General features: G+C 39.4%; 1 protein-coding gene and 1 pseudogene across 1 annotated transcript; one reads left to right on the forward strand and one right to left on the reverse strand.

The window, feature by feature from the left end:
• The first annotated feature begins 32,987 nt into the window (after nucleotides 1-32,987).
• On the forward strand, nucleotides 32,988-37,360 carry LOC110554843 (pyruvate kinase PKM-like; annotated as a pseudogene).
• Nucleotides 37,361-50,948: 13,588 nt separating this feature from the next.
• LOC110554838 (acyl carrier protein, mitochondrial-like) lies at nucleotides 50,949-51,563 on the reverse strand. The gene has a single exon (XM_060393258.1). It carries the CDS (start codon nucleotides 51,561-51,563, stop codon nucleotides 51,093-51,095), a length of 471 nt encoding a protein of 156 aa, XP_060249241.1. The 3' UTR covers nucleotides 50,949-51,092.
• Between the last annotated feature and the right edge of the window lie 20,526 nt (nucleotides 51,564-72,089).

Consider the following 72,089-nt stretch of genomic DNA (forward strand, 5'->3'; position numbering starts at 1 on the left):
TCATGGACAATCAAGGTAAAGAAAATATATTACCATGAAAGATAAGTAGTTGCTTAGAGGAAATTTTATGCTGTGCAGGTTCTATTAAAGCTCGGAAGATACGCGAAGACTGCTTATCTTAGGCTGGATAGTCTGTACACCACAGAAACACATTTCTCAAGGGAGCACTGCTTGCTTCAGGAGTAGATCTCTTACTTTGTATTCAGGAACACGAAGAGCTCAGGGGCCTCTTGGGACAATATTAACAGACCTCTTGCCCTGATAAAGACCTATGTCCATTACCTTCAAAAGGTGACTCCTGTCAATGTGCAGTTGGGGACAGAAACATTAGGAGCACAGCAAAGATACATGTTAACAAGACAACTTGCAGAGTCCTTTCTTCACTGTCACCATCTCATTCTCTACTTCCTCAGACACTATCATGTGCAGTGATAAAATCTGTGTAATGATGCCTTATGTAAGTTTTTTTCTAAAATTTGTGCCACAGCTTTTTGTTTTGTTTTGTTTCCTTTTAGTTGTTGAATTTTCTATATCCTGTTTTCCCTTTCTGCTATTTCATGAAATCACTTTTAATTTAAAAAAAAAAATGCACTTTCCACACAATTCTTATAAAAAAAATCTCTCAGTTAAATGTTTTTTCTTTGTTTTTGGTCTTTAAAATTTCTTCTTTACTATTTTACATCTTAGCAATATTTGGGGAAATATATTCAAATGTCATCTATTAAAATTAAATCACTTGGGGTAGACCTGTAAGCCGACTATATACAACATCACATTCAACTTACAGTATCAAACTCTATCAGTGAATCTTCATACAAATCATTGCTCATGGATGGTTCCATGAAAATCATATACATAATAATCATGAATTTGCAGGGTTAGGCCATCATCCTACCTTAACGTGTCTATTTTTATTGACTTGCACATTTTCCTCAGCTTCTTCCCTCACATAACAAATGACTGACAGCCTAACCTATGGCTCTGAAATTGTCAATGGTAATTTATTTTCTCAGTGATCTATACTTGTGACCTTACTGTGTCTCTTATCATCCACCTTTAGTTTAATATCTGAAGTACACGAAGCTTCTGTTCTCTCCTCCCACTCTCCCCCTCCCTCCCAGTCCCCTCTTTTATGTGTATTTGACACAGTTGTCTTCCTGTGTTGTCCATGCCCTCATTAACTTGCTCTGAAGCCTAATCAAGCCTTGAATTTGTGATCCTTTGGCTTCAGGCTCCTAATTTTCTGATATTACTAGCCTGCACCATAAGGCCTAGCTCTGTTTAAGTTATCTGTTCTATAGTTACTCATATTACTTTTGTGACAGTGTGACTTATAACAACTAAATCTAACAATTGTTGGTTGTGTTTGTGCTGTGAGATTCAGCAGCTTAAGAGCAAAGCATTGCTTTGATACTCTGCCAGGTAGAGTGTTTCAGAGGCCCTCTGTGGTAGACTCCTGTCCTGTTCTCTGTTTTCACCCTCTTCTGATATCTGTCCCATTTGCCTTTCTGCATGAGGATTGATCATCTTGCCCAGGGTCCTCCTCCTTGATTAGCTTCTTTAGGTGTACAGATTTTAGTATGTTTATCCTATATTACATAGCTAATATCCATTTGTATGTGAGTATATACTGTGTGTTTCTTTCTGCTTCTGGGATACCTCACTCAGGATGATCTTTTCTAGTTCCCAACATTTGCCTGTAAATTTCATGATTTCCTTGTTTTTAGTTGCTGAGTGGTATTCCATTGTGTAAATGTACCACCATTTCTGCATCCATTCTTCAGTTGAGAGACATCTGAGTTGTTTCTAGGTTCTGGATATTATGAATAAAGCTGCTATGAACATGGTTGAACAAATGTCCTGGTTGTGTACTTGAGCATATTTTGGATACATGCCTAGGAGTGGTATAGCTGAATCTTGAGGAAGCGCTATTCCTCATTGTCTGAGAAAGTGCCATATTGATTTCCAAAGTAGTTGTACGAGTTTACAATCCCACCAGGAGAGACACATGGCCAAAGTTGAGCAGAGTGCAGGGAAAGTTATGAAAGCAGGTGGAGATAGAAAGACCTCCAAGGACAGGAGCTCCACAAGGAGAGCAACAGAACCAAAATATCTGGGCACAGGTGTCTTTTCTGAGACTGATACTCCAAACAGGGTCCATGCATGGAGATAACTTAGAAACCGTGCACGTAAGTAGTACATGGCAGATCAGTGTCCAAGCGTGTTCCCTGGTAAAGGGGAACAGGAGCTATCTGTGACATGAACTCATGGGCTGGCTCTTACTCACCTCTTTCTGAAGGTGGAGCAGCCTTACCAGTCCCGAGAAGAAGACAGTGCAGCCAGTCCTAATGAAAATTGGTAGGCTAGGATCACATGGAAGGGGAGGAAGACCTCCCCTATCACTGGAGTGGGAGAAGGGCATATAAGAAAAGGGACAGAGGGTGGGATTGGTAGGGGTTGGGGAAAAGTGCTACAGCTGGGATCCAATGTGAATAAGCTGTAATTAATAAAATAAAAGACAAATGGGTATGGACACTGGAAGTAGGAGAAAACAAGTAACAGAACAGGAGCCTACCACAGAGGGTCTCTGGAAGACTCTACCTAGCAGTCTATCAAAGCAGATGCTGAGACTCATAACCAAACCTTCGTCAGAGAGCAGGGAATCATATGAAGGGAGGGGGAGTTAGTATGACCTGGAGAGGACAGGAGCTCCACAAGGATCAAATATTTCAGGGCACAGGGGTCTTTTATGAGGCTGTTTCTCCAACCAAGGACCATGTATGGATATAACCTAGAAACCCTGCTTGGGTGTATCCCATGGTAGCTCAACACCCTGGTAAGGGGAACAGGGACTATTTCTGACAGGAACTCAATAGCGGGCTCTCTGACCTCTCCCCCCCCCCCCCATCAGAGAGAGGAACCACCTTACTAGGCCACACAGGAGGACATTGCAGCCAGTCCTGCAGATTCCTGATAAGCTAGCATCAAATAGAAGGGGAGGAGGACCTCCCCTATCAGTGGACTTGGAAAGGGGCAGGGAAAAGATGAGGGAGAGAGGCTGAGATTGGGAGAGAATGAGGGAGGGAGCTATGGCTGGGATACACAGTAAATAACCTGTGATTAATATAAAAAATAAAAATTATAAAAATATTTAAAGAAAGAAAGATTGAGATTGTTTAAAGTAAGCAGCAAATTGTTTTTTTATTTACCCTGAAAATATTGGGCTTGATGAGCCATTTCGTGGTTTTGTTTCGATTTGGTTGCCTTTAGTGTTGCAAAATTAGATCCTCACCACTTCTGAGTGGCAACCTTAGACATGGAAACAAAATGTTCCTATTTAAGTCCCGTCCACTTGAAATACTTGTCTGCTCTATTAGTCCTTTCTCTGGTTGCTGCCAAAACACCCAACCAAATCAACTTTCAAAAGGGGGCTTGTTTTGGCTTACAGTTTAAGAAGAGATATAACATCATAACAGTAAAGGCACACAAAGCACCGAAACAGGAGGCCGTTGATCACATTGTGTGTGCATTTAAGAAGCAAGGAGTGAACAGGAAAGTAGGTCTAGGCCTTTCAACCTCAAGGCCCACCGTCAGGAACTCATTGAACCCCAAGATCCCCCACTCCCTAAAGATCCCACAGCCTTCGCAAATAACACCGGTAATGTCCAAGCACGTGAACCCATGGGGACATTTCACATTCAAATCACCTTTGTTAAAGCCATATTTCTGATCAGTTGATATTTATTTCTCAGTGGTTAGAGTATAATAATATCATTTGAAATTAAACTGTGGAGATTAGGAAGAGGAAGTATTTTGGAACGGGCTACTGACCAAATACCAAAATGAATAGTGATATTCAAAGTAAAACAGAGTTTGGATAAAGGCTAAAATTAACAAAGATAATATTGTAGGATACAGAGCAAAAGCAAAGATAGATGATAACATGACAAGATACTTTATAGAAACTGAATTAACAGACAAGTGAGCACTCTACACAACGATTAGAAAAATTATTACAAATAAGATCAACACACAGAGCTTGTATATGTAATACCATGGTATCTATCACTGGGTGACTTTTTCACATTTGTTTTAGGAGTGAGTTCATCTCCAAACAAAGTGATTAGTCCAGGTAAGTTCCTGAGAAAATCACTCATGGACAATCAAGGTAAAGAAAATATATTACCATGAAAGATAAGTAGTTGCTTAGAGGAAATTTTATGCTGTGCAGGTTCTATTAAAGCTCGGAAGATACGCGAAGACTGCTTATCTTAGGCTGGATAGTCTGTACACCACAGAAACACATTTCTCAAGGGAGCACTGCTTGCTTCAGGAGTAGATCTCTTACTTTGTATTCAGGAACACGAAGAGCTCAGGGGCCTCTTGGGACAATATTAACAGACCTCTTGCCCTGATAAAGACCTATGTCCATTACCTTCAAAAGGTGACTCCTGTCAATGTGCAGTTGGGGACAGAAACATTAGGAGCACAGCAAAGATACATGTTAACAAGACAACTTGCAGAGTCCTTTCTTCACTGTCACCATCTCATTCTCTACTTCCTCAGACACTATCATGTGCAGTGATAAAATCTGTGTAATGATGCCTTATGTAAGTTTTTTTCTAAAATTTGTGCCACAGCTTTTTGTTTTGTTTTGTTTCCTTTTAGTTGTTGAATTTTCTATATCCTGTTTTCCCTTTCTGCTATTTCATGAAATCACTTTTAATTTAAAAAAAAAAATGCACTTTCCACACAATTCTTATAAAAAAAATCTCTCAGTTAAATGTTTTTTCTTTGTTTTTGGTCTTTAAAATTTCTTCTTTACTATTTTACATCTTAGCAATATTTGGGGAAATATATTCAAATGTCATCTATTAAAATTAAATCACTTGGGGTAGACCTGTAAGCCGACTATATACAACATCACATTCAACTTACAGTATCAAACTCTATCAGTGAATCTTCATACAAATCATTGCTCATGGATGGTTCCATGAAAATCATATACATAATAATCATGAATTTGCAGGGTTAGGCCATCATCCTACCTTAACGTGTCTATTTTTATTGACTTGCACATTTTCCTCAGCTTCTTCCCTCACATAACAAATGACTGACAGCCTAACCTATGGCTCTGAAATTGTCAATGGTAATTTATTTTCTCAGTGATCTATACTTGTGACCTTACTGTGTCTCTTATCATCCACCTTTAGTTTAATATCTGAAGTACACGAAGCTTCTGTTCTCTCCTCCCACTCTCCCCCTCCCTCCCAGTCCCCTCTTTTATGTGTATTTGACACAGTTGTCTTCCTGTGTTGTCCATGCCCTCATTAACTTGCTCTGAAGCCTAATCAAGCCTTGAATTTGTGATCCTTTGGCTTCAGGCTCCTAATTTTCTGATATTACTAGCCTGCACCATAAGGCCTAGCTCTGTTTAAGTTATCTGTTCTATAGTTACTCATATTACTTTTGTGACAGTGTGACTTATAACAACTAAATCTAACAATTGTTGGTTGTGTTTGTGCTGTGAGATTCAGCAGCTTAAGAGCAAAGCATTGCTTTGATACTCTGCCAGGTAGAGTGTTTCAGAGGCCCTCTGTGGTAGACTCCTGTCCTGTTCTCTGTTTTCACCCTCTTCTGATATCTGTCCCATTTGCCTTTCTGCATGAGGATTGATCATCTTGCCCAGGGTCCTCCTCCTTGATTAGCTTCTTTAGGTGTACAGATTTTAGTATGTTTATCCTATATTACATAGCTAATATCCATTTGTATGTGAGTATATACTGTGTGTTTCTTTCTGCTTCTGGGATACCTCACTCAGGATGATCTTTTCTAGTTCCCAACATTTGCCTGTAAATTTCATGATTTCCTTGTTTTTAGTTGCTGAGTGGTATTCCATTGTGTAAATGTACCACCATTTCTGCATCCATTCTTCAGTTGAGAGACATCTGAGTTGTTTCTAGGTTCTGGATATTATGAATAAAGCTGCTATGAACATGGTTGAACAAATGTCCTGGTTGTGTACTTGAGCATATTTTGGATACATGCCTAGGAGTGGTATAGCTGAATCTTGAGGAAGCGCTATTCCTCATTGTCTGAGAAAGTGCCATATTGATTTCCAAAGTAGTTGTACGAGTTTACAATCCCACCAGGAGAGACACATGGCCAAAGTTGAGCAGAGTGCAGGGAAAGTTATGAAAGCAGGTGGAGATAGAAAGACCTCCAAGGACAGGAGCTCCACAAGGAGAGCAACAGAACCAAAATATCTGGGCACAGGTGTCTTTTCTGAGACTGATACTCCAAACAGGGTCCATGCATGGAGATAACTTAGAAACCGTGCACGTAAGTAGTACATGGCAGATCAGTGTCCAAGCGTGTTCCCTGGTAAAGGGGAACAGGAGCTATCTGTGACATGAACTCATGGGCTGGCTCTTACTCACCTCTTTCTGAAGGTGGAGCAGCCTTACCAGTCCCGAGAAGAAGACAGTGCAGCCAGTCCTAATGAAAATTGGTAGGCTAGGATCACATGGAAGGGGAGGAAGACCTCCCCTATCACTGGAGTGGGAGAAGGGCATATAAGAAAAGGGACAGAGGGTGGGATTGGTAGGGGTTGGGGAAAAGTGCTACAGCTGGGATCCAATGTGAATAAGCTGTAATTAATAAAATAAAAGACAAATGGGTATGGACACTGGAAGTAGGAGAAAACAAGTAACAGAACAGGAGCCTACCACAGAGGGTCTCTGGAAGACTCTACCTAGCAGTCTATCAAAGCAGATGCTGAGACTCATAACCAAACCTTCGTCAGAGAGCAGGGAATCATATGAAGGGAGGGGGAGTTAGTATGACCTGGAGAGGACAGGAGCTCCACAAGGATCAAATATTTCAGGGCACAGGGGTCTTTTATGAGGCTGTTTCTCCAACCAAGGACCATGTATGGATATAACCTAGAAACCCTGCTTGGGTGTATCCCATGGTAGCTCAACACCCTGGTAAGGGGAACAGGGACTATTTCTGACAGGAACTCAATAGCGGGCTCTCTGACCTCTCCCCCCCCCCCCATCAGAGAGAGGAACCACCTTACTAGGCCACACAGGAGGACATTGCAGCCAGTCCTGCAGATTCCTGATAAGCTAGCATCAAATAGAAGGGGAGGAGGACCTCCCCTATCAGTGGACTTGGAAAGGGGCAGGGAAAAGATGAGGGAGAGAGGCTGAGATTGGGAGAGAATGAGGGAGGGAGCTATGGCTGGGATACACAGTAAATAACCTGTGATTAATATAAAAAATAAAAATTATAAAAATATTTAAAGAAAGAAAGATTGAGATTGTTTAAAGTAAGCAGCAAATTGTTTTTTTATTTACCCTGAAAATATTGGGCTTGATGAGCCATTTCATGGTTTTGTTTCGATTTGGTTGCCTTTAGTGTTGCAAAATTAGATCCTCACCACTTCTGAGTGGCAACCTTAGACATGGAAACAAAATGTTCCTATTTAAGTCCCGTCCACTTGAAATACTTGTCTGCTCTATTAGTCCTTTCTCTGGTTGCTGCCAAAACACCCAACCAAATCAACTTTCAAAAGGGGGCTTGTTTTGGCTTACAGTTTAAGAAGAGATATAACATCATAACAGTAAAGGCACACAAAGCACCGAAACAGGAGGCCGTTGATCACATTGTGTGTGCATTTAAGAAGCAAGGAGTGAACAGGAAAGTAGGTCTAGGCCTTTCAACCTCAAGGCCCACCGTCAGGAACTCATTGAACCCCAAGATCCCCCACTCCCTAAAGATCCCACAGCCTTCGCAAATAACACCGGTAATGTCCAAGCACGTGAACCCATGGGGACATTTCACATTCAAATCACCTTTGTTAAAGCCATATTTCTGATCAGTTGATATTTATTTCTCAGTGGTTAGAGTATAATAATATCATTTGAAATTAAACTGTGGAGATTAGGAAGAGGAAGTATTTTGGAACGGGCTACTGACCAAATACCAAAATGAATAGTGATATTCAAAGTAAAACAGAGTTTGGATAAAGGCTAAAATTAACAAAGATAATATTGTAGGATACAGAGCAAAAGCAAAGATAGATGATAACATGACAAGATACTTTATAGAAACTGAATTAACAGACAAGTGAGCACTCTACACAACGATTAGAAAAATTATTACAAATAAGATCAACACACAGAGCTTGTATATGTAATACCATGGTATCTATCACTGGGTGACTTTTTCACATTTGTTTTAGGAGTGAGTTCATCTCCAAACAAAGTGATTAGTCCAGGTAAGTTCCTGAGAAAATCACTCATGGACAATCAAGGTAAAGAAAATATATTACCATGAAAGATAAGTAGTTGCTTAGAGGAAATTTTATGCTGTGCAGGTTCTATTAAAGCTCGGAAGATACGCGAAGACTGCTTATCTTAGGCTGGATAGTCTGTACACCACAGAAACACATTTCTCAAGGGAGCACTGCTTGCTTCAGGAGTAGATCTCTTACTTTGTATTCAGGAACACGAAGAGCTCAGGGGCCTCTTGGGACAATATTAACAGACCTCTTGCCCTGATAAAGACCTATGTCCATTACCTTCAAAAGGTGACTCCTGTCAATGTGCAGTTGGGGACAGAAACATTAGGAGCACAGCAAAGATACATGTTAACAAGACAACTTGCAGAGTCCTTTCTTCACTGTCACCATCTCATTCTCTACTTCCTCAGACACTATCATGTGCAGTGATAAAATCTGTGTAATGATGCCTTATGTAAGTTTTTTTCTAAAATTTGTGCCACAGCTTTTTGTTTTGTTTTGTTTCCTTTTAGTTGTTGAATTTTCTATATCCTGTTTTCCCTTTCTGCTATTTCATGAAATCACTTTTAATTTAAAAAAAAAAATGCACTTTCCACACAATTCTTATAAAAAAAATCTCTCAGTTAAATGTTTTTTCTTTGTTTTTGGTCTTTAAAATTTCTTCTTTACTATTTTACATCTTAGCAATATTTGGGGAAATATATTCAAATGTCATCTATTAAAATTAAATCACTTGGGGTAGACCTGTAAGCCGACTATATACAACATCACATTCAACTTACAGTATCAAACTCTATCAGTGAATCTTCATACAAATCATTGCTCATGGATGGTTCCATGAAAATCATATACATAATAATCATGAATTTGCAGGGTTAGGCCATCATCCTACCTTAACGTGTCTATTTTTATTGACTTGCACATTTTCCTCAGCTTCTTCCCTCACATAACAAATGACTGACAGCCTAACCTATGGCTCTGAAATTGTCAATGGTAATTTATTTTCTCAGTGATCTATACTTGTGACCTTACTGTGTCTCTTATCATCCACCTTTAGTTTAATATCTGAAGTACACGAAGCTTCTGTTCTCTCCTCCCACTCTCCCCCTCCCTCCCAGTCCCCTCTTTTATGTGTATTTGACACAGTTGTCTTCCTGTGTTGTCCATGCCCTCATTAACTTGCTCTGAAGCCTAATCAAGCCTTGAATTTGTGATCCTTTGGCTTCAGGCTCCTAATTTTCTGATATTACTAGCCTGCACCATAAGGCCTAGCTCTGTTTAAGTTATCTGTTCTATAGTTACTCATATTACTTTTGTGACAGTGTGACTTATAACAACTAAATCTAACAATTGTTGGTTGTGTTTGTGCTGTGAGATTCAGCAGCTTAAGAGCAAAGCTTTGCTTTGATACTCTGCCGGGTAGAGTGTTTCAGAGGCCCTCTGTGGTAGACTCCTGTCCTGTTCTCTGTTTTCACCCTCTTCTGATATCTGTCCCATTTGCCTTTCTGCATGAGGATTGATCATCTTGCCCAGGGTCCTCCTCCTTGATTAGCTTCTTTAGGTGTACAGATTTTAGTATGTTTATCCTATATTACATAGCTAATATCCATTTGTATGTGAGTATATACTGTGTGTTTCTTTCTGCTTCTGGGATACCTCACTCAGGATGATCTTTTCTAGTTCCCAACATTTGCCTGTAAATTTCATGATTTCCTTGTTTTTAGTTGCTGAGTGGTATTCCATTGTGTAAATGTACCACCATTTCTGCATCCATTCTTCAGTTGAGAGACATCTGAGTTGTTTCAAGGTTCTGGATATTATGAATAAAGCTGCTATGAACATGGTTGAACAAATGTCCTGGTTGTGTACTTGAGCATATTTTGGATACATGCCTAGGAGTGGTATAGCTGAATCTTGAGGAAGCGCTATTCCTCATTGTCTGAGAAAGTGCCATATTGATTTCCAAAGTAGTTGTACGAGTTTACAATCCCACCAGGAGAGACACATGGCCAAAGTTGAGCAGAGTGCAGGGAAAGTTATGAAAGCAGGTGGAGATAGAAAGACCTCCAAGCACAGGAGCTCCACAAGGAGAGCAACAGAACCAAAATATCTGGGCACAGGTGTCTTTTCTGAGACTGATACTCCAAACAGGGTCCATGCATGGAGATAACTTAGAAACCGTGCACGTAAGTGCATGGCAGATCAGTGTCCAAGCGTGTTCCCTGGTAAAGGGGAACAGGAGCTATCTGTGACATGAACTCATGGGCTGGCTCTTACTCACCTCTTTCTGAAGGTGGAGCAGCCTTACCAGTCCCGAGAAGAAGACAGTGCAGCCAGTCCTAATGAAAATTGGTAGGCTAGGATCACATGGAAGGGGAGGAAGACCTCCCCTATCACTGGAGTGGGAGAAGGGCATATAAGAAAAGGGACAGAGGGTGGGATTGGTAGGGGTTGGGGAAAAGTGCTACAGCTGGGATCCAATGTGAATAAGCTGTAATTAATAAAATAAAAGACAAATGGGTATGGACACTGGAAGTAGGAGAAAACAAGTAACAGAACAGGAGCCTACCACAGAGGGTCTCTGGAAGACTCTACCTAGCAGTCTATCAAAGCAGATGCTGAGACTCATAACCAAACCTTCGTCAGAGAGCAGGGAATCATATGAAGGGAGGGGGAGTTAGTATGACCTGGAGAGGACAGGAGCTCCACAAGGATCAAATATTTCAGGGCACAGGGGTCTTTTATGAGGCTGTTTCTCCAACCAAGGACCATGTATGGATATAACCTAGAAACCCTGCTTGGGTGTATCCCATGGTAGCTCAACACCCTGGTAAGGGGAACAGGGACTATTTCTGACAGGAACTCAATAGCAGGCTCTCTGACCTCTCCCCCCCCCCCCATCAGAGAGAGGAACCACCTTACTAGGCCACACAGGAGGACATTGCAGCCAGTCCTGCAGATTCCTGATAAGCTAGCATCAAATAGAAGGGGAGGAGGACCTCCCCTATCAGTGGACTTGGAAAGGGGCAGGGAAAAGATGAGGGAGAGAGGCTGAGATTGGGAGAGAATGAGGGAGGGAGCTATGGCTGGGATACACAGTAAATAACCTGTGATTAATATAAAAAATAAAAATTATAAAAATATTTAAAGAAAGAAAGATTGAGATTGTTTAAAGTAAGCAGCAAATTGTTTTTTTATTTACCCTGAAAATATTGGGCTTGATGAGCCATTTCATGGTTTTGTTTCGATTTGGTTGCCTTTAGTGTTGCAAAATTAGATCCTCACCACTTCTGAGTGGCAACCTTAGACATGGAAACAAAATGTTCCTATTTAAGTCCCGTCCACTTGAAATACTTGTCTGCTCTATTAGTCCTTTCTCTGGTTGCTGCCAAAACACCCAACCAAATCAACTTTCAAAAGGGGGCTTGTTTTGGCTTACAGTTTAAGAAGAGATATAACATCATGACAGTAAAGGCACACAAAGCACCGAAACAGGAGGCCGTTGATCACATTGTGTGTGCATTTAAGAAGCAAGGAGTGAACAGGAAAGTAGGTCTAGGCCTTTCAACCTCAAGGCCCACCGTCAGGAACTCATTGAACCCCAAGATCCCCCACTCCCTAAAGATCCCACAGCCTTCGCAAATAACACCGGTAATGTCCAAGCACGTGAACCCATGGGGACATTTCACATTCAAATCACCTTTGTTAAAGCCATATTTCTGATCAGTTGATATTTATTTCTCAGTGGTTAGAGTATAATAATATCATTTGAAATTAAACTGTGGAGATTAGGAAGAGGAAGTATTTTGGAACGGGCTACTGACCAAATACCAAAATGAATAGTGATATTCAAAGTAAAACAGAGTTTGGATAAAGGCTAAAATTAACAAAGATAATATTGTAGGATACAGAGCAAAAGCAAAGATAGATGATAACATGACAAGATACTTTATAGAAACTGAATTAACAGACAAGTGAGCACTCTACACAACGATTAGAAAAATTATTACAAATAAGATCAACACACAGAGCTTGTATATGTAATACCATGGTATCTATCACTGGGTGACTTTTTCACATTTGTTTTAGGAGTGAGTTCATCTCCAAACAAAGTGATTAGTCCAGGTAAGTTCCTGAGAAAATCACTCATGGACAATCAAGGTAAAGAAAATATATTACCATGAAAGATAAGTGGTTGCTTAGAGGACATTTTATGCTGTGCAGGTTCTATTAAAGCTTGGAAGATACGCGAAGACTGCTTATCTTAGGCTGGATAGTCTGTACACCACAGAAACACATTTCTCAAGGGAGCACTGCTTGCTTCAGGAGTAGATCTCTTACTTTGTATTCAGGAACACGAAGAGCTCAGGGGCCTCTTGGGACAATATTAACAGACCTCTTGCCCTGATAAAGACCTATGTCCATTACCTTCAAAAGGTGACTCCTGTCAATGTGCAGTTGGGGACAGAAACATTAGGAGCACAGCAAAGATACATGTTAACAAGACAACTTGCAGAGTCCTTTCTTCACTGTCACCATCTCATTCTCTACTTCCTCAGACACTATCATGTGCAGTGATAAAATCTGTGTAATGATGCCTTATGTAAGTTTTTTTCTAAAATTTGTGCCACAGCTTTTTGTTTTGTTTTGTTTCCTTTTAGTTGTTGAATTTTCTATATCCTGTTTTCCCTTTCTGCTATTTCATGAAATCACTTTTAATTTAAAAAAAAAATGCACTTTCCACACAATTCTTATAAAAAAAATCTCTCAGTTAAATGTTTTTTCTTTGTTTTTGGTCTTTAAATTTTCTTCTTTACTATTTTACATCTTAGCAATATTTGGGGAAATATATTCAAATGTCATCTATTAAAATTAAATCACTTGGGGTAGACCTGTAAGCCGACTATATACAACATCACATTCAACTTACAGTATCAAACTCTATCAGTGAATCTTCATACAAATCATTGCTCATGGATGGTTCCATGAAAATCATATACATAATAATCATGAATTTGCAGGGATAGGCCATCATCCTACCTTAACGTGTCTATTTTTATTGACTTGCACATTTTCCTCAGCTTCTTCCCTCACATAACAAATGACTGACAGCCTAACCTATGGCTCTGAAATTGTCAATGGTAATTTATTTTCTCAGTGATCTATACTTGTGACCTTACTGTGTCTCTTATCATCCACCTTTAGTTTAATATCTGAAGTACACGAATCTTCTGTTCTCTCCTCCCACTCTCCCCCTCCCTCCCAGTCCCCTCTTTTTTTTTATTTTATTTTATTTTATTTTATTTTTATCAGTTACATTTTATTAACTCTGTATCCCAGCCGTGTCCCGATCCCTCATTCCCTCCCAGTCCCTCCCTCCCTCCCTCCCTCCCTCCCTCCCTCATCTCCACCGTGCCCCTTTCCAAGTCCACTGATGGGGGGGACCTCCTCCCCATTCATCTGATCCTGTTTTATCAGGTATCTTCAGGACTGGCTGCAAAGCCCTCCTCTGTGGCCTAACAGGACTGCTCTTCCCTTCGGGGGTGGGGAGACCAAAGAGCCAGTCATCGAGTTCCGGTTAGAAATAGTCCCTGTTCCCCTCACTTTGGGAAACCAATTGGTTACTGAGCTACCACAGGCTACATCTGAGTGGAGGTTCTAGGTTATGTCCATACATGGTCCTTGGTTGAATGTCAGTCTCAGAAAAGACCCTGTGCCCAGATATATTTGGTCCTTGTGGAGCTCCTATCCTTTCCCCATCAGACTAACTCCCCTTCTTTCTTATGATTCCCTGTACTCTGCCAAAGGTTTGGTCATGAGTCTTTGCTTTGAAAACACTGCTAGTTAGAGTCTTTCAGATGCGCTCAGTAGACTCCTGTCATACGTTCAATGCACATCCCATCTGTCTTTCTAAATGAGGATTGATCATCTTACCCCATGTCCGCTCAATTGATTATCTTTTTTAGGTGTATAGATTTCATTATGTTTATCATATCTTATAGGTCTATATAAGTGAGTATATCCCATGTTTGTCTTTCTCCTTCTGGGATATTTCACTCAGAATGATCTTTTCTAGATCCCACCATTTGCCTGCAAATTTCATGATTTCCTCCTTTTTGATTGCTGAGTAGTATTCCATTGTATAAAAATACCACAATTTCTGTACCCATTCCACCGTTGATGGACATCTGGGTTGTTTCCAGGTTCTGGCTATTACAAATAGAGCTGCTATAAACATGGTTGAGCAAGTGTCCTTTTTGTGTACTTGAACAAACTTTGGGTATATACCTAGCAGTGGTATAGCTGGGTCTGTAGGAAGCACTATTCCTATTTGTCTTAGAAAACGCCAGATAGCTTTCCAGAGTGGTTGTACCAGTTTACATTCCCACCAGCAGTGGAGCAGGGTTCCCCTTTCTCCACAACCTCTCCAGCATGTGTTATCGCTTGAGTTTTTCATCTTGGCCATTCTGATGGGTGTAAGGTGATATCTCAGGGTCGTTTTGATTTGCATTTCCCTGATGGCTAATGAGGATGAGCATTTCTTTAAGTGTTTTTCTGCCATTCGATATTCCTCTGTCGAGAATTCTCTGTTTAGCTCTGTTCCCCATTTTTTAATTGGATTACTTGGTTTGCTGCTTTTCAGCTTCTTTAGTTCTTTGTATATACTGGATATTAGTCCTCTGTCAGATAAAGGGTTAGTGAAGATTCTTTCCCAATCTGTAGGCAGTCGTTTTGTTTTGATGACGGTATCCTTTGCTTTACAGAAACTTTTCAGTTTCATGAGGTCCCATTTATTGATTGTTGCTCTTAGAGCCTGTGCTGTTGGTGTTCTGTTCAGGAAGTTGTCTCCTGTGCCAATGAGTTCTAGGCTGTTCCCCACTTTTTTTTCCCATTGATTTAGGGTATCTGGTTTTATGTTGAGGTCCTTGATCCACTTTGACTTTAGTTTTGTGCAGGGTGATAAATATGGATCTATTTTCATTTTTCTGCATGTAGACATCCAGTTGGTCCAGCACCATTTGTTGAAGATGCTGTCTTTTTTCCATTGAATGGAATTGGCTTCTTTGTCGAATATCGAGTATTCATAGGTGTGTGGATTTATTTCTGGGTCTTCTATGCGGTTCCATTGATCCTCCTTTCTGTTTCTATGCCAGTACCATGCAGTTTTTATTACTGTTGCCCTGTTTTATTACAGCTTGAGATCAGGAATGGAGATACCTCCAGATGATCTGTTGTTGTACAGGATCGTTTTGGAGATTCTGGGTTTTTTGTTTCTCCATATGAAGCTGAGAATCTTTTTTTCAAGGTCTGTAAAGAATTGAGATGGTATTTTGATGGGAATTGCATTGAATCTGTAGATTGCTTTTGGCAGTATGGCCATTTTCACAATGTTAATCCTACCAATCCATGAGCACGGGAGATCTTTCCATCTTCTGATATCTTCTTCAATTTCTTTCTTCAGAGACTTGAAGTTTTTCTCAAACAGGTCTTTCACTTGCTTGGTTAGGGTCACACCAAGGTACTTTATGTTATTAGTGGCTATTGTGAAGGGTGTTGTTTCCCTAATTTCTTTCTCAGCCTTTTTGTCTTTGGTATATAGGAGGGCTTCTGATTTTTTTGAGTTGATTTTGTATCCTGCCACTTTGCTGAAGGTGTTTATCAGCTGTAGGAGTTCTCTGGTTGAATTTTTGGGGTCGCTCATGTATACTATCATATCATCTGCAAATAGTGACACTTTGACCTCTTCCTTTCCGATTTGTATCCCCTTGATCTCCTTTAGTTGTCTTATTGCTCTGGCTAGGACTTCAAGTACTATGTTGAAGAGATATGGGGACAATGGACAGCCTTGTCTTGTCCCTGATTTCAGTGGGATTGATTTAAGTTTCTCTCCATTGAGTTTGATGTTAGCTATAGGCTTGCTATATATTGCCTTTACTATGTTTAGGTATGTGCCTTGTATCCCTGATCTCTCCAAGACTTTAAACATGAATGGGTGTTGGACTTTGTCAAATGCTTTTTCGGCATCTAAGGAGATGATCATGTGGTTTTTCTCCTTCAGTTTGTTTATGTAGTGGATTACATTGATGGATTTCCGTATGTTGAACCACCCTTGCATGCCAGGGATGAAGCCTACTTGGTCATGGTGGATGATATCTTTGATGTGTTCTTGGATTCGGTTTGCAAGTATTTTATTGAGTATTTTTGCGTCAATGTTCATAAGAGAGATAGGCCTAAAGTTCTCTTTTTTTGTTGGGTCTTTGTGTGGTTTAGGTATTAAGGTGACTGTGGCTTCATAGAATGAGTTTGGTAGTGTTCCTTCTGTTTCTATTTTGTGGAATAGCTTGAGGAGAATTGGAGTTAGCACTTCTTTGAAGGTCTTGTAGAATTCTGCGCTGAAGCCATCTGGTCCAGGGCTTTTTTTGGAGGGGAGACTGTTAATGACTGCTTCGATTTCCTTGGGAGATATAGGGCTATTCAGTCTTTCTACCTGATCTTGACTTAGTTTTGGTAGATGGAATCTTTCAAGAAAATTATCCATTTCATTTAGATTCTCAAATTTTGTGGCATATAGGCTTTTGTAGTATGACCTAATAATTGTTTGGATTTCCTCAATGTCTGTGGTTATGTCCCCATTTTCATTTCTGATTTTGCTGATCTGGATAGTTTCTCTCTGCTTTTTAGTTAGTTTGGCTAAGGGTTTGTCTATCTTGTTGATTTTCTCAAAGAACCAGCTTTTTGTTTCATTGATTCTTTGGATAGTTTTATTTGTTTCTAGTTGATTGATTTCAGCCCTTAGTTTGATTATTTCCAGCCGTCTGCTCCTTTTGGGTGTATCTGCTTCTTTTTGTTCTAGGGTTTTCAGTTGGGCCATTAAGTTGTTTGTATGTGATGTTACGAATTTCTTCTTGCAGGCACTTAGTGCTATAAATTTTCCTCTGAGCACTGCTTTCAGTGTGTCCCATAAATTTGGGTATGTTGTGCCTTCCTTTTCATTGAATTCTAGGAAGTCTTTAATTTCTTTCTTTATTTCTTCCTTAACCCAGCTGTCATTGAGTAGTAAGTTGTTCAGTTTCCATGTGCGTGTCGGCTTTTTGTTGTTTCTGTTGCTGTTGAGGTCGAGCTTTAGTCCATGGTGGTCAGATAGTATACAAGGGATTATTTCTATCCTTTTGTATCTGTTGAGGCTTGCTTTGTGGCCCACTATATGGTCTATTTTGGAAAAGGTTCCATGCGGTGCTGAAAAGAAGGTGTACTCTTTTGAGTTTGGGTGAAATGATCTGTAGATGTCTATTAGGTCCATTTGATTTAGGGATTCTGTGAGTGCTTTTATTTCCCTATTTGGTGTCTGTCTAGTTGATCTGTCCCTTGGTGAGAGTGGAGTGTTGAAGTCTCCCACTATTAAGGTATTAGGATCAATGTATGTTTTAAGCTTTAATAATGTTTCATTTACGAATGTCGGTGCTCTTGTATTTGGGGCATAGATATTCAAGATTGTGATGTCCTCTTGGTGGATTTTTCCTTTGATGAGAATATAGTGGCCCTCCTTATCTTTTTTGATTAACTTGGGTTGAAAGTCTATTTTATTAGATATTAGGATGGCTACTCCAGCTTGTTTTCTGGAACCGTTTGCTTGAAAAACAGTTTTCCAGCCCTTTACTCTGAGGTAGTGTTTGTCTTTGTTGCATAGGTGTGTTTCTTGGATGCAACAGAATGTTGGATCCTGTTTCCTTAACCATTCTGTTAGCCTGTGTCTTTTTATTGGTGAATTGAGTCCATTGATATTGATTGATAATAGTGACCAATGCATGTTAGTTCCTTTTGTAATGGAGTCGATGATCTAACCCTGATTCATTGCTTGTTTTCTTTCCATTTTTGTTGGGACATTATCTGTATGCCCTGTTTTCTTGGGTGAATTTGTTTTCATTGGATTGGAGTTTTCCTTCTAGTATCTTCTGTAGGGATGGTTTGCTGTGTAGATATTGTATAAATTTAGTTTTGTCATGGAATATTTTGTTTTCTCCATCTATGTTGATTGAAAGCTTTGCAGGGTATAGTAGTCTGGGTTGACATTTGTGATCTCTTAGAGTCTCCATGATACTTGCCCAGGCCCTTCTGGCTTTCATAGTTTCTGATGAGAAGTCCGGTGTGATTCTGATAGGTCTACCTTCATATGTTACTTGGCCTTTTTCCCTTGCTGCTTTTAATATCTTTTCTTTGTTCTGTAGATTTAGTGTTTTGACTATGATGTGACGTGATGTGTTTCTTTTCTGGTCTAGTCTATTTGGAGTTCTGTAGGCCTCTTGTATATTTATGGACATCTCTTTCTTTAAGTTGGGAAAATTTTCTTCTATGATTTTCTTGAAAATATTTTCTGGACCTTGGAGTCTGGAGTCTTCTTTTTCGTGAATTCCTATTATTCTTAGATTTTGTCTTTTCATAGCATCCTTGATTTCTTGGATATTTTGTGATTGGAACTTTTCTGATTTTACTTTTTCTTTGAGAGAAGTATCCATTTCTGCAAGTGTGTCTTCAGCTCCAGAGATTCTCTCTTCCATCTCTTGTATTCTGTTGGTGATGCTTACTTTTGTGGTTCCTGATCTTTTCTCCAAGTTCTCCAGCTCAAGGGTTTTCTCATTTTGTGTTTTCTTTATTGATTCTAATTCTGTTTTCATGCCTTGCACCATTTCTTTCATGTGTTTGAATTTGGATTCCTGTCTCTCTACGATGGCCTCTATTTCTTTTTTCATTTCCTTCTTATATGCCACTAATTTTTCCTCTACTTGTGTATCTATTTGTTTGGCTATGTTTGCCTGTGTTTCTTTAAGGATATTGTCTATTTCTTCTTTCTTTGCCTCCAATTGACTGGCCATCTCTTTGAAAGACTTGTTCATTTCCTCCTTATGAGCCTCAAATAATTGGGCAATCATGGCTTTAAAATCATTTTCCTGTGCTTCTGCTGAATTGGTGTATCCATCGATTTTGGGGTTTGCTGGTGAAATCATGATGTCCTGATTTATGTTGGAAGTGTTCTTTCGCCTACCTCTGGCCATTGGCTTATCTGAAACCTTCCCTGTTTGTTTTTGGATTCTGCAGATCAGACTGGTGCTGTCTCTCTCTGGTGTCTGGAGAGTTCTTCAGGAAGCTGAGCACTCTCAGCGTGTGCTGAGGACTAGCTGTACCTGTGGGAGGAAAGTACGCAGGCGCAAACGGGGCAAATGCAAGCGTGTGTGTGCGCACGCGCGCGTGTGTGTCTGTGTGTGTAAGTGTGAGTGGATGAGTTTCTCGAGGGACAGAGTGATGGCTAATGTTGAACCCTTGAGTGTGTGGGAGGGGCTCTGTACTGTATATGTCGCAGGCGCTAATGATGATCGCAGCACAATTTCTGGTATTAACTGTCTTAGCTCCTCAATCAGGCCCACAGGGCAGGAACTTCAATGTCCCTAGTGCCCCTCTGTTTCCCAAAGTGGGTATGTGGGTGGGAGGGGGGTTCGATGCCTGGCTTCTGATTTAGAAGGACCCAGGATCTGGGGAACTGCAGATTCTCAAGGGTGCACTCACTTACAGGCAGGTCTCTTGGAGATCGTGGTATCCGGGGCTCTCTGCTCTCTGGTTTGGCCCTGCTTCTTTGATGTGTTCCACCAGTTCTGTGCTGCTGTCACTGCCAGGTTCTGAGGTCTTGCTGCAGCTGGAGATTTCAGGGTGGTCACTTCAGCAGGGATGGTGTAATCAGGCTCTCTGTTCTCTGGTTTGGCCCTGGTTAGTCTTAAACTGGAGGGCTGTGGTGCCCCGCCAGTTCAGTACTGCTCTGCTGCCACGTCCTGCTGTAACTGGAGACTGGCTTGCTAGTCCCAATGCTTTCTGGGAAGTCCTGGGATCTCTTCGTTGTGCTCTCCAAGCTTGGGAGGCCCAGTGCCTGGTGTGTCCAGGTTGTATGACGTTTCTGCCTGGTTTCGGTGAGTATATAGCGTATTCTCTGTCACTGTGGGATTGGGCGGGTCGTACCGTCAGTGATGGCGATCCTGCGGAGCTAGTATGGTGTCTAGCAGATTCGCGCCCTGGGAGGATGGTGCAGCCGTTGCGCGAATCTGGGACTCCGGGGTACGTACTGCTGGCTTTTGTCTGCCGCTAAAGTGGTTGGGGCTCCGTCTCAGCGGTTGTATACCCCAGGCAGTTAGGTCTGCGCTGAGAAAGATGAGTCCGCTGTGCCGCTGTGCCGAGGAGGAAGGAGGTCTGGGGGAAGGGAGTGCAGCAAGAACAAAGGATCTTTTCTCTCCCTCCCCAAGCAAGTCTCCGGGTGACCGGAGGCCAAAGTTTTCACCTCCTGCGATGTTCTCTGGTGTTCAGAAAGCCTCGCTGTGGTTTTCCTGGGTTGGGGGTCCTTCCATTCTCCAACTTAGAAGATCAGGTATCCCACTGCTCAGAAACTGTGTGTGCTAGTCGCCATCTTGGCTCCGCCCCCCCAGTCCCCTCTTGTATGTGTATTTGACACAGTTGTCTTCCTGTGTTGTCCATGCACTCATTAACTTGCTCTGAAGCCTAATCTAGCCTTGAATTTGTGATCCCTTGGCTTCAGGCTCCTAATTTTCTGATATTACTAGCCTGCACCATAAGGCCTAGCTCTGTTTAAGTTATCTGTTCTATAGTTACTCATATTACTTTTGTGACAGTGTGACTTATAACAACTAAATCTAACAATTGTTGGTTGTGTTTGTGCTGTGAGATTCAGCAGCTTAAGAGCAAAGCTTTGCTTTGATACTCTGCTGGGTAGAGTGTTTCAGAGGCCCTCTGTGGTAGGCTCCTGTCCTGTTCCCTGTTTTCACCCTCTTCTGATGTCTGTCCCATTTGCCTTTTTGCATGAGGATTGATCATCTTGCCCAGGGTCGTCCTCCTTGATTAGCTTCTTTAGGTGTACAGATTTTAGTATGTTTATCCTATATTACATGGCTAATATCCACTTATATGTGAATATATACTGTGTGTTTCTTTCTGCTTCTGGGAATCCTCACTCAGGATGATCTTTTCTAGTTCCCAACATTTGCCTGCAAATTTCATGATTTCCTTGTTTTTAATTGCTCAGTAGTATTCCATTGTGTAAATGTACCACCATTTCTGTATCCATTCTTCAGTTGAGTGACATCTGAGTTATTTCTAGGTTCTGGATATTATGAATAAAGTTGCAATGAACATGGTTGAACAAATGTCCTTGTTGTGTGCTTGAGCATATTTTGGATACATGCCTAGGAGTGGTATAGCTGGATCTTGAGGAAGCGCTATTCCTCTTTGTCTGAGTAAGTGCCATATTGATTTCCAAAGTGGTTGTACAAGTTTACAATCTCACCAGTGAAGACTCATAGCCAATTTGGGCAAAGTTCAGGAAATCTTATGAAAGAAGGGTCTTTGATCACCTCCTCCTAAGGGGGGAGCACCCTTACCGATAGCAGAGGAAGACAATGCAGCCAGTCCTGATGAGATCTGGTAGGCTAGCATCAGATGGAAGGAGAGGAGGACCTCCCCTATCAGTGGACTTGGAGTGTGGCATGGGATTAGATGAGGGAGGGAAGGTAGGATTGGGAGGGAATGAGAGAGGGTGCTACAGCTGGGATACAATTTGAATAAAGTGTAGTTAATATAATTTTTTTTAATTTTTTAAAAACAACAAACCTTTTTTTCTATAAAACTAGCCTTCTAACTGCCTCCATGCAGATCAAATGAAGAAATGAATACAAGTTGGGGGACAGTTTACAGGTCCAAATTAAGGAAGACACTATCACAGAACACAGCATAAAGACAAGAAAGAGAAAAATGAAAGGCATTGGAGACATTTAAGTAATAAACAGTCAACAATTGATAACAATGGAAAAGAAAAATATAAATGAAAAAATATATATGAGTATACAGAGATTGTGGATACTCAGAACTGTCATGAAAATGTCCTTTTCTAATTTTGTTTCAGGTGTGAGTTCACTGAAAAGCAACCCTCAAGAAGATACTAACGGCAAGCACCACACAGCAAAGGTATTTCCAACCAAAGTGATCAATCTGTCACCCTTCGGCCCTGATGGTAAGAGAGCATAAACAAGACAGATAGTATCTAATTGCCTAAAACAGTTCAGAAGCATGCCTTTTCATTTATTCTTTTTGCACCTTATTCTTTTATTTAACTGTGTCATGGGGAATTCCAGTTGTGCCTGAAAATGAAATAGCTTTCATTTGTTCTTTCTGTTGACTGCGTAACATTTCATGGTTTAGAATGCTTTATTCAGCCACTAAAAGGCATTGAATTTTAAAGGTGTTGCCACCAGTAAATGTATCCATATATAATCTTAGCACTTCCTCTAAATGTAGATGTATGGGGCTATTTCTTGACATTGTTAGTTTTTCTACTTTAATAATAAACCATAATTGACTTTATTGTTTACCTTTTAATTATATTTTAAGTCAGTTCATTGTAGTTATCTCCAGATCTGTTCATCTTGGTTTGTTTTCTGTTGTTATCGTCATGTGGGATTTGGGGGGATTTATTTTGTTTTTTGAAACATGATCTCATTTAACACTTACTGTAGCCAAATTTGGCCTTGAACTCCTGATCTTCCTTCCATTTTCTTCCAAGTGCTAGGACTTCAGGTGTTCCCCATCTGGCTTGCAACATTGTTCTTTTTGCTCAAGATCCCTTTTATTACTTGGGATCTTTCCTGCCTCCATATGGAATTTCAGTATTGTCTTCTAGCTTTGTGTTTCCACAAAGCACATTGATACTTTGATTCTGTTCTAGTTTCCTTCTCAGTTGCTGTGATAAGCACCATAAAAGAGAACCTTAGAGAGGTCAAGAATTTATTTGGCTTCTACTTTCAGATCAAAATTTTTTATTAAGGGACGTCAGGGCAGAAACATGAAGCAGAAACAATGGCTGCTCAGTCTCTGGGTGCCTCAAGGTCAGGGTAGTCCCACAATGCCTGTCTCATAGGAGTATTTTATCTGAGGTACTGAGTTTCATTTCTAGCATCATACTACTTTGATTTTTCTCTCTTTTTCTTTTTAAGCAGAGATGAAATTTATTAAAAGACATATTCTTGGTACAATGGCTATAGTATGTCCAGAAGACAGCATTTTATTACACTTTTCCCCTATCCTTTGGCTCCTTACATTCATTCTTTCCACCTCTTCTTCTATGATATTCCCTTAGCCTTAAGGTTAAAAGAGTTTGTTTTGTTTTGTTGGTTGGTTGGTTTGTTTTGTTTTGAGACAGGGTTTCTCTTTGTATCTCCGGCTATCCTAGAACTCAGAGATCTGCCTTCCTCTGCCTCCACAGTGGAATCAAAGATGTGTGCCACCACTGCTTGGCTTAAAAGATATTTTAATAGTCGTTCAAATATAGTTTCTGAATTCTGTGAAAAGTTTTTATTAGTTAGCTTTTTCTTTGACAATTTTATACTTGTATATAATGCACTCTGATTACTCTCACCTACTGTTTTACCTCCCTCCCTCCCTCATTCATCTCTTTCCTCCCTGCAAGTTCCTTAGCTCAGTTATGGGTGTTTTGTTTTGTGATCTACTGAGTTTAACCATGCCATGCTGAGCTACCCAGTGATGAGTGGTAGTTCCCCCTGAACTTGTTCCCCATATATGTCCAACTGTTCGCAGGCCCATTTTGCATAGTCCCAGTGCTAGTAACCACAAATTCTTTACAAAAAAAAAAAATGCTTTAACTTTTTTTAACAATTTATTCATTTTATACCCCAATTTTAGCCCCCTCCCTCATCTCCTCATGGTCTCACCTTCCCTTCCTCTTCCCCCCATCCCTTTCCACTAGTCCACCAAAAGGCAGAGTTTCCCTTCCCTGCCATCTGACCTAGCTTATCAAGTCTTATCAGGACTGCCTGGATCCTCTTCCTCTGTGGCCTGGCAAGGCTGCACTGCCAGGGGTAAGTGATCAAAGATCAGGCAACTGAGTTCATGTTAGAGAGAGCCCCTGCTCCCCTTACTAGAGTACCAAACATGGAGACTATAGACATGTCTATGGGCTACATGTGAGCAGGGGTTGTCCTTGGTTGGTGCATCAGTCTCTGCACTCCCCCCAGCTTTGTTGGTCTCCTTGTGGAGTTCCTTTCCCCCCTGCTTCCTTTTATTGCCCCCTTCTTTCATAAGACTCCCTGCATTCTCCCCAGTTTGGCTGCTTCTATCCCCTATTAGGTGGGGTCTTTCAGAGGATCCTCTAGAGTTGGCTCCCATTCTGTTCCCTCTCTTCCACCACTTCTGTTGTCTATCCTGTTTGCCATTCTTAATGAGATTTAAACATCCTCCCTAGGGTCTTTCTTGCTGTTTAGCTTCTTTAGGTTTATAGATTTTAGTATGTTTATTCTATATTATATGGCTAATATTTGCTTATAAGTGAGTATATATAATGTGTTTCTTTCTTTTTTCTTTTTTCTTTTTTTTATTTTTTTGCCCTTTAACTTCTTGAGTTCTTTATATATTCTGGATATTAGCCCTCTGTCAGATATAGGGATGGATGTTTTTGTCTTGAATCCTGTACTTAGAGCAGCATCCTCTTACAGGACCATAGCACTACAATATTCTCTTCACATGGCTAGAATGGTAGCACTTGATGTCAAGTTGCTTCAGGTTATAAACAAATCCACTAGAAATCAATTCAACACAATCAGGGCATTCCCTTTATTTACCGTCTCTTCCCCCCCCCCTCTTTATTTATTTATTATTTATTTATTTTTACACTTTATTCACTTTGTATTTCCCCATAAGCCCCTCCCTCCTTCCCTCCCGATCTCACCCTCCCTCCCCCTTCTTCATGCATGCCCCTCCCCAAGTCCACTGATAGGGGAGGTCCTCCTCTCCTTCCTTCTGATCTTAGTCTATCAGATCTCATCAGGAGTGGCTGCATTGTCATCTTCTGTGGCCTGGTAAGGCTGCTCTCTCCTCAGGGGGAGGTGATCAAAGAGCAGGCCTATCAGATTGTGTCGGAGGCAGTCCCTCTTCCCATTACTATGTAACCCACTTGGACACTGAACTGTCATGGGCTACATCTGTGCAGGGGTTCTAGGTTATCTCCATGCATGGTACTTGGTTGGAATATGGGTCTCTGGGAAGACCCCTGTGTTCAAATCTTCTGGTTCTGTTGCTCTCCTTGTGGGGTTCCTGTCCTCTCCATAACCTACTATTTCCCACTTCTTACATAAGATTCCATACACTCTGCCCAACAGTTGGCCATAAAGTTTCAGGGTCTGCTTTGATAGTCTGCAGGACAGAGCCTTTCAGAGGCCCTCTGTGGCAGGTTCCTAAGTTGTTTCCTGCTTTCTTCTTCTTCTCATGTGTTTTTCTTGTTCTGGGTTATCTCACTTGGGATGATCTTTTCTAATTCTCACCATTTGCCTGCAAATTTCATGATTTCCTTGTTTTTAATAGCAGCGTAGTGTTCCATTGTGTAAATGTACCACAATTTCTGTATCCATTCTTCTGTTGAGGAACATCTAGGTTGTTTCCAGATTCTGGCTATTATGAATAAATGCTGCTATGAAAATAGTTGAGCAAATGTCTTTGTTGAATGGTGGAACATCTTTCAGGTATATGCCCAGGAGTGGTATAGTTGGATTTTGAGGTATTACTATTCCCAATTTTGTGAGAAAACACCAGATTGATTTCCAAAGTGGCTGTACAAATTTGCACTCCTACGAGCGATGAAGGGGGAGGGGGTTCCCCTTTCTCCACATCCTCTCCAGCATGTGTTATCACTTGAGTTTTTGATCTTAGACATTCTGATGGGTGTAAGATGGATTCTCAAAGTCATTTTTATTTGCATTTCCCTGATGACTAAGGATGTTGAGAATTTCTTAAAATGTCCACCATTTGATATTCTTCTGTTGAGAATTTTCTGTTTAACACTGTACCCCATTTTTAATTGGATTGTTTGGTTTGTTGGTGTTTAATTTCTTACATTCTTTATATATTCTGGATATTAGCCCTCTGTCAGATATAAGGTTGGTAAAGGTCTTTTCCCAGGGGACTATAGGCTATTGTTTTGTTCTGTTGACAGTGTCTTTTGCTTTACAGAAGCCCTTTTAGTTCTCGCTTCTTTAGAACCACAGCCCTAGGCAACTACAAATGCTCTTTTTTTCCTGGAAGGTGTGCTCATATTAGATATCATAGAAATGGAATCTTACCATTCCCTAAAACTCTCCTCTGCAGCATATAGCTCTATATTCTTAATTGAATTAATGATCTCAAAATATTTTATTTTTAATTATCTATATTTCTTTAATTTTATTATTGATAACTAATTTACTGCAGCTATTAAATGCAACTACAAATATGATAGATACATCTTATAACTAACAATCTAAATTTTTCTGGAAGAAAACTTGGAAAGCTCTTCAGAGATGGGTGCATCTCGAAGATCAACTTATAGGTCATCTAGAACTTCATCTATCCCCATAGCCCTCCAGCTCTTAATAAACAGAAAAACTTCAGGTAATGTCTGTGTACAATATGATCATTTTACTGAATACTTATATAGGAATGATCAAGTGTATTAACTTTAATAACTTTTCAAGTTATGTATTTATGATTTATTTATTAATCTATAGTAACAGTAAGTGTGTTATTGCATGAACAACATTTTTGTGGATTCTTTCTTAAAATAAATTCTACTTTATATTATAAGTAGGCCTAAGATAAATAATATGAATAGTAAAACTGAGCCAATTAGAAAATAACCTATTCAAACCCATTCACATGCAGAATTGAATTTAGCAAAGTGTTAGTGGACTTGTACTTAATTCTGTTCAGCTAGCACATGTTCATTCTGAAGGTGAGTGACATCTCTGCCGTCTATTTTTCTTCCTCATAATACTAAGTTGAATCTCTATTTCCTTACCAGATGTTTTTTTCTTACTCACAATAGCAGTTCCTAAGGATGATTAACATAAACCCATAATCCTCTTCCTTTCACAAATATGTCCTTTTTTTCTGCAGTCCCAGGCAAAGTGTGCTATAAAAAAAAAAAAAAAATTGAACATGAAGAAAGATGGAAAATCAAACAGCCATATGCTCACCTTTCCATTTTTCTTCACTACCATCTCTTCAGGCATCTGATCCAATTAATATCTAAGAATATGTTAGTTAGCTGCTATAAAGACATTTTGCAATTACCCTGCAAGTACTGAACTCCTTTATAGCATGAATGATTTTTCTTCTTTGGTTTACTATGCACCCTAATACCTTAAAGAAATACATATACCATAAAATTTCCTGAAAAAAAAAAAACAAAAGCAACAATGAGAAGATTGGCTGGGCTGCTATATTTATTATATATATTTTTTGATACAAGCTCATGAAGTACAAGAGGATATTTAGCGACAAAAAGTTTAGACCTTCCTTCTGGGAAAGGAAAGAGGAATGCAAGTAAAAGGAGAAAAAAGTTATCAGAAATTATGTCTGATGGCTGATAATGGTTTAAAATTATGAGAAAAGTCCTATGATTCAGAAGACAGAAAAAAAAATGAGAAGATAAGAGTTTTCTTGGTGACACACCTTCACTTTTCCAGAGCTTCTCAAGTTGGGAACAGTTGTAGACTAATGTAATTGCTAATGGGTTGTGTCATTGCTTCATATCAGCTACAGTGCTGCTTTCCACTAATTCACTAACCCAGATCTTCTGTTTTAAGCCAAAGCTTTTGGGGGACAGGCTAGAACATTCTGGGCTAGATGTGAAACGTCAGGCTTAGGCTCATCTTTGAATTATTCTTCAATTGGCAGTGTTATTTTCTGAGTCTATGGAGTCTTCAAGAAGTAGATTCTATTATGGCACCTTTCAAAGAATGAAGTTATTAAATATCAGTGATAACACTGCCCAACAAAACAGGCAAAGAGAGAAAAATTACTATCTAGTCTGAATATCATTACTTTCTTGTGGCTGGGACAAAACTGCTTGGAAACAAACAATATAGGGTAGGAATGGGTTATTTTGACTGCTGTCTCGGTCCACCATGACAGGGGCGGCATGGCCAAGAAGCTCCATCACTGTACAAGAGCAGATGGCAGAACTGCTCTGATTGCAGCAGACAGGAAGTGCAGAGCAGGACCAGAACAGGATCTGGGCTTTGGTCTTCAAAGACCTGCCCTAGAGGCCCACTTCTACCTGCTAGATCCCACACTAAAAGGCTCAATAGTCTCCTAAATTAGCACCATCACCCAAATAACAGGTATTCAAAACAAAAGCCAGTGGACAGGATGCATTCTAGACTGAACCCTAACATTCTCTTCTAGGCTTTCCAGAGGCTCATGGCCATCCTGTAATGCCAAAGACATTTAGTCCATTTTTAATTATCTCCATAGATTAACAATGACAAGATTATTCATAAATTCAAAGTATCTTCAAAGATGCAAGTTACAGCCTTTCAACATAAAATGGCATAGAATAAACACTGCAGTTGCTGAAGAAGAGGCCAAAACTTAGCAGGCCAAACACAAAATCCTGTAGTAACATGTCCCACCATCTAGGAAATAGTGTCATCAGCTGAGTCCCAACAGACTTGAGTAGCCTAACCCAATAGCCTTGTCACTTCAACACATTTCTCAAAATATACACTATCTACTCAGAATGCATATCATCACCTCAGAATATGCAACACCTACTCAGAGTATCATCCACTCAGAATACACACCATATATCTTTTATCATCCTGGTTAGAGAGAAGTCCTATCCACTTATGTCTAGAATAGAAATAAGAAGATAAACCATTTTCTACCAGAGTGTTATACTTTCAATCTAAAAACCAATGACAGGCAGGGCATTTTTCACTCACACAGTTACCATAATCAATGGAAGACTTGGCTATGGAAACTCAATGTTTTAATGTAATTGTTGCCCATTAACATTGACAAACTATTTTCTAACTGCAAACAATCTGCTTCCTTATTTCAAGAGTTGTCCTCAAATAAGTCAAACATTTTCACCACATTTGGTTCCTAATAACATTAAAAAGATGTTCCTAATAGTAATCATTGCATCTCTCTGCAGTTTTTTCTGTAATTTTCACCATATAAATGCCACCACCCTCTTCATAAAAATAGCTTTGCCTAGAGCTAAAATCTCATCTATAATGCAGAATTAAGTGACTTGTGAAATTGTTTATTATCCTATGGTTTTAAAGATGTTTTTCTGATGTTTTTATATAGCTTTTCTATTCTTTCTTACAATTGCTATAGTAAGACCTGCATAAAATTTACCAGTTAAGCCAAATTGACACCTAGATTTGCAACCCCAAGCATCCCAAGTGCCAGGATAAAGGAGTGCACTCCCCTCTAATCCCACCTCCCCCAAAGACATTTCTATCTTGAATTCCCCAACTTGTCCTCTTACAATATGGTTATTTTGCGTCTTATCTAAGTTCATAAGAAAAAGAAAAACCTGTGTATTGACGGGGGTTTGTTTTATGTTTTTAAAAGTTAAAATTGGTATATTTCTTATATAATTTTGTTATGTGATTTTTTTTTCAGGAGAACCGAAACCAACAAATGTAAAAGAGCAAAAACCTGAACTTAAAGATGAGCAGCGCCTTTCTATCACAGCTTCAACAAAAGTAATACACACAAAGGTAAAAAGAGTAAGGCAGATATACGAAATAAAATTATATTCTATTTTCATTGTCTGTATTCACCAGAACTGTCAGTGTTGTGGCCCTTTCCAACAAACAACCGTATAAGCCCAGCATGTGCTCCCCATGCTTTTTTATAAATAGACACATGCATGCAGGGTGTGCCGGTTCCACAGAGTCAGAGAACCCTGTGTATAGATACTCCTTGCCTTTAGACCAAGGAAACTGATGGATTTCCATCTCTCTGATTAATGTTCTAAAAGTCAGCATGTCATAATGTACTCAGTGGTGTATTCTTTAAATGTATGTATTAGGGCTATAATCAATATTGCAATCAATATCATTTCATACATATTTCTTATGCTGCTTGTGTGTTGTTTCTGTAAATTTGAGTGAGTAGAGCTGGAAATATGGATCATAGGGTAGAGTGGTCACTATACAAGCATGAAGACCTGAATTCAGATCTCCAGAACCCATATGAAAAAAGCAGGTTATAAGGGTATACATCTGTAACTCCAGAGACAGTATAGACCCTGGGGTCTCCTCTGCATGCTAATCTTCCAAATGGTGAGCTCCACATTCGGTAAAAAGACTATCTCAAAAAATAAGGTAGACAGTGATAAAGGAAGACACTGTTCTCTGTTCTCTGTAAAAGCACACTTGAGGAAGCATTCTAACATGCACATGTGTATACATATACACACACACTACAGAAAAACACACAAAATAGATTAATTAAGTATGTAATGGTATTGTTGTAACTTTCTGTAATTTTCACCATATAAATGCCACCACCCTCTTCATAAAAATAGCTTTGCCTAGAGCTAAAATCTCATCTATAATGCAGAATTAAGTGACTTGTGAAATTGTTTATTATCCTATGGTTTTAAAGATGTTTTTCTGATGTTTTTATATAGCTTTTCTATTCTTTCTTACAATTGCTATAGTAAGACCTGCATAAAATTTACCAGTTAAGCCAAATTGACACCTAGATTTGCAACCCCAAGCATCCCAAGTGCCAGGATAAAGGAGTGCACTCCCCTCTAATCCCACCTCCCCCAAAGACATTTCTATCTTGAATTCCCCAACTTGTCCTCTTACAATATGGTTATTTTGCGTCTTATCTAAGTTCATAAGAAAAAGAAAAACCTGTGTATTGACGGGGGTTTGTTTTATGTTTTTAAAAGTTAAAATTGGTATATTTCTTATATAATTTTGTTATGTGATTTTTTTTTCAGGAGAACCGAAACCAACAAATGTAAAAGAGTAAAAGAGCTGGAAATATGGATCATAGGGTAAAGTGGTCACTGTACAAGCATATAATGGTATTGTAATACATATAATTTTAATTTTAACATATGTTGCTAATTGCTTTCCAAAATATTTATAATTTATTGATGGTTTTACCAGCAAATCCAAGAAAACCCTATTTTCCTGTATCTTAGTGAGAACTAGATATTTTATGGGTTAAAAATATTAACAATGTAAAATTGTTATTTTTATGTCAGTATATCAGTATAGCAGAAAGTTATCTAAAGATTGAAAACTCCTTAGAATTTTGAAAAATATTTTACAGAAATAGGAAAGGATGTTTTTAAATTCATATGGGATCTTCAGAGACCATAATATTCTAAATCTCAAAAAAATAAAACCACAATAGGAAGAATCAGTTTATAATTCCTAAACATTCTTCAAGCTACAGTGATAGAGACGTTATGGTTTGTACACAGATGAGACCCAGGCCAGTGAAATAGACTAGAGACCCCAAAATTAAGCTCTCACTACCAAGACTGCTCAACGAGGAATGGGCCTTCTGCTACATATAGTGCTGGGGAAACTGGGTATCCTCATGCAGAAGTATGAAAAAAGGCCTCAGCTTAAACTAGGTTCAAAATATGACTCAACGTGAATCAAAGACCTATAAGAGCAAAACTGTGAAAGAATTAAAGAAAATAGAAAAATCTGGCAAGACCTGATTTATTTTGGTATTGCATCAAAGACATAGTCAAGAAAAGAAAAATATGGACAAATTGAGCTTCATTGAAATTTTGAAACTTGCACACCAGAGGATAATGTAAATATTTTGTATTTTTTATGTTTAATTTTATTAATTACACTTTATACACTTCGTATCCCCCTGTAGCTCCCTCCCTTCCCTCTTCCCAATCCCACCCTTTTTCCCCCTTCTCCACCCATGTCCCTCCCCAAGTCCACTGATAGGGGAGGTCTTCCTTTCCTTCCTTCTGATCCTAGTCTATCAGGTCTCATCAGAAGTGGCTGTACTGTATTCCTCTGTGGCCTGGTAAGGCTGCTGCCCCCTCTCATGGGGAGGTGATCAAAGAGCAGGCCAATCAGTTCATGTAAGAGACAGTCCCTGTTCCTATTACTATGGAATCCACTTGGACACTGAACTGCCATGGGCTACATCTGTGCAGGGGTTTTACGCTATCTCCATGAGTGGTCCTTGGTCTCAGAAAAGACCCCTGTGCCCAGATTTTTTATTCTGTTGCTCTCCTTGTGGAGCTCCTGTCCTCTTCAGGTCTTACTATCTCCTCCTTCATTCATAAGATTCCCTGCACTCTGCCCAAAGTTTGGCTATAAGTCTCAGCATCTGCCTTGATACCCTGCAGGGTAGAGGCCCTCTGTGGTAGGCTCCTGTCATGTTCCCTGTTTTCTCCCTCCCCCGATGTCTATCCTTTTTGCCTTTCTGAATGGGAATTGAGCATCTCACCCAGAGTCCTCCTTCTTGATTAGTTTCTTTAGGTGTACAGATTTTAGTATGTTTATCCTATATTATATATCAAATATCCACTTATGAGTGAGTATGTACAGAAATTATGGTACATCTACACAATGGAATATTACTCAGCAATAAAAAACAAAGAAATCATGAAATTTGCAGGCAAATGGTGAGAACTTGAAAAGATCATCCTGAGTGAGGTATCCCAGAAGCAGAAAGATACACAGGGTAAATACTCACTCATAAAGTAACTTTTTTACATTTAATACTTGGTAGTAAAAAATAAAATGAAAGGATGCTATCAGCAGAATAGAAGGCAACCCCTAGGATGGGTGAGAATATGTTCACATCTTCATCTGATAAAGGCTTGATAGCAGTGTTGGGTTATTTGATTCAAGTAAGCAAACAAAAGAAAGCAGATGGCACCACCAATCTTTGGAGCTCAGTAGAGTGCGTCAGTCGTAAAATCCCTCACACCTATCAGACAGCTGTTATCAGGAAGAGGAAGGAATAAAAGAAGTGGGAAATCTGGGCCTAGGGGCTCGGGTCTGGAATTTCAGCTGCTTCATAGAGTGATGCTAGAATGGAATATTCAGGGCCAGCTTAAGCAATTCAGCAAAACACTGTCTCAAAATTAAAAAAGATACAATACAATAAAAAATGGAAAGGTTTTTATGGCTGTAGCTCAGTAGTATCACACTTGCTTACCATACATGAATCCCTAGGTTATAAAAGGGATGAAAGAACAAATATTGGCTGAGATATCTAAAAATTGGGACCATAGTCACATGATTCTTGAGCAGCCTCCACTCTATAGCCCTGACATTTGCCACAGAGGTGGTCTCTTAGTTTTAGTGACTCTCATCTATATTTTATAACTCTCTGATTAGAGAGAAAGAAAACAATGTGAGGATAACTGGTTTTCTACCAGATCATCCAACTTTTGATCTAACAGAGATCCAGCAGGTGTAAATTGTTCACATAAACACTTATCTTAGTGAATGGATGAATGGAACATTTCATTTTATGCAAGAAATATATTATAGATATAAAAACATTCCTGCTGCCCAGGTTATGCTTTATAATTTCAGAACTTTTTTCGGGTAGTAGACATTAAAACTATTTAATTATTATATTTTGGGTTTTTGTTGTTGTTTGGAGGTTTTTATTTGGGAGAAGAGATTTTAAAACATCTTTGTGTAGTTCAAGCAGGCCTCATCAAACTCCTTAAACTCCAACATTGACCTTAAACTTTTGATCCATCTACACTTACCTACTGAGTGCTGGGATTATAGACATATACCATAATGCCTGGTATGCATGGTGCTAGGAATTACACTAGGGGATTTATGAATAGTAAGCAAGTATTCCACCAACTGAGTGATGCCTTCAGCCCTTCATTATTATCATTTATTATTTGAAACAAGACCTTGCTATGTACCTAAGATTGCCACTAAATTCACTCTTTGGGCCAACCTGGTCTACAGGACTCCATTTACCTGCATTAATACCCCACCCCCATGTGGCAGAAACGTGAGTAGACATGTGCCAACATGTCTACTCTTATTCAGTATTCTTGACTTACACTTTTACAACTACCAGTCATTCAGGTAAGTGGCTTTATCAAAATTACTGTGCTTTTGAAAAGGGGTATAATTTGTCTACTTTTCAAAGGTAAAGTTAGTTTTTAAATACAATTTAATGATATTTTTCTCATTTTTCAGGGCAGCCTAAACATCAAAATTTAAAGAAAAAGGATGCTGAGCCTCCAATGCCTCAATGCTAGCCTACAATGCTTCAGCATCTTCTACCAAAGAGCAGAAACTTAAAGGTGAAAAAGTCATTTTAGCACAAATGCGTATAGTACCACTGCATTTCATTCTATTGCTTCTACTTACCTGAGTTCCCCAGCCTGTGGGGAACAAATACCCAATGTGTGGCAGATTCCCTTTCTCCCTCAGTGATGCTCTGAGTAAGAATGTGTCCTAAATTAGTCAAGAGTTCTTACTGAAATGATAGGCCTTTTTAGTGTTTGTTGCAATTCCATCAGAAATGCAGTAAATATTTCTGCATAAATTTTCACTATGATATCTACATTTCTGTAAAATAATATAAGTTAAGGTTTGTGAGTTAAATTTTACTTTAATAAATATTCTCAAATACTTTTGAAAAATATTACAGTTAATAATTTTGCCAACAAATGCACAAAAAGCTTATTTCTACCTGTATTAGTCAGCACTGAACTACTTATGAATTGGAAAAGAAACTAAACTATTAAATTATGCCATTCAGATGATAGTACCACAGAACTGTGATCTAGAGTCTCTTGAAAGGTCCCTGGAATTACAAAGGCCTCTTGCAATAGAAAAGTCCATTTAAAAAATTACGTGGAATCTTCAGAGACCATGATATTCTAAATAAACTAGGAAGAGTTAGACTTTATGATTTCAAACATACTGCTAAGATACTGACATTATAAGTCTGGCATATGCTTATTCACTCATCCATAAAACCCATCCACTCAGAGCTCAGGGAACCCTATGAAAGAGGAAGTGGAAACAGTGTAGAGGGGTGGAGGACACCAAAGCCCTCTGAGTCAACCAAGCAAGATGTGTATGAGCTCGCAAAGACTGAAACAGCAAACGCAGGACAAACTCGGGTGTACAGCAGGTCTTCTCGATACATGTTACAGCTTTTAGCTTAGTATTTTTTTGGAACTCCTGAGAGTCAGAACAAGTGGGTCTCTGATTCTTTGGCCTGCTGTTGGGACTCTTTTCTGCCTGTCTGTTGCCATGTCTAACTTTAATATAATAGTTTTTGTTTCATCTTATTTTATTTTGTCATGTTTGGTTGTTATCTCTTAGAAGGTATTCTTTTTGATGAGAGACAGAAAAGGAGTAAATCCAGAGGGAAGGGGAAGGTAGAGAGAAACTGGGAGAACTAGAGAGGAGGGAAACTATAATCAAGTTATATTGTACAAGAAAAAAATAATCTTTAATTTTCTGCATGATGTCCTGGAATGAGAGTATATCACTTTTATCAACAGTTCCTTTACTAAATTGCCTTTTTATTTCGGTGTGACCATAATCAATGGAATTATAAATATCACTGCACAGTTTTTATTATGCTACTTGTAGTTTTAAAAAGAGAGTGCCGAATTAAGGACACACACACACACACACACACACACACACACATATATTTTAGTTTTAATAAGTGTTAACAAATAATTTCCTGAAAAATACAATTAACAGTTAAGCCAGTGTGCATAAGAAGCCTATATCTCAGTATTGTAGCCAACACTAGACTTTTTACGGACTGAAAATATAAAAGACATTAAATTGTATTGTTAAAAAGTCTAAACTGCAGAAAAGTGATGAGGATTTTTAAATCCTTATAAGAATTTGAAAGACATAAAAAGGTAGTAAAGTCCATTTTCAACTTCATATGAAATCTTGACAAGCAGTAATAATCAAAATAGTATGTAAAACAAGCAAGCTAAGAAGAGTCAGAATTCATAATTTCCAAATATGCTACCAAGCTGAAGGCACAATGTCTCTGGCATACAGATGCCACATAGGGCAGTGAAAAAGAGGAGGGAACATCCCGGCTGGACTATAAGAACATCTGCACGGTGGAGGAGGCGGGCAGCAAGACCTAGGTGGACGACAGGCTCATTGCAGGTGGAGGAGAAAGGTGCTGGCTTCCGGGTGATGGAGGTGGAGAATGGTGGCTCCTTGGGCACAAGAAGGAGGTGAACCTCTCTGGAGCTGCTGTAGACCTCCCTGCTGTGTCAGAAAAGGACTTCCAGGATTTGAAGTTTGGAGTGGAACAGTATGTAGACATGGAGTTTGCGTCTTTTATCCGCAAGGCAGCCAATATGCATGAGGTTAGGAACATCCTGGGAGAGAAGGGCAAGGATATTTAGATCATCAGCAAAATCAAGAACCATGAAGGCATCCGCAGGTTTGATAAGATTTTAGAGGCCGGAAATGGGATCATGGTGGCTCTTGGTGACCTACGCTTTGAGATTCCTGCAGAGAAAGTCTTCTTGGCCCAGAAGATGATGATTTGAGGATGTAACTGAGCCGGGAAGCCTGTCATCTTCACCACACAGAAGTTGGAGAGCATGATCAAGAAACTTTGTCCCACCGAAACTGTGTCCCAACGCAGTCCTGGATAGAGCAGACTACATCACGCTTTTGGGAGAAACAGCCAAAGGGGACTACCCTTTGGAGGCTGTTCACATGCAGCGCCTGATTGCCGGTGAAGCAGAGGCTGCCATGCATCACTTGCAGATTCGAGGAACTCGGAAGCCTGGTGCACAGTACCAGTACCAACGACCCCACATAAGCTGCAGCCTTGGGAGGGCGCCTTGGCGACCTCCTTCAAGTGTTGCAGTGGGGACATTATCATGCTCACCAAAGGGCCAGGTACTGCCCTTGTGCTCCCATTGTTGTTGTGACACGCAATCCCCAGAGAGCTTGCCAGGCCCATCTGTACCGTGGCATCTTCCCTGTGCTGTGTAAGGATGCAGTGCAGGATGCATGGGCCGAGGATGTTGACCTTCGTGTAAACTTGGCCATGAATGTTGGCAAGGCCCGAGGCTTCTTCAAGAAGGGAGATAGGGTCATTGTGCTGACCGGCTGTTGCCCTGGCTCTGGCTTCATCAACACCATGCGTGCAGTGCCTATGCCTTGATAGCGCTCTGGAGCCCTCTTCTAGCCCCTGTCCCTTTCCCCAATCCCATCCATTAGGCCAGCAACGCTTGTAGTGCTCACTCTGGGCCACAGTGTGGCGCTGGTGGGCTGGAACGCCAGGGAAAATTCACCCCTCTGAAACACGGAATAGAGCCCAGCTGTCTACCACATGGCCCTGCCAGAGCAAGGGGTGAAGGAAGAATGCAGGACCGGAAGCCCTCTGACGTTTGCACGAAAGGGCAGCAACATCTCTGTGTACTTTGCTCCTGTAGAAAGTTGCCCAAAGAACTCCCAGGCCTGGCCTGGAGTCAGGAGACAGCAAGAGTAGGGCCTTGAGGGCCTGAGGCCTAGAGTTCTAGTGTAGGTAATCTTTGGCTCTGACCCTGACTTGCTTTCCCAACAGTTTTGGCTTCCCCCACTCCTCCTTGTGCAATCCACCCCGCAGACACTCCACTCTTCACCTTCTATTCTGCAGCATCTCCAAGCCTGTTGCTATAGTGCCCACCTGAATGTCAGTAAACAGCAGCTGAAGGGAAAAAAAAAAAAAAAGATAAAACCTGGGCCCTTGGCTTGCACTATTTTCAAAAATAGCTCAGCATGAATCACATAAATACAAAGGACAACTGAATTATTGAAAGTATTAAATGAAAATTTAGGAGGAAACATAGTAAATTTAATATTGTATTTTTTAATTGGCCACAGAGACACAGTAAGAAAGTAATATCAAAAATGAGAATTCACAAGCATTTAAAACTTTTTTACATCTCTTTGTGCAATTAATATAAGACATGAAAAAATGAGTTGAATTGGCACTGGCAATATGACTTTGTTTTGTCTTTTGAAACAGGATTTCTCTGTGTGGCCTTGGCTGTCCTGTAACTCACTCTGTAGCTGGCTGTGAATTCCTGAGTGCCACCCAGCTACTGGCAAGGTAAGGGTGCTTGATTCCCCAAGCCTGTTAACCTAAGTCAGTCCTTAGAATATACATACTGTAGAGGAGAGAACTGACTCTCACAAGATGTGTTCTGATATTTTCACATGTGCATACACTTGGACACATCCAGATGGATAAATAAATGTTTTTAAAGATTTATTTTACATGTATAAGTGTTTGGCCTGCATTTATGTATGTGCACTGTGTGCAGGCCTGGTGCCTTGTAGAGGCCAGTAGAGGGCTTTAGTTCCCTGGAACTAGAGTTATGGATGGTCATGTACCATGTAGGTACAGATAACCAAACCCCAGGTCCTTTGAAAGAATAGCATGTATTCTTTTTTTTTCCTAGGTTTTTTAAAAATATATTTTTTTTATTAATTTCAGCTTATTGACTTTGTATCCCAGCTGTAGCCCCCTCTCTTGACCTCTCCAAATCCAAGCCTCCCTCCCTCTTCTTCTATGCCCCTCCCCTAATCCATTGACAGAGGAGGTCCTCCTCCCTTCTTATCAGGTCTCATCAGGACTGGCTGCATTGTCTTCCTCTGTGGCCTGGTAAGGCTGCTCCCCCCTCAGTGGGAGGTGAACAAAGAGCCAGCCCCTGAATTCATGTCAGAGACAGTCTCTGTTCCCATTATTAGGGAACCTGCTTGGACACTGAGTTACCATGGGCTATATCTGTGCAAGGGTTCTAGGTTATCTCCATGAATGAATACTCCTTGTTTGGAGTATCAGTCTCAGAAAAGACCCCTGTGTCCGGATTTTTTTGGTTCTGTTGCTCTCCTTGTGGAGCTCCTGTCCCCTTCAGGTCTTTCTATCTCCCCCTTCTTTCATAAGATTTCCTGCACTCTGCCCAAAGTTTGGCTACAAGTCTCAGCATCTGCTTTGATACCCTACTGGGCAGAGTCTTTCAGAAGCCCTCTATGGTAGGCTCCTGTCCTGTTTCCTGTTTTCTCCCTCTTTCGATGTCCATCCCATTTGCCTTTCTGAATGAAGATTGAGCATCTTAACCAGGGTCCTCCTTCTTGATTAGCTTCTTTAGGTGTACAGATTTTAGTGTGATTATCCTATATTTTATGTCTAAAATCCACTTATAAGTGAGTATGTACCATGTGTTTCTTTCTGCTACTGGGATGATCTTCTCTAGTTCTCACCATTTGCCTGCAAATTTCATGATTTCCTTGTTTTAATTGCTGAGTAGTATTCCATTGCGTAAAAGTACCACAATTTCTGTATCCATTCCTCAAATGAGGGACATCTGGGTTGTTTCCAGCTTCTGGCTATTACAAACAAAGCTGCTATGAACATGGTTGAGCAAATGTTCTTGTTGTGTACTTGAGCATATTTTGGATATATGCCTAGGAGTAGTACAGCTGGATCTTGAGGTAGCACTATTCCGAATTGTCTGAGAAAGCCTCAGATTGATTTCCAAAGTGGTTGTACAAGTTTACATTTCCACCAGCAATGCAAGAGGGTTCCCCTTTCTCCAAATCCTCTCCAGCATGTGTTGCCACTTGAGTTTTTGATCTTAGCCATTCTGATGGGTGAAATCTCAGGGTAGTTCTGATTTGCATTTTTCTGACAGCTAAGGGTGATGAAAGTTTTCTCTGCCATTCAATACTCCTCTATAGGGAATTCTCTGTTTAGCTCTGTACCCCATTTTTTAATGGGATTACTTAATTTGTTGCTTTTTAACTTCTTGAGTTCTTTATATATTCTGGATATTAGCTCTCTGTCAGATATAGGGTTGGTGAAGATCCTTTCCCAGTCTGTAGGCATTCGTTTTGTTCTGATGACAGTGTCCTTGAATAGCAAGTATTCTTAATCACTGAGCCATCCCTCTCTAGCCAGTAAATAAATGTTTGAAGTTTTTTGTTTGTTTGTTTTTGGTTGGCTTTGGTTTTGGTTTTTTGTTTTTCAAAACAGGGTTTCTCTATGTAAGCTGTCCTGGACTCACTCTGTAAACCCAGCTGGGCTCAAATGCACAGAGATATAGCTGTCTCTGCCTCCACAAGTGCTGGGATTATAGGCTTGCTTCACTGTGCCCAACTGTTTTTGTTTGTTTGTTTTATTGAATTAATTTAAAATAAAGGGAGTCTACCAAGTGGAACAAAATGTTTCAAGTCAGACACTATTAAAGGGTTAACATATCCAAAGATTTGCAAATAGATATCCAAATCTCAACAATAATAAAATTCAAATAAATACCTTGCTAAACACTCTAATAGACCTTTCTTCTAAAAAGATAATACAAATATCCAACGAATATGCACACATGTAAACATTACTAATCACTGGGGAAATTCAACCCAAAACTACAAAGATAAAACAGTATACCTTAGATAGGTAATATTAGGAAGAGAGAGAGAAACGAAAGACAAAAGTGGGAAAAAAAAGATAGCATTACCAGTAATCCTTACTAACAGGAAGGATAGGGCAGGAGAACCACAGGTTCTAAGACCCTATGACACACAGTGCGGTCAGGCCGCTATATTTCTACATAGGGATAAAATGAAGACAGAGACCCTTGCCTAGTGCACATGCAGCCTGAGTTCCCTCCTCGGCATATGGAGCTAATAAACACAGAATAAGAACAAGTGTTGTCAGAGGTCAAAAACTAAAGCTAAGTGGCACATACTGCCACACAAGCTCCAACAGGTTTGAGCGCCCTCCATCTACAGCCCCATCATTTGCAATGCAAATGCCTTTTCTCAACTACAATGTAGTGATTTTTGATTAGGAAAAGAGATATTGTTCTCCTTTTCAGTGTTGGATGAAAGCAATGTGAGGACACATGGTTTTCTACCAGATCATCCAACATTGGAACAGATGGAGAGCTCCCGCTGTACATTGTTCACCTACACTCACCTCAGTAAATAGAAGTTTAAATGTTTCATTTTATTCAAGAAATACAATATAGAAATTTTTTAATTTGCAAAATTGGCCTACAAACTTTGAGGTAAGTCAACAACCCACTACTTTATTTAAGCATTTGCCCCAAAATGGAAAGATAAAGAAACTATTTTATTTTCTATGTATTTCCTTTTCTGTTTACTACTTTTCCAAATTCACATACAACAGTGTTTTATATTATTTTTCTATCTTGCTCTGTTGTTTTTATTGTGAAAATGTTACTTCAAATTTAAAAAACAGATAAAGCTTTACACGTACAGAAACTATCCTAAAATGTATAACAGTCCCTCATAGCTTCATTTATTGTCCTACTTATTTTTGTTGTTGGTGGTGGAATTTTTGTTGTTGTTGTTGATTTGTTTGTTTTTGTTCTTTCTCTGACATTTGGTTTGTGAGACAGGAAAGCTGTGTATAGCAAGCCTGGAGCCACCCTTAGCATGTAGGCAGACTGACAGTCAGACACCCATGTCTCTGCCTCAGTCCTGGGAGCACAGGCATGCAAGACCTCTCCCTGCACTGTTCTTTCTCCTTATATGTAATCTTTTATGAGCATGGGGGGTTGCATGTGTACATGTTTCTGTATATGTGCATGTGTGTATGTAGATATGCATTCCTGTAGAAGTCAAAGGTTAATCTCACATATTGTTCCCTGATGCTTTCAAACTTATTCTTTCTTTTTTTAATTTTGTAAAATTTATTCTTTAAAAACTTTTTAAAAAATAAAAAGTATCACCCAATCAAATTAAGCAGAATTAAATAGTCTATAGAGTTCAATAAATTTCTACACAGTTAGACTAAGCATTAGGAATAAAAGCCAGGGAGCCTCACATTAAATTTTATACTCTCAGTATAAAACCTATTTTCTGAGGCAGAATATCTCGACAAATGTAGAGTGAGGTTATCTGGATAGCAAATTCTTGTGTCATTACCCCAGCACTAGGATTACAGTCACTAGCCACAGCCCTAAACTTTATAGATGGTTGCTGAAATTTCAGGTGTGTGTGCTTGTACGGCAAGCACTTAACCTATGTGCTGTCTCCCTAGCCCCCAACTTATACTATTATAATAGACTTACATAAAATACCAACAACCAGGCAAAGTAAATTCAAAGAGAATCTATGTTTGCTGGTTAAACTGCAAGTTACTGAGGAGTTAAGAGGCTGGGCTTTAGAGGAGATTGATTTTTCCAGGACCTGAACAATGACAATATCATTAAACATGCTAACATAGAAAAAAGAAAATCTCATAGGGTCACACCCCTAGACAAAGAACTAAAGGAAAGTAATGACTGCTGAGAAAGGGGGAATTAGTTACTCCCAGGTATGATCCCTCTGATTGCTTATCCAATCTACTGCTATCAGCCCAGAAACCATATACATACAAACAACAAAAAACAGACACAACAGACTGTATTTATATATTTGTGTGTATTTATGTAATGATAATAACCAAAGGAAAAAAAGGCTATTTCAGAGTGGGGGCACTTGAGTGAGCTATAGGGAAAAAAACATGGGAAGGCCTTGAGGTAGAACAGGTAATGGGAAGTAATGTAATTATGTTTTAATTTAAATGTATTTAGGTATAAATATAAATGTAATGAGTTTGTTTTCACACCTATAAATTTTGAAATTAGTTTATTTACTGTATCACTTAAAATCTTATTCTTTTCAGAACAGCCTAAATTTGTAAAGTTACCTTAAAGAGGTGTTGAATTTTTAAATAATTTGAAGGAGGTTGCCTCTACTCCAAATATCAAAGTCATTAAAGGGAAAGAAAACCCTGTAAAATGTGTCTGAAACAAAACTCTGTACTCTGTTCCCACCATTCCTATCTGCCAGTACCCCGAGTATGGGCTCTTCCCACAAACAGCCTGTACTATGAGCCCCTGTGCTTCCCTGTTAATAGACACATGTGTGGAAGAGTTGGTGATCCTGATCCGAAATAGAATCCTGTGTATAGATCCCTCCTTACTTCTAAGCCAGATAAATTGATTGATTTCCTTCATGCCTTATATCTTTCATTTTCTCTGTAATACTAGAAAATGAGAATATATTACATCTCTGTGGTTGCAGTTTCCATCACTGGTGCAGTCAAAAGCATCACTTATTTAAAACTGAGACAGGATCTTACTATGTAGTAAGACTGGAAGTTGCTATATAGACAGGCTGGCTAGAACTCATGGAGATGGACTGCCCTTATTTCCCATTGTGATGGAATTAAAGGCATGTGCCAGCATAGTCCACAAATTATATTTATATTTTTTATTTCTTAATCATATTTTCATAATGCTAGTTTGTCTTTATAGAGTACTGCATGTAAGATTGTTGTAATTAGAAAATGTATGCTTTTACTATTTATAGATACTTCTATATACATTCTATAATGACTATTCTTAATTATCTTGGAAATAAAGTCATGAAAAAAACTTCTGCAAAATTCTCAGCATGAGATTTTGTGAATTAAAATATTAACAGTATTAAACTATATTGGTTATCTAACACTAGCACAGAAATTAACTATAGCCCGTGGGAAAATCCCTAGAATTACAAAGATATCTGACCAGAGTATAAAAGTCCATTTTCAAATTCATATGGAATCGTCAGAGACTGTACCAGTTTAAATAATAGTGAAAATAACAAAATAAGAGAAACACTTCAAAATGTAATAACTGATTACCTTACACATTAAAGCAAACCTGGAAAACATTAGAAAAATGTACACAAAACCATATAAGACATTTACCTTAGAATGTATTTTTGAATTGGCATTGAAGGCATAGTCAAAAAAAAAAAAATATATATATATATATATATATAGGCAAATTAGGGTTTGTCTGAGCTAAAAATTTGTGCACATTAAGAAAAATACATCTGTGCAGGGGTTCTAGGTTATCTCCATGCATGGTACTTGGTTGGAGTATGGAGTATGAGTCTCTGGAAAGACCCCTGTGTTCAAATTTTCTGGTTCTGTTGTTCTCTTTGTGGAGTACCTGTCCTCTCCAGATCTTATTATTTCCCACTTCTTTCATAAGATTCCAGAGACTCATACTCCAACCAAGTACCATGCATGGAGATAACCTAGAACCCCTGCACAGATGTGACCATGGCAGTTCAGTGTCCAAGTGGGTCCCATAGTAATGGGAAGAGAGACTGCCTCTGACATAATCTGATTGGCCTGCTCTTTGATCACCTCCCCCTCAGGGGGAGCAGCCTTACCAGGCCACAGGAGATGACAATGCAGCCACTCCTGATGAGATCCTGATAGACTAAATCAGAAGGAAGGAAAGGGGACCTCCCATATCAGTGGACTTTGGGAGGGGCATTCGTGAAGAAAGGGGAGGGAAGGTGGAATTAGGAGGGGAGGAGGAAGGGGTTTATGGGGGGATACAAAGTTACTAAAGTGTAATTAATAAAAGTTTAAAAAAATAAAGAATTAAAAAATACAATTTTGTACAATTGGTATATGTTAGTAAAAAAGAAAACAAAACAAAATAAAAAAACAAACAAACAAAAAAATATGGGACAGTATTGATGGTGCCAAAAAAGCTAAAGACAGAGAGAGATCATGATTTCATGTCTGGATTCTATGAAGAATTACTTTACAAGCATAAAGAAGGTCTGAAGTTAAAGCACAAAAGATACATGAAAACATAGGAAATACTCTAACAGATACTGTTCCTGAGAAGGTATTACACACCAGCAGGAACATAGAAAGAAACTACAATAAGAGAAGTACTTTACCCACTGGAATGGTATTGCCAGGAAGAGAGGCAGAAAGAAAAGAAAAAGTAGAAGGAAAAGTAGCTGGGTCTGGAGTTACATACCTGTCGCTGTAGCTCCCTGGGAGACTCATGCAGGAAAATCACAGGTTCAAGGTCAACTTCGACAACAGTCAAAGTTTAGGTTTAGTGGGGCTGAGAGAGCCTGTGTCAGTATAAAAAGTGAGTAGAGGGCATGGTGGAGCACACCTGTAGTCCCAGCACTCGGGAGGCAGAGGCACGTGGATCCCTGTGGGTTCGAGGCCAGCCTAGTCTACAAATCAAGTCCAGGACAGCCAAGGCTACACAGAGAAACCCTGTCTAGAAAAACAAGCAAAAAATTAAAAATTAAAAAGTGAGTAGCATTCTGGGAATGGAAGTAGCTCAGTTGTAAAGTTCTCAACCAGCATATGACCTGTGTGCAACCCTCAATATCACAAAAACTAAGATAAAAGGAAAAAAGGGAGGAAAGAAACAAAGAAGAAGAGGAAAACAAAAATGTCAACAAAAGGATGTGAAGAAATAGGAAGCAGAAGCACCTGGTGACTGCAGGCCTGCAAAACCTCTAACTGCTCTGTTTCAGTCTCCTGACTGACACTCTTAGAAGCCACGTTTATACAATATCGCCTGCCAGAAAAGACAGATCAGAGTCTACTTGTGCTTGTTAACTGCTCTATGTAAATAACTCGAGGAGATTATGCTCAGAAGTAGTTCGTTTCCATCATCATCATTGTGCTCATGTTCCAGAGCTGTTCAAAACTTCTAATTTAGATGGTGAAAATGTTCACTTTCAAATAATCTGCACAAGTCAACACCTGCTGCAAAGAAACCTGAGATTAAAGGTTAAAAGAAAATACTGTAGTACAGATGTGTGAATTAAAATATTCTTTTCCTACTGTTTCTATTTATCAGAATTCTCAAATCTGTGAGCACCTTTCCAACAAACAGCTAAATTATAAGCCTGTGTGGAGAGCTTTGTCTTTCTGTACAGTAATCGGATCTTTTATTTCCGCCTTCTCTTCAGTATGTCCCTAAATGAGAAAACAGAACACTTCATCTATAGATCCTCTTTATGCCACCCTTACATTTTTGTTGTTGCAGCTACAACCAACACTACTCTCAGTGTCACTGTACTCTTATTTTCCTACTTTATACAGTAGTGTGTGTGAATCTGGTGGCTGGATGAAGAACGTGAACGCTTTTAATTTCATAGGTACGCAAAAACACTTTGTAGAATGAACATAATTAATAGTTGTGGCACTAAAAGCATGAAAAACTTTATCTAAATATCAAAGCTAATATTAGATTCTTCTATGAGTCATTCATAATTCATTGGTGTGTTGTTAAGTCTCCATGAGTTTCTGTGGTTTCTCTTATTGTTGCTATCTAGTTTTATTCCATTGTGATTAGATAAAATAAAGGATATTATCTCAATTTTTCTATAGCTCTTGAGATGTACTTCATTTTCTAGTGTGTTGATAATTCTGGCAAAAGCTTCATGGTCTGATTATGGCAATGTGTACTCTTTAGTGTTTTGGGAAAAATGTTTTATAGATGCCTTTTAGTTCATTTAATTGATGATGCCACTTAACTCTAGTGTGTCAAAGTTGATTATGGATTTTTTTGAGAAAGTTTTTCTGTGTAATCCTGGATGTACTGGAACTCGCCATGTAGACCATGCTGGCCTTGAACTCACAGAGATCCACCAACCCTCTGCCTTCTGAATGCTGGAATTAAAGGCACATGCCACCACACACAGCTCAATGCAGATTTTCTTTTTGTGTCCCTACTATATATCTAATGGTGAGAGTGATGTTGAAGCCACCCACTATTGCTGTGTTAGGATTCATTTGTGATTTTGCATCTAGTAGTATTTGTTTTATGAAACTGGGTGTGTATGTGCTCAGAAATGCCATATCTTTTTTTAACTGAACCCTCCAAATAATATTTAATTATTTTTTCTGACATAGCAGTATAACTTTAAGAGTTCAGGAGCACTTAGTTCCATAAATTCATAAAGGAAATTAAATTAGGAATAACCTTTAAATTCATAATTATTTGTTCTTCCTAGGTAGCAGCCAAAGTTGTCTCTTGATACATGTCAAACATAAATACAGTTTGTTCTTGTAAAATTAGTAAGAGAAAATAACTATTTCATTAAGCCTGTGTTAACAGGAGTCAAAAGGAAACTGAGTACAAGATAAAGTCATGGTCTATTAGCTTGCCTCAAGCAAGATGGCCATTCAAGCAATTTCAGGGAATTTATCTCATCTTTTATTTTCACACTGTACTTCAAATCTCAAATGTAATAATCTTATTTATAAATAATTCACACTGAAAATGTCAGTTTTATTTTTATTGGCATGATTAAGAAGTATTAAACATTAACACAAAAATTAAGCTCCAGAACAATTAACTTTTAGAGATATTTCAGATAGCAATTCAAAGTTACCAAAATCCTAGCCCATCACTCTTAACTTCAAGGACTTTTATTTTTTTATGTGCATTTGTGTGTATGTGCATGTGAATTTATACATGGTTCTGTGTGTGAATGGACCTCAGAGAACAATGTCAGTTCTTTCTAATGTTGGCTGCAGAGACTAAACTCGGGTTATCAGCCTTATCCACTGAACCATCTTGCTGGCCACCTCGAGTTTTTTAATTTTAAAAACTTGTAACCTGAGTTACTATAGCTTTATGACATTTTAAATGATAGGGCACAGTTACGAGAGACAGAGAACACAGTTAAAGTATTTACTAGTATGTAATTAAAAAGCAAATCTTCTCAGTGTCCTGCTGAAAAATATAACTCCAGACCTTGTAATCTGCACTTAGGAAATGGTGGTGCAATATAAAAAGAGGAAGTATAAGTAACATATTAGGAGACTTGAAACTCGGCCTTAATGGTCCGTTGTGGTTCGCAGCCTATTGTGGGATAATTTTGAATGTGATGTTGGCAGGTGTGCTGCTGACTCTTTTCCATCCTATTTGTTTTTTTTTTTTTTTAAGTACTTTAAATTAACATGTCTTTACACAGTGTTCCTTATTTTAGCAGATAGTTTCATTCCTATACGTAAACTATATGAACACTTTTAGATTGTCAAATACATTTACGCCTTCTTTGGAAGTAATATGAGCTAACTGTAAAGTCGTTGGCTTATAATCAGAAGGTAAACCATGGTGCCACCAGGTAAGAATTTGAGGTCACTAAAATGCAGCAGTAGTTTGGCTCAAAGTACATCTTAGAGTGATCGTCCTCATTCCTCTCAGTTTTTGTGAAATGAGATTTTAAATGAGATATATCTCTTTATCTTTTTATTTTTTTAAAGATTCGTTTGTTTATTATCTATACAATAGATATCTATTTTAGATAGATAATAATTATTACTATTTATTACACTATTTTATTATATTATTTATTCACTTTTATCCCAGCTGTAGCCCTCCCTCATCTCCTCCAGGCCCTACTTTCCCTCTTTCTTCCCTCCCCTATGTCCCTCCCCTGGCCCCCTGATAGGGAAGGTCCTTCTCCCCACCCTTCTTCTGTACTGCCGCAATCTCTGTTGAGAAAGCCAAGCTGCATAAAAGCCCTTGGCACTTGCCATCTAAATGAGGAGGAAAGGGACCCAGCAGCTGCCCATACCCGGGCCTCTAAGTGAAGGTCACTGAGGGGCCATCCAGGCTGGTGCCCCAAAGTCTGTACACCTGTGCTCCAGAAGAGAGCACCAGATCTAGATGGTTGGGAGCCACCCTGTGGGTGCTGGGAATTGAACTCAGGAGCTCTGGAAGAGCAGCTAGTGCTCTTAACCTCTGAGCCATCTCTCCAGCCCCCTATCTTTATCTTTTTAAAGAAAATTAGTACATATCTTAAATAGTTGGATAAAAATCATTTTTTCTAGATTAAAACAAATGTATTTGTGATATACTTGGGTCAAAAAATTAACATATATTTCAGGCCTATTTACATCACAATTTTCATTCAGTTTCTGATTGGCAACCACATTGCGTGTTTTTAGCTTGCTTAAGAACAGGTTTCCCAGAGGAGTTCTGAATAAATCCAACAGTGATGGGATTACTTTAGGAACAAAAATGGAATTTCCATGTTTTAGGCTGTTAATGCAGTTCCCTTTGTAGTTCTTTATACACATATAACTCCAAGTTGAAGACATAGTATAATTGGTGATCAACCCTCAAAGCAGCGCATAGTTAACTTAGCAAGATTATGAGGAGCTATTCAGAGTAAATTCTAACTATTTTAGAGGGAAATTGTTGCCTTCTGTTTAATTACATTAATTGAAATGTGTTTAAGAGAAAGATTTTCAGGATATTTTGTATGCTGTCAAACACAAAAGAATAGTATTGTGCCAGTGCCCAAAGGTAATATTATTACCGAGTACATGATGACAGTTCGTATTTTCCCACTTCACCCAGAATTTTAGAAACTAGAAGTTTGGGTGATACTGCATCAGTTGTACTGGGTAATTCTTAAGTCCTGTACATGTTGTTCATCCTATAATCATCCAGGATGATGAGGAACATTGCAGGCTGTCCAAGATGCAGAATTTCATTACACAGAGGCTGGCTTCAAACACAAAGTATTAGCCAGTCATGTCTATGTGTTTTATCCTATAATTTCCCTTAGAACCAAACTTACACGGGTTGAAAAATGATTTGGGATGTGCGCTGATTACATGAATGATAGTATTACTAAGCTTTAACTCTTGACAGTTTATTTGAATTGTGGAATAGAGAATGTAAAATATGTTCTGTATACTTGCTCTTTAGTGGCTTCTGTTATGTTACAGCTATTAAATTTACTATTTGTACAGTTCTGAGTTATAATTATGATTGCAGTTCATGTAGAGAAACATGGTTGTAATAGGAACAAGAGAATAGAAGTGCCCCAAATGCGATTTTTCGAATTCACTTGTAATTGCTGCTCTTATACTTGTGTTTGACAGAATAAAATTTGTAAAATCATTTTAGCATGAAAAATAAAATTTGAATCAACAAAAAAAATAAATACAGTTTGAATTTATGATAGCCCATCCACAGGCATTTAGTAAAATAAAATGTCAGAGAGTAGGACAGACAAAATAGCAAGCAAGGAATAAATTCTGTGTTCTCCTGTAATGATAGCCAACACTTTAAACATTTATGAAGTTCTATATCCTGTTTTAAGTGTTTTCCACCATCCACCATTTCAAGATTTAAATATTTTACCACCTCATGTAATGGTTTCATTTATGTAATTTTATGTCCTGTTTTAAGCATTTTCTGTTTTTTCTGTAATTTCAAGATTTAAGTTTTTCACCAACCTCATATAATAGTTTTATTAATAGTTCCTTCTATAGAGGAGGAAGTAGGAATATTAGACACTGCAAGAGGAAATACATAGCAAAGGCTATGAGTGTGCCTACAGTATTTATTTTTGTTGTTTACTTTTGAGATTGTGATTTAATTACATTTCTCCCTTCTTTCTTTCTCCTCTTTCCAAAACCTCCCATATGCCCCTCCCAGCTCTCCTTCAAATTCAAATTGTTGTTGAATGTATGTATGTATTTGTATATTCATAGATATTTCTAAATATAATCTCTTGAGTCTAGATAATGTTAACTGTTTGTATGTTTTCAGGGCTGACAATGTGGCAAACAACTAATTGGGAAAGACTATGTCTCCTGCTCCCAGTTTTACTCAGATACCTGTGGTTCTTTGTCTAGGGTTACGGTCTCTTAGGCTTTTTCCTGTCAACTTTGGCCTGTTCATTGATTTCATTCTCATTCAGCTCACATTTGGGTGGTCATGTTGGTGAGAGTTTACAGGTATAGCTTCTAATGTTTCTAGAAGACAAATCTCACAGCAAATTCCCTGATCCTCCAGCTCATAGAATCTTTTCTCCTCTTCTGCAATATTCCGGGTGCCTTACGTGTGGGAGCATTTGTGTCCCATTGGGACTGGGCTCCACACTCTTTTTATTTTTTATTTTTTATTTTAGTTTTGTAACAGATTTATTTTTAAAGGGCAAAACACTCAGATAATTTAAATACAAATCCAACAGAACCATTGTCGGTCAGTCACAATGCCATCATGTGTCCTCGGAGTTCTCTCAGTGAGGAAGAAGGCTCTGATCCTTTATTCATACACATCCTTCTTATGTGCAATGTAATCTACAATTTCTCGTGGACACGTTAACTTCTCTGCAACTGTATCAGGGATTTCAAACCCAAATTCATTTTCCATGGCCGCAATAATCTCCACTTGGTCCACACTGTCTACGCCCAGGTCCTTCATAAAATGAGAATTTACTGAGAGCTTTTCCGGGTCAATTTTGTCATGGAGTTTCAAGACATACAGAACTCGGTCTTTGATTTCCTCTAACGTCAATGAGGGTGCATCACTGTACTGGCGGCACAAGTGTGTAATCCTTCCAGGCACCTGCGCGAGGGCCAAGGCGGGCTGCAGAGTCCCGGGTCTCCTCCAGGTTCCCCCAATGCAGAGAGTGATGCTGAGTGGCCTGAACAAGGCCAATGTGGGAAGCTGGGACAGCGGTGCATAGACCGCGGGCAGGTGGCGGACACAGGCGGAAAGGACACGGGCCGCCATGGCTATGCCAATCCAGAATGCACTCACACTCTTGTATTTTGATTGATTGGTTTTCTGTAGTAGTCTCTGTTGCAAAGAATAGTTTCCTTGAGGGTTGAAAACTACACTTACCTGCATATCTGGGGTATAATGACAAATGTTTCTGTGGTTGTTAGGGTTAGTAACTCGGTTGTAGACTCTCCTCCAGTAAACAAGGCTTCATCTGAGTAGTTAGCTGGGTTTCCAGCACTAGGTATGGTTTTTCTCTTGTTGAGCAGGTCTTAAGTACAGTTGGAGACCTGTTGGTTATGGCAGATGCATGTGTGCCCTGACTGTGCCTGTGAAGCCATCACGCCAGTTGGTCATAGCGGATGCATGTGTGCCCTGACTGTGCCTGTGAAGCCATCACGCCAGTTGGTTATGGCAGATGCATGTGTGCCCTGACTGTGCCTGTGAAGCCATCACGCCAGTTGGTTATGGCAGATGCATGTGTGCCCTGACTGTGCCTGTGAAGCCATCACGCCAGTTGGTCATGGCAGATGCATGTGTGCCCTGACTGTGCCTGTGACGCCATCACGCCAGTCTGTTGTGGATGTGGCTCATAGGTATCACAGTTGTTCGGGACCATTTGTTGCCCCCTCCTTTGGAAGCACATGGCGCCTTCTGATACCATGAAGCCTCGTCCTCAGAGAGGGGCATATAGATCACTTCTACCTCAAGGGTCTTTGAGCCCTGTTTCTAAAATGAATGGTGTCTTCAGCCATAAGGACTTAGCTTCCACCTCTTGGGATAACCAAGGGCAAGAGCAATAGGCTGTATGTTTTGGGAGTCCTTTAGATAGCCCTAGTCACTGGGGTTTTTATCCCAGATGAGAAAACTTCATCTGGGATAAAACTATATATGTATATTTGTTCAATGAATTACATTCATTACAAGGGTTTGTTTTAGTTTTCATTCATTTCTTTAATTAATCACTTTACAGCCAGACTGCTCCTTCCCTCCTCTCCTCCCAGTCCCACCCTCACATCCCCTTCCCCCATTCTCCCCCTCATGTTCTTCTCAAAAAAGAGGAGGGCCTCACCCATGGGTACCAACCCACCCTGATATATCAAGTTAAAGCAGGACTAAGTGCATTCTCTCCCACTGAGGCCAGACAAGGCAGCCCAGTGGGAAAGGGACCCAAAGGCAAACAACAGAGTCAAGAGACAACCAATACTCCAATGTTAGGGAATCCACATACAGAACAAGCTGTGCATCTGTTACATATGTATAGGGGGCCTAAGTACAGCCATACATTATCTTTGATTGTGGTTCAATCTCTGTGAGTCCCCATGGGCCCAGGTTAGTTTACTTTGTAGGTCTTCTAGTGGTGACCTTGACCCCTCCAGCTTCCTTAATCCTTCTTCCCATTCTTCCACAAGACTCCTGAACTCGGCCTGTGTTTGGCTGTGTATCTCTGCATCTGTTTCCATCAGCTGCTGGATGAAGCCTCTTAAAAGACAGTTATGCTAAGTTCCTGTCTGCAAGCATAGCAGAGTATCATTAATAGTGTCAGAGGTTGGCTCTCTGCCACAGGGTGGGTCTTAAATTGGGCCAGTCCTTGGTTGGCCATTCCCTTAATCTTTGCTCCATCTTTATCCCTATACTTCTTGTAGGCAAGGACAAATTTGGGGCTGAAGGTTCTATGGGTGGGGTTGGTGTTCTCCTCCCTCCTCTGGCTACAGGGGGTGGTGACTTCAGGCTCCATATCCTCTGCTGCTGGGAGTCTCAGCTAAGGTCCCAGGAGCCTCCCCTGTCCCAGAAATTACCCCCAACTATTTCCATTCTTTCTCTCTCAGTCCTTTTCTCCACCCCCATAGCCACTCTTATATCCCTACACCTGATCCCACTCCTACTCCCCTCCCCACCCTCTCTCCCACCCAGTTCCTACCCTTCATCTACTTCAGATATCTATTCTATTTCCCTTTCTGAGTGAGATTCAAGTTTCCTCCTTTGGGCCCTCCTTGTTACTTAGCTTCTTTGGGTTTGTGAATTGTAAATGTAGAATGGTTATTATGTACTTTATGGCTAATATCTACTTATAAGTGAGGACATACCATGTGTGTTTTTCTAGGTCTGTGTTACCTCGCTTGGGATGATTTCTTCTAGTTCCATCTATTTGCCTGCAAATTTTATGATAGTTGTTTTTAATAGTTGAGTAATATTCCATTGTGTAAATGTGCCACATTTTCTTTATCCATTCTTTAGTTAAGGGACATCTGGGTTGTTTCCAGTTTCTGGCTATCATGAATAAAGCTGCTATGAACATAGTTGAGCAGGTATCCATGTGGTATAGCAGAGTATCTTTTGGGTATATGAGCAGGAGTGGTACAGCTGGGTCTTGAGGTAGAACTATTCCCAATTTTCTGAGAAAGCGTAAGATTGATTTTTCAAAGTGATGTGCAAGAGTGCACTTCCAACAGCATTGGAGGAGGGTTTCCCTTTCTCCACATTCTCACCAGCATGTGCTGCCACTCGAGATTTTTTTAATGAATATTTTTATTTTTATTTTCATTTTTATATTTATTAATTACAGTTTATTCACTGTGTATCCTCCCTGTAGCTCCCTCCCTCCTCCCCTCCCAACCCCAAGCTCCCTCTCCCTTCTCCACCCATGCCCCTCCCCAAGTCTACTGATAAGGGAGGTCTTCCTAGCCTTCCTTCTGATCCTAGTCTATCAGGTCTCATAAGAAGTGACTTCATTGTCTTCCTCTGTGGCCTGGTAAGGCTGCTCCGCCCTCAGGAGGAGGTGATCAAAGAGCAGGCCAATCAGTTCATGTCAGAGACAATCCCTGTTCTCATTATTATGGAACCCACTTGAACACTGAACTGCCATGGGCTACGTCTGTGCGGAGGTTCTAGGTTCTCTCCATAAGTGGTCCTTGGTTGGAGTATCAGTCTCAGAAAAGACCCCTATGCCCAGATTTTTTGGTTTTGTTGCTCTCCTTGTGGAGCTCCTGTCCTCTCCAGGTTCTACTATCTCCCCCTTCTTCCATAAGATTCCCTGCACTCATTCTTTTAGCCTGTGTCTTTTTGTTGGGGAATTGAGTCCATTGATGTTGAGAACTATTAATGATCAGTGATTGTTAATTCCTGTTATTTTGATGTTGGTGGTGGCAGAGGGTATATGTGTGTGTGTGCATACATGTGTGCACAAGTGTGTGTGTGGGTGTTTGTTTTGCTGGTGTTGAGGTTATTTATTTCCGGCATTTTCTTGGTTGTAGTTAACCTACTTGGGTTGGAGTTTTCCTTCTAGTATCTTCTGTAGGATGGATGGATATTGTTTAAATTTGGTTTTGTCATGGATTATCTTTTTTTCTCCATCTATGGTGATTAAAAGTGTTTCTTTGTTCTGTACATTTAGTGTTTTCACTGTTACGTGGCAGAAGGATTTTCTTTTCTAGTCCAATCTTTTGGTGTTCTGTAAGCTTCTTGTATGTTTATAGGCATCTTTTCCTCTAAGTTGGGAAGTTTTTATCTATGATTTTGTTGAAAATATTTTCTGGGCCTTGGAGATGACAGGCTCCTCCTTCTATTCTATTATTCTTAGGTTTGGTCTTTTCATTATGTTTCAGAATTCTTGCATGTTTTCTGTCAGGACTTTTTGAATTTAACATTTTCTTTGAATGATGTGTCCATTTCTTCAGTCTGATCTTCTACACCAAAGGTTCTCTCTTCCATCACTTGTATTTGGTGATGCTTGCATCTGTAGCTGCTGTTCTCTTCATACACCTAGAGTATGCTCGTGGAATGGTTGTATTAAGAACATTTTCACAAGTAATAATAAATACTTCAAAGTGTGACTGTAGTTAATAGTTGTGGCAACAAAACTATCAAAGACTATTTTCCATTGTCAAAGTTAATACTAGACTCTTTTGTAAGCCATTCTTTATTCAATAGAGTCTTGTTTAGTCTCTATGAGTTTCTATAGTTTCTCTTGCTATTCATGCCTAGCTTCATTCTAATGTGGTTAGAATACAGGATGTTATCTCAACTTTCTTATATCTGTTGAGACTTATTTAGTTTTCTAATATGTTGATAATTCTGGAAAAAGTTTCATGATGTGATTACAACAATGTGTATTCTTTAGTGTTTTAGCAAAATATTCTGTAGATGTCTGTTAGGGCCACCTAATTTATGATGTCACATATCTCTAATGTTTCTCAGGCTTTTGTACAGATGACGTGTCTAATGGTGAGAGTTGATGTTGAAGTTACCCACTCTTATCACGTTAGGATTAATCTGTAATTTTACATAGAGTAGCATTTGTTTTATGAACTTGGGTACATTTGTGTTTGTTGTATCTCTGTTCAGAATTACCAAATCCTCTTAGTGAGTTGTACTCTTCATGGATGTGAACTGGCTTTTTATCTCTTCTAACTACTTTGGGCTTGAAATCTATACTTTCTGATAATATAATAGTTATTCCAGTTTGTTTCCTAAATTTATATGATTAGGATAACATTTTCCATCCTTTAGTCTGAGGTAGTGTCTATCTTAAAGGTTACATCTGTTTCTAGGAGGAAGCAAAAGTATAGCTTGCACTCTAATCCATGCTGCTTATCTATATCTTTTATTTGGTAATTTAGACCATTAATATTCTAACTTATTATTGAAATAAATATATTTTTTATTCTTTTTTAAATTTTATTTTATTAATTACATTAATTCACTTTGTATCTCACCTATAGCCCCCTCCCTTGTCTCCTCCCACTCCCATCCTCCCTCCCTCTTCTCCTCTCTTGCCCCTCCCCAAGTCCACTGATAGGAATGGTGGTCCTCCCCTTCCATCTGACCCTAGCCTATTAGGTCTCATCAGGACTGGCTGCATTGTCTTCCTCTGTGTCCTGGTAAGGCTGTTCTTCCCTCAGGGGGAGGTGATCAAAGAGCCAGCCACTGAGTTCATGTCAGAGACAGTCTCTGTTCCCATTACTATGGAACCCACTTGGAAACTGAGATGCCATGGGCTACATCTGTGCAGGGGTTCTAGGTTATCTCCATGCATGGTTCTTGGTTGGAGTATCAATATCATAAAAGACCCCTATGGCCAGATTTTTTTTGATTCTGTTGGTCTCCTTGTAGAACTCCTCTCTCCTCCAGGTCTTTCATTTCCCTCTTCTTTCATAAGATTTCTGCAATCTGCCCAAAGTCTGGCTATGAGTCTCAGTATCTGCTTCGATACCCTGCTGGGTATTTTCTTGATTTATATTATTTTCTTAGATTTAAATAAAATATTTGGTTTTATTGTGTGTATTTGTGTGTATGTGTGTCACATCTGTACAGATGAAATTTTCAGGTGCCCTGGGAATATAGTTACAGATGGTTCTGAGCTGTCTGAAGTAAGTTCTGAGAACTGAACTGGAGTCCTCTGGAGAAGCAATAAGTGCTCTTAAACACCGAGCCATCTGTTCAACCTTTTATATCTTTTGTTTATTTATTTACTGTACTAATATTATTTATCCCACCATATGCCATGATAACTTGAATGACATCACTGTTCATTAGGAAAATTCAACCCAAAACTACAATGAGAAATATGCTTCACACCCACTGAATGGTAGCCAGGAAGGGAAGCAGAGAGGGAAGAAATGGAAGGAAAAAAAAATAACTGGGCCTGGTGTTACATATATCCTAAGTACCTGGAAACTCATGCAGGAAAATCACAAGTTCAAGGCCAACTTTGGCAATAGAGAGAGTTGAAAGCTAACCTAAGCAATGCCATCTTTGACCTGTGGGCTCTTTCAGCATAGAACCAATATTATCAGTGAATAAGATAAAGGACTGAAGGAAGAAAATTCTCACATAAACACACACACACACAAACCACATAGAAGCAGGCATGTATGAATACACACAGCACAGACATTTACACACAAATCAAGAGGCAAAAGAGTCCATTTGAAATTTATATAGAATCTTGAAAAAAATTTCAAAGCCAAAATAAATGAATAAACTTTGAAAAGTCACACATCATAAATTCAAAATTTAATATCAGACTACAGAAATGAAAGCATGATGACAGACATACAAGTCAGGCCAGGGAACAGCGAGGAGAACCCAGAAGTAAACTATCACCTACATTGAGTGATAGACCACTCAGTGGGAAAAGGCAGTTTAGTACCTATGTGCAGAGAAAACCAAATATTCCCAAACAAAAGCTCTTAGCTCTTAGCTTGAACATATACAGAAATACTTCAGCATAAATCAAAATACTTACAAATGAAAACTCAAAGGGAAAAGTAGAAGAAAATGTGGCAGCAACTACAGGGTGCTAGATTTGAACCTATAGTTGAACATTGAAGTAAAACGCACAGTCAAAACAGAAAACAACAAATAAATTATGCTTCACAAGAGTTAAAATGTTTGACATGTTCATTTAAAGAAACAATAGTGGTTTATTACCTGCCTGGGCCTGTGTCTTCCTTAGAAATAGGTTTTGTCCATATGCATACGACTAGGGATGTAGTCCCTGTCATGGAGTTGGCCTCAAATGAAATCACAAGCAGTTTGGTTTTTTCCCAATTAAACATGCCACTATTGTACTAGTGAACAAGTCTTACATGCTCAGTCAGGATTGTGACTTTCATGTTACACTGCTGGGTTATCGCGTTAACAAATTCTCTTCTCAGCAGCTTGTATTTCACATTCAAGAACTGTTAACACCAGCCAAAATGGTACAAATTTCCAATTTTTTTCATCTTGATATCTCTATGTGCTGAAGCAAAAGTGTGTTGTTTATTCACCAAAAGAGTATTAACACCAACCTCTCTCAGGTAATCAGGAGCAATGGTCAGACCTCTCTGCCAAACAACTTAAATGGACTGTCTGTATCATCTTAACAAAATGGTCCAAAGAAAATTGTAAAGAAATGACAAAGAATTTGTGAGTAGAAAGATGGGGATCATGAAAATATGGCATTGCTCTTGCAATCATGAACACACCACAGCTATAGATACTAGCCAGGATTGGGCCTTTCAACTGACCTTTAAGAATAGAGGTGTTTCCAATGGAACCCCATTCCTTCTGAGGCTCTAATGACCATTAAGTTTTACAGAAGGAGGACATGCATTTTCTTTAATGCTGTAGTCACTAAGGGATGAGCTAGAAAAAGATGAGGTATACAAGAACAGGAAGTGGAACACCAGAAAACAATAGGTAGTTGAATATAGTCATATTACAGTATTCATTCATTATATATATGAAATTTGTAAAACTAAATTTATAAAGATAAAATTTATATTTTATGCATAAATGTGATGGCCATTCTCTGTTGTCAACTTTACTATATCTGTAATTAACTAAAGCCCACATCTGTGAGGAATTTTTTTTCTTAATGAAATCATTTGAAGTGGGAAGACCAACATAAACCTGATCTTTGAGGTGAGATGATACACATCGAATCCAGATCACATTTAATCTGGGCCGTGCCTTCTGCTGCTAGCTTCTTTACAAGATATGGAAAAAGGAATCTTGCTCTCTGCCTGCTTACGCTTGCTCTCACTGGCTATTCTGTTCTTTCACATATACTGAAGACAAGCTGACTTAGCCAGCCTTGGGGAATGAACAACTACTGGATTCTTGGACCTTCTGTTGGTAGACAGACACTGTTGAACTAGCTGGACCACAGCCATTATAATAAATCCCATACATAAACAGATATGTTATTGATAGATTTAGAGATAGATAGATAGATAGATAGATAGATAGATAGATAGATAGATAGATAGATAGATAGATAGATGATTGGTTGAAGATGGTTGATAGAGATAAATGACAGACTATTCTTGATATGTATATTTATATAGAAACATATTCATTCTAACAGTTCTGTTCCTCTAGAGAACCCTAACCAATATAAATGTCAATATCATTTTTATTTGATAAAAAATAAGGAAGCAATCAGAGAGTAAAAAGGAAAATCAGAATGGAAAAAAAAGTATTTTACTCTTATCTGATAAGGATTTATATCCAAAGATGCAATAGATTAAAATGTAAGCAAAACTGAAAAGTACTCTCACAGACATTTTTCTCCTTAAAACCTTTGCAATTGCCAGGTGTGGTGGTCCATGCCTTTAATCCCAGCACTTGGGAGACAGAGGCAGGTGGAGCTCTATGAGTTGGAAGCCAGCTGGGTCTACAAAGCTAGTCCAGGAAAGCAAGGGCTACACAGAGAAACCCTGTCTCAGAAAAAAAAAAAAAAGCCAAAACTTTGCAAGATCCAACTGTCCTGCTTGGTTGTATGTCAGCTTACACAAGCTAGAGTTATTTGAAAGGAGAGAACTTCAATTGAGAAAGTGCCTCCATGAGATCTAGCTCTAAGAAATTTTCTTAATTAGTGATTGATGTGGGAGGACCCAGCCCATTTTGGGTTATGTCACCCCTGGGCTGGTGGTTCCGGGTTTCATAAGAGAGCAGGCTGAGCAAGCTATGGGAAAAAGCCAGTAAAGTATCACCCATCCGGGGCCTCAGCATCAGCTCCTGCCTCCAGGATCCTGCCCTGTTTGAGTTCCTCTCCTGACTTCCTTCAGTGATGAATAGTGCTGTGGAAGTGCAAGCCAAAAAAATCCCTATTCTCCCCAGCTTACTTTTGGTCTTGATGTTTTGACACAGTAATAGAAACTCTAATTAAGACAAGTTGGTACTAGTGTGGTGGAGTATTGCTGTGATAGACCTGAAAATGTGGTCAGAGAAAGATTGTCAAAAGAACTTGGAACTTTGGAATGGAAAAGCCATTGGATGTTGAGAGCTCAGTAGGATGTTCTGTGGGAGCTAAGAATGTTAAAAACTACAGAAAATGGAGGCCTGGTTTGTGAAGTTTCAGAGGGAAGTGAAGACTCTACCGGGCTTTTTCTGTGAAGAATCTGTGGTTCTGGTTAGCTGGGACTGAAGAATCAGCTGCAATTAGCAAGATATTAGAACTATTAAATGAAACTTTTACTTTACTGAGAGAGATACTTCATGCTGGTCAGCTAGAGCTAAGAATTTAGCATTGATTAAAAAGAGACCAGCATCACTGAGGTGAAATCTTCTGGAAAGTGTTTTCCTGAGGGAACACAGAAGCTGTGTTCCAGAGGCAGCTGGTAGATGAATTTGGTAGAATAAGAGTTGCCCAGGTGGTACAGGTTTTGAAGGTATGAAGATGTCATTAAGAAGCAGCTGTGGGTTGGAACTGTGAGAGGCCAGGACACCAAACTAATGAGAAAATTTGATGGACATACCTAAGCATAAAGGATGTCAACCCCAGACTAAAAAGACATAACATTTCATGGCTATTATATAACTACTGTTAGCCAAAGGACAAAGGGAAGAAGGAAGCTAAAGAGAAATGCCAGTTACAAGCGTATGAGAAGAAACAGTCCTGTGGGTGCACCTGTAACCTCAGCTCATTGGAAAGCTGATGCAAGAGGATGACAGTTCACATTCAGTCAAGGCAGCATGGTGAGACCATATCTCAATGTTGTCAGAAACAAACAAAATGGAGCATACAAAATGTTCAGGTTCAGCCTCCAGTACTTGAAACATATAGAAAAGTAGACCAAATATGGACAAAGTTGTCAAGAAATTATGACAGGGGTATGTGGATTTGAGATGGTAAAGTCAGTAAAAGTGCTTGTCACCAAACTTAACAAACAATATTAATCCCCAGTGAGCACACAGTAGAAACAGAAAACCTACTTGTACCAATTGTCCTCTGACCTCCACATTAAAATCGTGTCATGTGTGGGGTGGTGGTGGAAGAAACAGAGAGATGGAGGGACAGAGAGGGAAGAGACAGAGAGAGGAAAGAGGGGGGAGAGCACATAATTTAAGAGAAAAAAGAAAGCCTAGTATTGTAGTCATAGCAATATTGTTCTTTCACACGTCACCTGAGCGCCAGCAGGCTTGAGCACCCTCCCCTCTACAACCCTAGCAATTTCATTACAGTGGCATCCATATACATTTTGATTCTCCAATTTGGACAGAAAGGATAAGTATCCAACTTTGATCTAAGAAGAACCCCAGGTGCACATGGCTCACATGCGCACTTGCCCTGGTGAATGGAAGTTTGGACATTTCATTCTGTGCAAACATACTGTAGAAACTGAGAAAACTACAGTAAATTTGGCCAGCCAACTTTAAGAAATGACTCTCTAACAGACCCACATTCTATATTTTAGTTTAGAATTCATCCCCAAATGAAAAGATATTGAACCTATATTTTATTATATTTTCTTTTTAACTGTAGTCCTAATATATACACTATACCACTCCTTATTAGTGCTCTTCCTTCTTGTACTTTATGTCAACTGCTATTTATTAATTTAAAAAGATTTATTAAGTAGCCTCTCTTTCCTCTCAGTTCTCATGAGAGCTGGGCATATCCTATCTCACTCATTCTTTCAAATTTTTCTCTGATTTATCACTTTGTCTACCTCTCAATTAGACACCACTTTCAAAAATAGGTGCTTTCTTCTACAAACTAACTTTACCTCCATTGTTAGGGGTTAGAGGTGTGTGTTAAGGGCGTGTCTACATTCCAGATGGATCACGTAGACTTAGAAGGTTTTGGGACTATCCCCTGCAAGAGCAGCCATGATGCTGGATTAAAATTCTTCCACAGACTACAGCTTAGAGGGCTTTGTGGTTCTGCACAGTAACAGAATCCTATGTATGTATTTCCCCTTATCTCTAGCCCACATAAATTGATGTGTTTCTTTCACCTCTCACATTCTTAATATTCATCATGATACTATGAAATGAGAATATTTGATAGATCTTCGATAATTCCCTTTTGAGTAACCCTTACGTATCTGCAATCAGCATCATCTTTCTTCTACCACTCCATGCCTATACAGTAGAGTGTATGAGTGAAGTGGTTGGATTCAGAACCTGTATGTTTTTAATTCAGTTGATATGGTATGAATATCTACATGTCCATTCCAGATAAATTGTAGTTAATAATTATGGTAGTAATTGCTTGAAAAAAATGGTTTCCTAATTATTACCACTAGAAATTTTAATGATTCAATATATCAGCAAGATTAAACTACATTGATCAGTTGTCAATAGGACAGAACATTACCTATAGAGTCTGAGAGAAGCCCTAGGATCCCAAAGTTATGGTGCAAAGTAGAGAAATCTATCTTGAGAGTTGCAGAAGTGATTCTGTAATTAAAGAAAAATTGACAACAATCTAGAAAAGGTTGTACTTCATCATTTCAGAACCTAGGACCAAACTATGGTAATGAAAGCATTGTTGTTCTGGTAAGAGTCAAACAACATAAACAAGTAAGTAGCAGGGAATCCAGAATGACACTCCATCTACATGATCAAGAGTACCCAGACTACTCAAGTGGAAAAGGCAGTTTAGTACATATGATGCAGGGAAAACTGGGTTTTTAAGAGCCCCAAGCGCTCATTACAATATTGTATGATACAGTTTTGATTTCCATCAGCCTCAAGATGGACCTTTTCTCTAAGCAGACTTGAAACCATTGCCTTCCTTACTCAGCACATTTTCATCCTTTCTACTTGCTTGGCACCTCAGACATACTAAGTGCATGTGGTTTATATCAAAAAACCAAAGTCCATATGGCCTGAGCATGATTTTTCTAGCAATGCTGCGGGGTGTGGTCTGAGGCAGTCAGAAATGGAAATCTAGGCAGGGAATAGTAGCACACGCCTTTAATCCCAGCTCTTGGAAGGCAGAAGCGGAGGATCTCTGTGAGTTCAAGGCCAGCTTGGTCTATAAAGCAAGTCTAAGACAGCCAGGACTGCATAGAGAGACCGTGTCTCAAAAAACAAACCAACCATCCAAACAAACAAAAACAAAAAATGCAAATCCATGGACGCTACCTCACCAGATAACCAAAGCTCTAGGGTTCAAGTCCAGCTATCTGCCCTAGTTTTGGGCTGCTCTCATGCTGCTGGGGGATGAAGATCTACTGTCCAGAGCTCACATTACTCTCACTTAGTGTCCTGACATCATTCCCACAAACAATATGCATTCAGACTCACATCATCCTCCATTTCCATTGCTTGTTTGACTTGTGTATCCTGTTTTCCCTGACACCAAATATTATTGAATATTGTAAAATTAAGTAACTGAATACTTTTTCTTTAGCATTAAATACTATTCCATGAAAGCCTGCTGTGCATCCATACTTGAGAAAAAGAATCGCAAGGGTAAGCAGCATGAAGATGTTCATGCACACAGTGAGGCAAAGTGTCATAGGAACCAACATGTGGGAAGCCATGTGAGTAGACAGTGGCTATAGAACAGCAGTGTGGAAGGCCCCTGATAAACAGGGTAGAACCAGATGACGGGAGTTCTTTAAAGGCAGCAGGTAGGTTCTGTTGTTTCTTGTCTATTTTTATTCTTCTAATTTTAAAATCACAAGTAAAGATCTGGGAATAAATGTAGCTCTGTAGTAGAGACCTTGCCTGTCACGACAGGGCCCTGAAATATTGAAAAATAATAATAACTTTAAGTCACAACTAAAAAAGTATTCAACCCATTCAAATTACTAATGTTTAATCAATGCATAGTCAACTGCCAAGGATTTAAAAGATATTAATTTTGTCAACATAATGCTTTTGAACATTAAAATGTTATTTTAACCTTGTTACTATTTCATAGAGAGTATAAATATTGGATGTGATTATACTAAACCTGATCTGGATTATCACTGACACAGGTTTTAGAATTGCTGACTATTTTGAACCTTGAAAGCATCTAGTTTTTCCCCAGCAAGAAATAGAGTAATGGGAGGGCTCAGCAGTTAAGTACCTGCTACTCTTGGGATAGGCCAGAGTTTGGTTCCCTATACCCCTTTTGAGCAGCTTACATTCACATGTAACTCTTTCTCTAGGGGTTCCTACATATTTGCACACGCAGACAAAACAAAACAGAAATGAATTAGAGTAATTCATTTGCTAATTTAATATGTAATTCAAATGCTAATTTAATATGTTGCCATTGTTTTGTGGCAAAGATCAATAAAAAATCGAATTTCTACTAAAAAAATGTAAAAGAAATGTTTGATGTAGTTCCTATATTTTGTGATCTTTAACTGTAAGACTATTACTTACATTGTACATATCCATGCAAACTCACCACTTACAGGATAAGAAAAACTCATAAAGTTAGCCTAATGCAACAGTCAGTCAAGGTAGTCATTGACTGATGAAACTTGGAAATTGTTGGAATGAATGTACAGGAAGTAACACATGCAAAGCGCTATTGGTTCCTGTGAGTATTTCAGGGAGAACGTTTGCAGAAATGAGTAGAATTAGAGTCAACAAAACTTGAACTGCAGACAAGGGGAGGTTTCATTTTATGGATTTATCTTTCCAATATAAGTTTCAGCTTAGCATAACAGACAGCCTTCTTTCATGGGTGGCAATTCATGGGCTTCTCTATAGTAGATCAAGTCTACCTTTCTAGAGTGCTCCTATGGACTTCCCAGATCACAATGCCACCTGCATGTCAATTGCCATTAGAAGCCTTGCTGGGCTGGGGATAGAACTCAGTTGGTAGAGTGCTTGCCAAGCACCTTTACCCTCCAACTCAATTGTGCTAAGAAGGTCCCCAAGTTCTACAAGGGCCCAGCACCCCTACTTTCCACAACAGAGCCTGGCACATACAGACCCTGGTAAATAATGAGCAAATATGTGAATAGAGCAGTTCTGGAAATCTAAAGCTTTCTGCCAAGAGTAATTCAGGAAAAAAAATTATAAGTTCATAAAGGCAGATGTTGACCCATGAATATTAAAATGGATTGTCCAAGAGTTTGTCTAGTTGGGGTGTAGGACTCTTAGGTTAAAAATGTATGTATGTAGCCAAGTATGAGGTCTCAGGCCTGTAATCCTAGAACTTGGGAGATTGAAGCAGAAAGATTATGAAGTCACCTACTGAGTTACTCAATGAGACCTAGTCTCAAAGGAAAAAAAAATAAATGAAAGGAAGAGGCAGAAAAGGAAAAAGAAGGAAGGGAGAGAAAATAAAGGGAAGAAGCCATGATATTCAGTGTTTGCTTTTCCAACTCAGTTTCCATGAAGGCTGTGCTGCAACATCAGTAGAGTGGATATGTTCATAGAAGTGGTGCATCTCAAGCCCAGCCAAGAAATAGAATCCACTGTGGGTGCTTTTAAAAAATATGGTTCACTGCCCGCATTTCCAGAATAGTTAAGCCAGATTCTCTGTGCATAATGTTAATATGCAGCCACTGGGAAGCCACCTAAATCATGAGAGCACTGTAGCAACTCAACCAAGCACACAAGCAAACAGCTGCTCCCGTTTGCTTTAATCTGAGTTCTAGAACTACCGGCAGAAGGGACTTCAATGTTCCTCTTCTCCAGCCACCTTCTTTCAGAGTAATTATAAAAGAATTCCCCTCCATAACACTCCTTTAGAATTTTGTGAAAAATGGGTGTGTTTCTGCCAATATGGAACAGATGAGCTGGAGCTCTGGACAGGTAGCAACAATGAGTGAAAATTTAGATGCTTAATTTCATGTAAGTTTGTTTAATAATGGTAAGTAGTTTATGTTGCTCACAATGGAGAACACAGCTCAATAATTAGCAATAGCTACATAATTGGTAACATAGTTGCAGAAGCAACTTCTCTACTGTTATTTGGAGAAAAATTCTCAAATGTCTTCTCTAGATCAATGAGACCAGGGGCAGCAGAGGCAGCTGAAATTTTTTACTGGAGTTTGTGGGATATAGCTGAGACACAAACCAACAAATAAGGGCCATTGATCACTAGAGTTCAGTGTGTTGAGAGCTTCGTGGATAGTCCCTCATCCACAGGCAGCCTGATGCTTTGGAGTCTGTTTTGCCTTTGAGAATGAACAGTAAGTTTAAAATCAGATATTTTGTCAATAAAATGTAATTAATATAAAATATGCTTCAATTACCAAAAGCTACAGAAAATTGAAAGTGTCAGAAGTGTTTGTGTGTATGTTAAGACTGATTATGTCAACTGCTCATTTTCAGAACTCCTCTTCACTCTTTGGAACAGCTTGAACTTATAATTGCTGATGTTCCAGCTTGCTTTGACTAGATAAGATCCCTCCAGTACCTTCTAATGTGGCATAAAGGCAATTAAACGACATTTGTGCTCTGTGTGTTTGAAGTGAGTGGTTCTTTAAGTGTTGTTTGATTTGCAATGCTATTCTGTATGATCTTCTAGAAAAAAAATATGTTGATACATCACTTGCACTTTGAAGCAGGTACATTTAACTCAGAAAATACAAATATGTTGCTGTAAAGTTTTTAATATTAAAATCATAAATTCAAGCTGGAGAGAGAGTTCATACAGCAAAGTGTCTGGTAAGCACAAGGACTTGACTTTGATCCCTAGAACCCTCGGGGTAATGAATTATTGTAAGCCCAACAAAAGGGAGATATAAAAAGTCTCTGAAGGTCACTGGCCAGCCACTGTGTAAGTTTCAGGCCAATAAGAAACCCTGTGTCAAAGGAAGTGATACCCAAGGTTGATCTCTGGCCTCCTTATGCACACATGTAGGTATATGCATATGCTCACATGTTAACATAATACATACACACACATACATGTAGATAATTTTTAAAGAGAAAACACAGAAGGCTGGTGAGATTTCTCAGAAATAAAGGCACCTGCTGTATAAACCTGGAGACCTGAGTTCAAGCCTCAGAATGCACACAAAAGTGGAAAGAAACAGCCAACTCCACAAAGTTCTCCCTTGGCCTCCACATGCCTGTCATGGCATGTGAACACCAACACATATCAGGCACACACACACACACACACTCACACACACACACATACATACATATAGTAGAAATGAATTTTTTAAAGGTGTACCTAAGAGATCACAACTATCCCCTCTCTAATAGCTCTCAACACCAGCAGGTCTGGAAGTAGAGCACAGTAGCTGTATCATCAAGTGTTGTTCATAGACTTAGTCTTTTTCTATGACAATTCCACTAATGAATGTCAAGTGTAACTTGTGCTAGCTAAAGAGATGGTTATGCAATACTGGTTCAGAAATAATATTAAAAAGAGTAACCAAGGGCTGGAGAGAGATGGCTTAGCAGTTAGGAGCAAATACTGTTCTTCCAGAGGACCTGGGTTCAATTCCCAGCTAATGGGTCACAACCATCTGAAACTTTAGTCCCAGGTAGTCCGATTCTTCTTCTGGCCTCTGAGGGTACCAGGCACACACATGATACATGGACATATATGTAAGCAAAACATTCATATACATTAAATTAAATTTAATTAAATTAAATAATTAAATTAAATTAAAATACTTGTTAAAAACAAATAAGCAGAAGCAACCCTGCTTATTGTACACATCTATGTTGCACAATGTCTGTATTTATCTAATTGTACACATGTATATTGCACAATGTCTTTGTGTTTATCCACATTGTACACATGTATGTTGCACAATGTCTGTGTTGTCTTTTTATCTCTCTCACCTCTGGGTGGCCATCACTATCATCTAACTCTGTGCCCTTGTCTTGTGTTTTTTCATTTTTATTTTTTGTGACAGATCTCACTGTGTAGCCTCGGCTGGCTGTGGACCCTTCTGCCTCAGCTCCTCAGGTTCTAGAATCATAGGATATCCCCCCACACCAGGCATCAGGTACACCTTTGGGAGTTTGCAAAGAGACTGTAGCTTCGGTTTTTCTTTTCTTTTTCTTTTTTTTTTTTAATTAATAAATTTTAAAATCTCTATATTTAGGTTTAATTATTTCACCCATTATTATAGAAATTTAATAAATAATATAACTCAAACAATCATTGAAGCTCCTGTAGCCTGATTCAAAATAGTTCATTATGCATTTGGTGCCTCTCAGTGGAACACAGATGAGTTTTAAAGCAAAATATATGTATGTATTCCATCAGCATTTTAATTTCATCTTGGAAAATGTAAAAGATGACATTTTGTTCCTCTTTATCCATCTTCCTGAAATACATGTTTTAACAACACTGAATTTCAAGGTCTAAGAACACATCATATATGATGTACAACTGTGTGTTCTGTGTACCATTTCTTTCACATTGTGATACTTGACAGATGGTTCTCCAGAATCAGCTAATCAGAGACCTCACTTTCTAAGTGATAAGAAATTTCTCCACACATGGTCCATAGTTGGAGTATCGGTCTCAGGAAAGATCCCTGTGCTCAGATTTTTTGGTTCTGTTGCTCTCCTTGTGGAGTTCCTGTCCTCTCCAGATCTTACTGTTTCCCACTTCTTTCCTAAGATTCCCTGCACTCTGCCCAAAGGTTGCCCATAAGTCTCAGCATCTGCATTGATAGTCTGCAGGGCCTTTCAGAGGTCCTCTATGTCAGGCTCCTGACTTGTTCCCTCTTTTTGCCTAAGACCCCTGCACAGATGTAGCCCATGGCAGTTCAGTATCCAAGTGGGTTCCATAGGAACAGAGACTGTCTCTGACATGAACTGATTGGCCTGCTCTTTAATCACCTCCTCTGAGGGAGAAGCAGCATTACCAGGCCATAGAAGAAGAGAATGCAGCCACTCCTGATGAGACCTAATTGACTAGGATCAGAAGAAAGGAAAAGAAGACCTCCCCTATCAGTGGACTTGGGGAGGGGCATGCATGCAGAGGGTGGAGGAAGGAAGGGATTGGGAAGGAGGGAGGAGGGAGGGAACCACAGGGGGGATACAAAGTGAATAAAGTGTAATTAATAAATAATTTTAAAAAAAGAAAAGCAAAAAAAAAAAAAAAGAAAAGAAATTTCTCACTGCCAGAAGTGAGTGCTAATATTGAGTCAAGCTCTATAAAATTACTGATGAAGCTACAATGAAGTAGAGAAATGAGATTTTACAATCACTAATGAAAGTAGAGCACTGGCCCAGTCTGACACCAAAAACATTATCCATATCAGAGCTGTTGACTGTGGCTGAGCACCTAAGAGAGTCTAGGGCAGCCAAGGCTACACAGAGAAACCCTGTCTCAAAACAAAAAGAAAAAAAAAGACTTGAAAAGAATTGTTGACTGTGGTCTCTATGGCCATAAAGGTTAGGACAATGTATTTAATATATTTGAAGGAGCCATTACTTTACTCAATGAAATCGTTAAGAAAAATTCCACTAAGCCTGTAATTCCAGCACTCAGGGAGGCAGAGGCAGCATGAAGAGTCTGTGAATTGGAGGTCAGCCTGGTCTACAAAGAGTGTCCAGGACAGCCAAGGCTACACAGAGAAACCCTGTCTTGAAAACAAAAAAACAAAAACAACTTAAATTCAGGAGAGAAACTCTGGAAGCCCTGACATTAGTTTTTACTTTATGGAGAATAAGTACTGTGACTTAACAGTATACTGATAAAAAAAATTATTCCATAAAATAAAATATTCAAGGCAAAAAGCTATAAAAACTGTAAACTCTTTCTTTGGGGAAAAGCAATTAACAAGGGTGAAAACACTTTGCATGGACAATGTACTGTGATGATCAAGTTAGTCAAGGGTTAAGGTAGCAGGAGAGGAGGGACAATGGAGAAGATAATGGGCATATGAAGTTTTTGTGTTGGGTCATTAGCTTATCTGCAAGTTTTAAGAGCTTTAGTTTTAGTAAATATATGTTGGCTTTCCCATCTTCACTGCTCCGGCCAGCGGAGCCTGTTATTAGTGGGGATAGAAGAGAATTCGAACCTGTGAAAAGATGGGCGAGAGAAAAGGAGTCCAAGCAAACAGGTGCTTGTCAAGGACTAACTTTACTGAGCAGGATCAGCTTTTATAAAGGGTTCAGGATGAGGAAATAGGGTGGGTGAAAAATTACAAATTCTTCTCGGCCAGGGGCCTGAAACATCTTGTGATAGCCACGGTTCTGTGAGCATATCTCTGCTGTTACCAAGCAGTATGTTTACAGCAGGTAAGGAAACAGGCAAGTTGAGGCAGGTTGATGAGTTTCCACAGGTGGTCTCTGACATCTCCAAGCAGTATGTTTACTGCAGGTAAGGGAACGGGCATCTCCAAGCAGTATGTTTACTGCAGGTAAGGAAACAGGCAAGTTGAGGCAAGTTGGTGAGCTCCTACAGGTGGTCTCTGAAGTTGGCGAGTTCCCTCAGGTGGTCCCTGACACTTCACCACTGTACTGCAAAGTGATGCTAAACATTTTCAGTGTGGGAAACACATTACAGGGGAAGGCTGAAGCAATTGAGTTTAAGCACTATGAATACACTTTCGAACTACAGCTGCAAGGAACAATCAGGGCAACTGAGAGCACACTGTGGAGATCCAAGGTACATAAAGAGTAAGGTGAACAAGGTTAGAAAAGCAGCGGCTTGAAACCAGAACAAACTTCTATAGAAGGGAGCTCTGTGTCTGTATGGAAGCATCACCTTAGCCGATGGCCTCTTAGCTGAGGCAGGAAATAAGGAGGTGGGAGTTTTGGTAGGAAGGGAGGAACTCTGGATAGAGAGCGAGGTGAGGAAATTTTGCCCATGGACTCTGAGAAGGAAAGACAAATGAAACTGAAGAAAGATAGCCAGCTATGTGGCACACACAGTATAAAATAGTATAAAATAAATGGGCAATTTAAGTTAAAAGTCAGGGAACGAGCCAAAACTTATGGCTTAGGCCTTTATTCATAAATAATAATGTCTCGGAGAAGTTATTTTGGGAACTGGAGAGAGGGAGGAATTCCACGTAGTTACAAATTTCTTTCTTCCCCTGGAGAAATGTGAGTGCAGAGTGACCTGAAATAGGGGAGGAGGGTTGCATTACATACAGGGCAGACAGCTACCCCCCACAAAAAAAAAAAAAAAAAAACTGAACAGGGAAGAGGCTGAGCGCAAACTGTGGTTGTTACTTAGAAACTGGGCTCTAGACTCCCTGAAATTGTTTGCTTTTAAAGTTTTTGTCACCAAATTAGAGAACCCTTATTGCACACAGGTCTGGATGGAGGGAGAAAATGTCAGAGAGCATAGGGTCATGCTATCAGATGCTCAAAATTTTGGAAGGTAGCAACTTAAAGTATCAGAAGAAAAAATAATGAGTTCCTAGGGGTCCCTCCCATGACTGAATCTACTGCTTCACAGGATAAGGTTTGCACTCGATGGAGGGAAGGGCATCAGAAAAGTGCTGGACTGGGAAGGTCAGGACCTTATTTTCCAAGAGAAACAGTTTCAAAAACAAATATAAAAAGAGCTTCCCACAAGCTCTGAAAACTAATCAGAGATTTGCAGTGACCAAGTAAGTATGCAGTCACGGATGAGCCAATGAGTGGTAGTTACCTGTGTCTAGTGTGTTCTTCCCCCAACCTCCGTATCACCCTGCCCCACCTGAACAAAACAAGCAGGTAGTACTAAGAAAAAGGTGGTGTTAGAGGACATATTGAAGGGTCCAGCAAGAATTGGAGAGGAGACCATGGGGAGAGAAGGAGTCTGACATGCTGAAAATACTTTGTAATCAAGTACAAAATTCTCAATAAATTTTACGATGCTCTATTTTGCTGGGTGTGGTGGCTCACGCCTGTAATCCCAGCACTTGGGGAGGCAGAGGCAGGTGGATC

Source organism: Meriones unguiculatus, chromosome 10 (genome assembly GCF_030254825.1).
Source record: "Meriones unguiculatus strain TT.TT164.6M chromosome 10, Bangor_MerUng_6.1, whole genome shotgun sequence".
In the NCBI taxonomy this organism is placed as follows: Eukaryota; Metazoa; Chordata; class Mammalia; order Rodentia; family Muridae; genus Meriones; species Meriones unguiculatus.

Coding starts and splice junctions, on each gene's coding strand:
- LOC110554838 (XM_060393258.1), bottom strand. CDS start 51,563: ATGGCGGCCCGTGTCCTTTCCGCCTGTGTCCGCCACCTGCCCGCGGTC.